At 48.2% G+C, this 71,487-nt stretch overlaps 1 protein-coding gene across 1 annotated transcript; it reads left to right on the top strand.

Moving 5' to 3' along the window:
- Window positions 1-28,579: 28,579 nt before the first annotated feature.
- LBHD2 (LBH domain containing 2) lies at window positions 28,580-49,127 on the top strand. The gene is made up of 5 exons (XM_082760504.1): window positions 28,580-28,705; window positions 37,514-37,611; window positions 41,897-41,987; window positions 44,563-44,758; window positions 45,886-49,127. The coding sequence occupies exons 3-5, from the start codon at window positions 41,898-41,900 to the stop codon at window positions 45,960-45,962; spliced, it is 363 nt and encodes a 120-aa protein (XP_082616630.1). The 5' UTR covers window positions 28,580-28,705; window positions 37,514-37,611; window position 41,897; the 3' UTR covers window positions 45,963-49,127.
- The last annotated feature ends 22,360 nt before the right edge of the window (window positions 49,128-71,487 follow it).

Genomic DNA, 71,487 nt, shown 5'->3' with positions numbered 1-71,487 from the left:
TTCAGAACAGAACTGCCTTGCATGCAGACCAGTTCCCTTCCTACTTATTAAATCCCTGACTGTTGTCTTAACCTGCAGATTTTGGTAACTAATATTTCATATTCCAAGCTAGTAATTTAAAAATACAAGACATTACAGATTATTAAAGTCTTAAAATCAAATGCTTGCTGGTTTGCTCATGTCCCAGCCTCCCCTCATAAGCTGTTTTAAGCCAGTTGTCTATCTAAGTGGCTGCTTTATTCCACTATCATAACACAGCCAATAGTTAATTAATCTTTAACTTTTCTCCTTATGAAGTGCTTTTTAAAAATCTTGGCACAAAATATCCACTCTATTTTCTCGTACTATCATACCACTAACAGCTTTGAAGCATTGCAGTGAATTAGTTATGCAAGACTTCTCATCATTTCACATCGTCTGTCTCATCATTGTAAATAAGGCACCGAAGCGCTGCTTCATCAAGCCCTGTCTCAAATAGATTACTGCATCCTTCAGAAGGAACAGTATCTTCTTTCTCATACATGTTTATGTTGGTTTGGGGGGGGATATATTTGACGACATTTGTCTTTTGGGAATACTGTCTCACTCTGAGGACTGGTTCAAGCATTTTTGACCTCTGCAAAATCTGTGCTGACTCGCCTTTAGCTGCCTGTGATGCCTCTCACCTTTTTGCTGGGCTGGCTGGCAATGCAATGAGCTCTGCATTCCCAGGGTAGAGAAAACCAACAGACTTCCAGAGCTTCTGTAACCACTCCCCTCAGCAGAGCTGCAGAAAGGCTGAGGAGCACCAAGCTCCATCCTGGCAGAGTATCATTGCTTAGGCACACTTCATTGGTACTTCAGCTGCAAGGACATGTGGTGCAAAACGTGTATGGGGAAATAACTTCCAACCATTGAGTTCTACGAGGCCCCAAGAGATCTCCTTCAGTGGCCTTGGCTGCACTGAGTGCACTGCTATGTCCTGTGGCATCCTCCTTTTCTCGTGACTTATACCCACTTCAACTGAGGGAAAGGAGCAGCAGCAGATTGACTGCCATACAGTTGCCAGTTTTCAGCACAGAAGGTTTTATTTTAAAATTACGCTCGCCCTTAATCCCCTGTCTTGCTTGTACCTGTCATGTTGATACTTACCAGTTGGGAAAGGGAAGAAATACAACCCTGGATAACCAAGAAGGCAAACATGACGGGCTAATTTTTAATGAAGTTATTCCACTCTGCAATGATTCAGCAACAGCTACCATAAAATCTTTGAGTGTTTGTATTATATTTTTTGTGATAGTGGAATAAATATGGAGCTATTAATGCTCATAAACCTGGCAGCTTGCTGCTCTAACAGAAGTGATGTATCTAGGCAAGCAGCCTGGACAATTAGTCCACTCCTGCATGGATGAGAGTATCCAAAGATGCAGAGTGATCTGAGGGGCAAGGGAAAAGGGGCTTGATTCTTGCTCTTAAGAAGCTACAAACAAACCAAAGTGCCCCAAAACAGCTTTTCGAGGCAGGATACAGCCAGACCTACCCAACACTGCCTGTAGCATTTGGTGGCTGTGTGGGCAGGCACGGTCTGATCCTCCAGCTCGGTGGCTGTGCGGAGGTGAGGGAGGATGGGCTGAGCTCCCTGCAAAGCCATAGCCTGTGGCCAGCAAGGGCAATAAATAGCTCATTGCTCTGTCCCTTTGCTAAGAGCAAGCCTGGTGTGAAGCAGAGATGCTACCCAGAGCTGGCACAGCCCTGCAGGCACACGGCTGCAATTCTTGGGGTGCCCCAGAGCCTCTGCTCCAGGGCACGGCTCCATGGGTCATTATTTTCCAGGCTGAGGTGGGGTGTGTGATGTGGGGAGGGGAGATGGGACGGTCTGAGGCTCCTCACAGTGAGGGGAAGGGACGATGGCCACAACATGGGGAGCGCAGGGCGTTGGTGCCTGCTGCAGCCTGGACTTAATCTGAGACCAGGCCTGGGTAGACATGCAGAAAGTGCAACTCTCCCGGGAGAAGCAGACATGGAAAACGGCTACTCCAGAAAGCTACAGCTGGGAGCAGCACTGAATTAAACACCACTTAAAACCTGACGGTTACTTCAGCCATGAAAGGGCCAGCAGTTTGGTCTTTTGCTACGACAGTCACAGTGTCAGAGCACATGAAAGATGCTGGAAGCGGATACCTACAGCGTGGCTGAGCCACAGCGAGGAGAAAGAGACTGACAGAGACAAAGAGCGCTGGGCTCAGCCGCCAGGCTGTAGTGGAACAGCACCAGACCTCCAGCAGCAGTTCCTGCTCCTGCTGCTTGCTCCTTGTCCTGCTGGCACGATGCTTTGCAGCTCCTCCAGCAACTCACCGCGAGGCCACACAGGAATGGGAGCGGAGGGGCAGGAACTGGTGCCAGGTCCCAGGGCCAGGATGGAGGCAGCAGGGGCAGGGAGAGCCCTGCACAAGTTCTGCTGTTGAAGCAACATGTCCTGGATCTGTGGGCTCAGGAGGATGGTTTCACAGAGAAGTGAGATGTGAGGCGGAGGGAAATACCTGGGCTTTCTGCCCCTTGGGTGACGGAGCATGTTTCTTGATTAAACTGAAAAAATTCTTTCATAGCAAGCGGAGTGACAATTAGTGACAATGGCAGGCAGCTGTTGTACTGTGACCGTGGCTTATTAAGCTAATCATAATTGTCTCCCTGTTACCTTGAGCTCCTCCCTGTCTGTATGGGGCATCCATCTGTTGTCTCTTGTTCGGTAATTAAGCCGGAAGCTCTTTGGGGCAGGGACCATCTTTTCATTACGTCTTGCACACGGGGGTCCCAATCAGAGCCTCTAGCTGCTCCTCCAGTACAAATAAAGTGGCAGTAAATAAGGGAAAATACGCTCCTTCTCTTTGATTTGAATACCAGTTGCGGCTTACGAGGCATTATAGCTAATGAGACGTCATTTGCGAGAGGGGAACGTGCCCAGCCGGAGGAGAGAGGCACACACAGCTCCTGGCGAGGGCTGGGGGCTCGCGGTGAGGCCGAGGCTGCAGCGGGTGCTTCTCCCAGACGGCTGCTCCGGGGGCTCAGCCAGCGCTGCTGGAGCCATCAGGGAATTTGTCGCAGCCCCAGAGCCCCCTGCAGCCCCAGCAGCGAGTGCTGGCGGTGCCGTGCTCTTGTTCTGCTTGAAGCTCAGCTCGCTGCAGCCAGCACTTGCTGAAAGCCTGGGTTTGGGGCCCCTCTCCTTCTGCTGGGCTCCCCCAGGACCCGCAGGAAGGCTGGCACGCAGGAGCAGGGCTGGTGGCACGCAGGGCACACCACAGCTGCCATCAGCATCCCCGTGGCACGCAGGCGCTGCCGTCCTGCTCCATAACAGCCCCCCAAAAGTCCTCCCCATCCCCACAGGAGAACATCGCCGCTCCGCTCCAGGAGCAGGGCGCATGTTAGGAATATTAATACCGCAGCCTTGCTGGAAAAAATAACCCGAGTGCCCTCTAGTGACATGTGCTTGGGGCTGTGCCTGGCTCCGGGGGGACCCAGGGGTGCGGGGTCCGGCTTGGGGTGGTGGGGGCTGAGGGATGGGGGTTCCTGGGGGTGAGGCAGACCCCTGAGGGGCCTTCGCAAGGGTGGGTGCTGATAACCACAGCCCTGCCACCCCACTGTGCTGGGGCAGCCACACCTGAGCGCAGGCAGCCAGCGAGTGGAAGCCCACCTCCACCAAGGCACCCTGCACCCCCACCAGCTCCTTCCCCTGCAGCACCCCCAGGATCCACCTTCTCCCACCAATCTTTCGGCTTTTTTTCCCCTGACATGAACCCATACCCCCCCCGTGACAGCGTTTTCCATGGAAACCAGTGAAAAAGGCACAGCCCAATGCTCCTCGCGGCGCTGTCATCGGCTGCCCCTCTGAATAAAGGGTCAGTGCTGATGGCCAGAACCCCACACTTGCCAGCTCTGTTCCCTGCATGAGGAGCATGTCTGTCCTGGGCAACTTCTTATATTTTATCGGGATGCTGACACCTCCCTCCATTTGCAGCACCACAGTGTGATCCTCAGAGGAGAGCCCACCTGCTCCTTGCCTTGGGGTGGGGATCCTTTTACAGGGACAAGTCAGGGGAGGAGTAGAGAGAGGCTCTCATGAGGCTGAAAATCATCACAATAAGTCAAATAACAGTATTAAATAACCAGGGGAGTAGTGCTGATGGTAATTACATTTGGTACAGCAGCTCATCCTTGGCCTAAACGGAGCACGGACTGACGCAGTGACACAGAGTTCAGCCGCGTAACCCTGCCTCTGCAAGGGCTGCAGCCTGCGACCTGCGCAGTCAGAGGTCTTGGATCGTCTAATGCAGTCCACGTATTCTGATGCTTTTCCACATTTTGTTCTAAAAGCGAGCCTAAATTAAGTGAGAGCTGAGTGGATTATTACTTGGCTTTAGTCCTCTGACGGATGAGGCTTTTTAAATGCATGACTGGTCTGCAGAGCCTTTTTTTTTCTTTTTCCTGACACTCTTTTGCAAAGCATTTCAGCATATTGACTTGGAACCATAAAGCAAGCCCCAAACGTTAATTCCAGACGAAACCCCTTGTTTCCCCAGGACCTCTGATTGTGAAGCTGTAGCCAGCAGCAGCATTTATAAACCCTCATCCCTGCAGCTCTGACGCCTTGAACATTGCAGCTGCCTTGCAAATATCATTTTTCAAGCCCTGGCTGCCCATGAGAGGCCAGGACGTGTCTCCTGTGCCCACGGGGCCAAGTGCTGTGCTGGAGGAAGACCCCATCACAGTCCCACCATAGGGACCTCAGCAGAGCCTCCAGCCCTTGGGATGCTGCCAGCTGCAGCCTGCCTTGCGCTGCAGAGAGGAGAGGGCAATCACTGCTGCATGCCTGTGCCCATAAACCAGCTCATAAATCACCCCAGCAGCATCCCAGAGAGGGGACAGAAGCCCGTGATAGTATTTATCCATCATTTCCAGGCAAGCCCTCTATTTAGAGGGCTATTTTTCCTATCTTAAACCCAAATCCAGTGGCCTTTACACTGCCTCACCTATGTGCTCAGAGCAAGCCAGGCAGCTCAGCATCCACGCTGCACCGGCTGCTTCGCCGTGGCTGCTGCAGGTCCTGCTCCTGCGGTGGGAAATCGCAGTGGGCTCTGCAACAGGGACGGGCTCTGTGACCATAACCCCGGACCGTAAGCACAACCCAACAGTAAGGAGCCGTGCAGGCAAGGCTGCGGGTTGCTTTCTGCATGCCACACGTGACATCTTTCCAGGACGTGTCTTCTTCTCCGAGAGAAATGAGCAAGACGAACGAGCTGAGCAATAAGATGCCACAGGAGTTCTGCAGCCTGACTAACTGCAAGCGCTCTCCGAAGCAAGCAGCCCGTTAATCTGAGTTAATCACTTTCCTGTGCTCAGCACCTTTGCAAATGAAGCCATGGGGCTGCTCCTAGCTTCATGCTAGCCAATGTGTCCCTAATGTAAGGTCTTTAAGGGGCTCCTCAGTTTACATGTATAAATTCAACAGACCAGCTTACCACCGAAGATGTAGGTGTAAATTACTGTAAAATGATTGCAACAGAGTAATACCAATTATAATTTGCTAATTGATATTAGAAAACATCAACAAGCTAATATTTAATTAATAAAATTAATTTTAAAGGATGGAAAGGAAACTTGTGTGCTGCATCACAAACTCGCCATAATCTCAAGGCTGTTTTGCCTCTCTGCTCAGGAGCTGCCATCCAGGCAGACCCCAGGCTCCTTCCAGAAATCACATGCCCTGAGGTGTCCCCCTTTGGCCACTTTTCCTCCCCCATGCAGGCACTACTGGTGTCCAGTCTGCGGTCTTCTGCTGTTTGTGGTTGTGTTTGTGCCTCTTCCTCAGCAGCTGCTGGGAAGCTTTCTCCCAGTCTGTCTGCGAACTGCAGCGCTCCCTCTCATTAAGTCCTCACCACGTCTTCTAACGGGGTTCCTGGTGCACCTGGACCAGTGTAACTAAGTACCTGATAGCTGCCTCTGTCAGACACAGCCTAGACACACTTTTGTTCAGCCACTTTTGTGTAATATTGAATTAGAAATACATAGAAGAAAAAATAAAAATTAACCTCTCCTGGAAAAGCATCAGGGTGATGGTGATAAATAGAACAGTAAGCAGTGTTCTGTGCTTGGGGCTCCGAGCATGTGGTGAGGAATGAGCAAACTGACTGCCCAGCTGAGAGGTGAATACACCTCATTCACTTGCCTTGGCTTTCCGAGGAGCTGGAAGGTCCTGTGGTCTTCTCCTTCCCCTGCTCTCTGCCCCTCTCCCTGCTGATCAAATGTCCGGATTCACAGAGGCTGTCTGAGGGTAAGCGCTGCTCCTTCCCTCATTTCTATTATACATCGCTGGTATCTGGGCCTCTGAAATCAAGCAAAGGGATCAAAAGGCAGAACCCAGCTCTGGCTGCTGCTGTTCTCCGATGGGGAGACAAACATCCAGTCATTCGCAGCTACTTCTGGGCAATAAATAATTCCTGCCAGAGACAAAGCAGACAGGAAGAGGCAGCCAGAGAGCATGTGCTGTTTCATTTAGCAGCACATTCCCAACTGGAAAGGCACAGCGCAGCCAAGCCACAAGGCAGCATTTATCCCACCGAAATGAAGAAATTCGTTGGAGAGAGGCTTGCAGGCAACCCAGATGGAGACAGCAGTGATGTGAGTGGCTGCCCCCTGACCAGCTGGGGCTGTTCCCTTCCCTGTGCCCTAGCTCACTCACCTCCCTGCTCCCAGGTGTGCTGGCACAGGTAGGCCTCCAGATGGGAACACAAGCTACAATCATGTTAGCACATCACTATTCACGTTGCCTTCAGCTTTTACTCCCCATAAAGTTTATCTTGAATTTTAATAACATTTTACTTTAGATTTGACCAGATTTTGGCAGGACTTGTTTGTGCACCAAGACTGGTGCAGGTTACTGAAGCCACAGGAGCACGGGTTCTTTTGGACTGCCCGGGATAAATGCCCTGTCTGTGAAGCACATGCAGGTACCAAGAACATGACTCATACAGCCGACTGCAAATGAGTTAACTTATGAAGGAACCCCACAGGAACTGTTAGGTTTCCCAGGGAAGCACCCTGTATAACTGAGGGTTTAAATGAGGGGGAAGAGAGGTTCAGCTGTCAGCTGATCCCAGAAGTCAGCAATGTCCTCCCAGCTGGTCTGCGATGGTGTCTTCCCTAACATTCTTCCCCTCTTGAGCCATTTTATACTATTTTCTTTCAGGTGGAGCTTGAGTGACTCTGCCCATACATACTTTTGTTATGACTGGTATAAAATTTTCTCACCTTGCCTTAAATGTACGTACAGACTTAGAGAAATTCAGAGCACGTGTTCAGTGAAGGGTAGTCACACCTTGGAGGCAGGTAGCCTTTGGGATGGAGGTGTGTTTTGGGATTATAAATAATGTTTCAACCCCTCTCCACCCTCTTCTCTCAGAGTCAGCACACCAAGGTCCCCTGGTGCTGCCAGCATCTAAGGCTACAGGTTTTGTTGCCACGGGGAATATCATGGAGCAAATTCCTTGCATATCTGCCACATCTCGCCCTGGAAATTTCCTCAGCACTGTACCTTAAGATGTGGACATATCTCCAGCAATTATTACACACATCTGCATAGGCTTAAGAATTTGGATCAGGGCTAGGCGGGGAAGCTCAGCACTGCCTTGCACAGGTTGGTCTGTGGTCTGGTATGGCTGGGCATCCAAGGGCGAAACTGGGGGCACCTGGAGCAGAGGGGACCAGATGTTCCCAGCATGTTGGGCTGAGCGAGGGCGGCCACTTTGCAAGCTCTCCTGCCGAGAAACCAACGTTTGTCTCTGACATTTTCTGCACAAGGACTTTTGTTTCTCCCCACCCGAGGTAGCCCCGGAGGAAATCCTGCCTCTCACTGAATGCCCGGCGTGCTGGAGCAGAACGGGGCTTGAGCTTCCTCCAGCGCCTTTCAACGGTTAATGAATGAGGTCAACACAAAGGCGTTTCTAACCCCATGGCTCACGTGCAGCCGGCATTGCTGAGATCTGGATGACCAGGCTGGGAGGCACTGAACCAGCCAGAGCAAAAATGATTTCCTCTCCCAGCAGCAGCACATCATCTTGTTAGCCAAGAGCTCCATCTTGCAGGGGGAACCCACGAGTTTGAACGATATCATTCAGAAATATCCTTCTCTTGCTTTTCAAAGACTTCAGGCATTCCTAGCACACACGATCCTTGATAAATTTTCTGAGCAAGTGACATTAATGAACCTGGGGCATGGAAGGCCAGGCTGCAACAGGACATGCTCCTTGCTGCTGGGGGTGTCCAGAGAAACCCTACCAGTGAGAAGGGCAAGACCAAATAACACAGTGGTATCTCTCTCCACACATTTTCAGTAAATGGTGGATTATATTTCTGAATAAAGCACATCAAGCATTTTGGATGGCTCAGCGACTGTTCTACACTGAAATGCTTTCTAGCTCCTTTTTCACATACTGTCACCAGGTCTTACGGAGTATCTCACAAGTGGAAAATGAGGTGGAATTGAAATAAATTGTCCTAGAGGCAGCTGCAGGCTCATGGGTGTTTAATGTGTAAAATCTAGCAAGCATCGTTTCCCTTGCAAGATATCCTTTTGCCAGAGGTTTATTGTACAAGCTGTACGATGCTGCTGTTATTTGTGTTGTTATCAGGCTCTGCACTCTCACACAAATTAGGGCCTCTGAATCTGACACCTTGTTGCATGAGAACAGCAGCCCTGCAGCCGGCAGCTTCAGCTTGCAGCACAGAGGACAGATGCCGGAGGGAAAGAAAGGCACAGGAAGGCTCAGTTACCTACCTCAGTTTGTGCCACAAAACACCAGACCCAAATTTAGAGCCCTGCAGCTGCAGGCACATCCTGAGCCTGGCGCCAGTTCCACATCCCCAGGGCAGGTTTCTGAGGCATGCCTCCTCCTCTCTGCATCTCAGAATGAGTTACGGCCAGAATGAGGGACACAGCTGGGGCCGAAACATAAAAACATAAGAGGGGAAAGAATAAAAGGAAGCAGTGAAGGAGGATGAGCACATTTTCAGGTGACTTGGGGTGACGGGGATGAAAGAAGAGGTCAGGCAGCAGTGCTGACAACTGTGCAGAGTGAGTAGAAAGATGGGCAGGAGGGCCACCAAGCAGGCATGGGGCCACTGCTGGTGAGAGGACGTGAGGGCAGGGGTGGCGTGGGTCAGGAAATGGCAGAGGAGCTGGCAGACAGGCTGGGAACAAGGGGGGAGGCAGCAGGTCTCTGTGGGAGCTGTAAGCTGAAGGCTCGGGTAAAGATTTCAGCTGGGTCATGGGGTAGGTGGATGGAGGATGCTGCAGAGGCACAGACACATGGGGCAGCAGGAAGCAGAAGAGGAAGGAAACCACAGGATCACTGCATCACCGAGGTTGGAAGAGACCTCTGGAGATCACCCAGTCCAGCCCCTGCCGAGCAGGATCACCTAGAGCACACTGCACAGGATGGCATCCAGGCGGGTTGTGAACATCTCCAGAGCAGGAGACCCCACAGCCTCGCTGGGCAGCAATGGAAATGGAAATGCAGTGACCCTGCCAGGGACACCGGTGCTGCAGACTTTTGGATGAGGGCGTGTGGGGAAGGACAGAGAAGTGACAATTACGGATGACCTTTTTCCTTGGGAAAAAGCACATCTGTCCCCATACCAGATGGCGGGGCGTGAAAGCAAGGGCATTAATTGAGTGGCTACCCTCAGCTGGGGGCAGGAGCACAGCCGTGCAGCCTGGAAGCTCAAACTGCTGTGCTTGACCTTGCAGCATCAAGGATTTGCGGCTGGGCACCAACAGCACTTCCACTCCTTACCCACACCCTGTGGGCAGCCAGGAGAGGCTGTGGGCATCCCTGGGGCCGTGGGGCTCAGGGCAGCAGCCGAGGAAGCTGTGCTTTTGGGGGAGGCCCACGAGAGGGAGCCAGGAGTAAAGGAAACGAGGCCGCTGCCTCCGCCGCGGAGGGGATCCGCAGGGGGACCCGGGCACCTCGCACCCATCCCGCACCCTTTTGGGCTTGGTCCCCAGGGGGTTAATCATGCACATCTGCCTCATTTGGGTGCTTTGGGTGACCCGCTGGGCTCTGAGCTAGCCGAGGAGGGCGAGCACACGCCGTCTGCTCAAGTGCTGTGCCACCGAGCTCAGCACCTCGAGGCCTGCACCCAGGGGAGACGCACCCAGGCGTCTGGGCATCGCCCTGAGGGAGCTGTGGTGGTGGCCTAAAGTGTGAGGAGATGTCAGTGGCAGCAGCCCTGGGAGGCCATGGTGGCACCAGGAGGCCTTTGTGGCACCTGAAGGCTTTTGTGGCACCCAGAGGCTGAGCTGGGCAGAGGCAGGGAGGGCCTCGAGGCCGCGCGGGTAACCTGCCGCGTGGAAGTGGCTGCTTGGAAAAGTGGCTGCGAAGGAAAAATACAGCCCTTATTGAAAGGCAAATGAGTAGCAGGCTCTCTCTGCGAGCGTTCAGGGAGACCATACAGGGCCCGCGTTGTTATTACTCTCCCGAAGCTTCCTAGCACGCTGCGAGAGGCACAGCCAGGGCTGGATAAATAATACATCATAACGCTGAAGTCCCAGAGAGGGGACTTGGAGGTGGTTCAAGAGTTCAATGAGTTATCAGCTCCCCTTAGGGTGCTTTATTTTTCCTTGCAAAGGATGCTATCAATCTCGATAACTCACTAGCTACCAAAAATAATAATAAGTAAAAGATCATTATGTTGAAATATGTGTTGTAAAGCAGCACAGCAATTTGGAAGATTAATTCAGTCCAGAAGGGGCAATAGCTGCTGGCTAGAGATGGGCTGGACACCAATTACTGCTCTCACTCATTACTTGCATGGACAGGGATTGGGAAAACACCTGCAGTGCATGAATAATTCTCCTTGAGTTAATATGCTTTCATTCAGTGCTGATTAACTCTATTTATACCTCATCTATGGTGATGAGAGCAATGTGATTCATTCCTTTATTTCTGTAAGTCTCTGATAAACTGCATTTATTCGCCACCTCTGACCCCCTCACGTGCACACTGCCTATTAATCCTCCTCAGCCCAGGCTGCTGCTACTATCCCAGACCCTTCAGCAGCCATCAAGCAGCTGCTTCTCATTTTCCTCCTTTCATTTAAAAGCACCTGCTACAAAAATGTGGGTCGAGGGAGAAAATGGACTGGAAATTTCACTGTGATGGCGAGGGAGGGGGTGTGTACTTTGTGTGCATAATACCCAGCTCTGTAGGGTGCACGTCCTGTAGTGAAGTCTTGAAGTGTTGCTGAAGGAATAATGATCCAATGTGATCAGTTTGCTGTATTCAGTCCTGGATGAGTGACAGCTGCATGATAAGGCATCCTGGCCACAACGTGACATGCCGGACGTGAACATCTTGAAAGCATATTTTGCCATCGGAGTCACTGAAAACTGACCTGTGCCTTGGGATAGGTTTTTTCTTTTCCCTGTTGTTTTCAAGCCTCTGTCTCCTGCCCTGAGTCAGAGCTACAGAGTTCATGAACTGTGGTTTACTTTTCCAGCAGGCTGATTGAGACACGTTACAGCTACGCAGTGTCTCCTGAGGCTGGCAGGGTGAGGGCACAGAGACCTTGGCTGTACGAAACGTTCCTGCTCCCATCAACACAGTGCCACCCAGACCCAGCACCAAAACGTGTCTTAGGGTATGGGATGTGAAATAGAGATATCTGACTGCTTGCAGGAGGTAGAGATGCTCTTTTGCTCCTTTGCAAGTGGAGATGCACAAGTACCCAGTGCAAATGCTGCTAATAAAACCCCTCACATTCACAACAAAAGAACAGACATGCATTCGAGCCCAGCCTGAAAGAAAACTGGAGAAGTTCCACTTTGGTTGTCAGCATCACTTGTCACTCTAGGAATCATTTAGGCTTTGCTGGGCTGGTGGTTGGCCTGTGTTTTCTTGTAAGCTCCCTTCCAGCTCCCCAGGCACGAGTATTGCAGAGCCTCTGGGTTTCCATTACCGCAGGCAACCATTTTAAAACTTCAAAATATTACCTGGGGATCACTTCAGATCAGAGTTGTGGAGCAATTTGGGTTGGAAGGGACTGCTGGAAGCCATCTGGTCCAACCCCCCATGCACAGCATAAGTAACTCCAAAATTAAGCCAGGGCCTTTCCCAGCTGAGCTGTGAAAATCTGTATGGGTGCAGATCGCTCAGCCTTTGCAGGTGACCCATTCCCATGTCACCATCCAGAGCCACGCTTAATGGAGAAGTGATTTGTCTCATAACTGCAATTTTCAGGGCCTGTAGCACCTTCTGTAATCCCAGAAACGTGGCATTTCTGCTCAGCCTTGTCCATGCTCTTCCCACAGCTCAGCATGTGCTTTCCTGGGCCAGGACAGGCTGGATTCCCTGGTCAGGATGAAATGCCTCCTCTAAGACCTGCTGCCCACCACTGAGCTGTGGATCTTTTCCCTCTGACTTTCTGAGGGCATGTTCCTCCTTTGCATTTTCCTTTGATCATCGTTTCAAAATCTTGAAAGGATTCAGCTGTCGGCTCTGTTTATCTCCCTACCCTTTCTTCTCATTCAAGGTTTCCGAACACCTTCCCCAGGAGCGAGATAAAGGCTTACACTCAAACCCTGGCCCTTATGTCTAATTCCCCAGCCTGCCTGCCTCTCCTCACCGGCCTTGTCAGGCTTAAATGTGGTTGCACGGTTCTGGCAGATGCTTCAAGATAGCTCACTGTCTTCTGGGTGCTCAGCTGCAGGGCTTGCTGGGCCCAGGATTGGCAGCTCTGCTCCCTTTCCACAGGTTAGAAGGGAAGATCTCCCCTTACTGCTGCACCAAGAATCTGAGGGGACCTCTGAGATGCAAGCTGGGAAATTGGGGATCATTGGGGAAAATGGGTTTGGCCTTCAGTCCCACTGATCAGGACTCTTTGCCATGGTCTTTACCTGCTTTGGAGGATGGACATCAGGGTCAGCCTTGCTTTGTCTCCTCTTAGCTTTTCTCAGCGCTACGTCTTTAATTTTGGCTCTCTTTGCTGTGACTTTTCTCACTTGCAAGGCGCACTCACTCCCCAGTATCAGCCCTCCCACGACAGCTACAAGGTGTAACTCCAGTAGATTTGCTACCAAAATACTCCTCACTCCCCACCCTGGGCTCCCAGCGCTCCTCTCCTGCTGCATCCCGACGCTTTTCCAGCCCGGTTCAGCTCGGGTGGGGTCTGCAGCTGGTGCAGCTGGTGCTGTTGGGTTACACGGCTGTACCCACGTCTGGCAAACCTCTCTGCCCCTCGCACTGCCCCGCACGTTGCTCTCCCTGCCCTCCAGCGCTCGGCGTGCGGGCTGGCACCAGGCACATTCCGGAGCCACGCTTAATGGAGAAGTGATTTGTCTCATAACTGCAGCTTTACACAGTGTGCTCCTGTGGGCGTTACAAATTGCTAAGCAGATTTAAAGTGTTCTTTGAGTTGCAAACTGCAGTATTTCTCCACATAGTGATTATTATTCATCTTTTCCAAGACACCGTGGGCCTGATCCTGCAATCTGCACTCCTATTAAAGTCAGTGCTGTGGGAGTACTGCCGGCTTACAGACGGCAGGAGTAAGACCCAATTAATTTTGCTGCAGGGAAGAGTAGGGCAGCAAACAAGATTTTTTTTTTTTTTTTCCTGTGCATGTGTATTTTCTTGTTCCTTGGGCATTTGCAAAGCTGTACGTCTGGGTGTGGGCTGCTGGCCTGCACAGCAGAGGTGTGCTTGCAAGCTTCCAGGCTCTCTGGGGACAAGTCCTCCCTTGCCCTGCCTCTCCTTCTTACTTCAATTTTCGTGCAATGACCAGAAAGCCTTCAGAAATGTCAGCAAAACTGCTCCACAGACATAACAACTTCTCCTTTGCTCCAGCTGATGTTGTCCAACACCATCATGTTTGCTTTTAATACAGGTAAGCCTGTTTTTCACCAGAGAGCTGGTAGTTCTGGCTTCTCCTCTTGAGCCATGGATGTGGTGGGAAGGGACAGGCACAGATCATGACCTGAACTCTGAGCTGCACCAGCAGCTGGGACCATCCCCTGCGTGATGCTGCAGAGAGCATTTATGAGTCTGTCCCCCACCCAGCACCAGGGTCCGTCCATGGGCAATTCAGAAAAAGCCCCTCTGACCCTTTACCCACCCTCTTCTCCGAGGAAGACAGCTCAGAGCTCTGCAAACCAGCAGCTCTCCTCCAGCTACTGGTTCCCTGTGCTCTCCCTGCCCGGAGGTGGTGGCACCAGGGTGGAGTCACCATTGTGCTTCAAGGAGCTAAAGCCCATGAGAGAGCTGCCGTGGTGGCTCAGCCTCTGTGCCCCCGGGCTGTCCCACTGCTTTCAGCATCACAGGAAGGTGGCTGCTGCTGCAGGCCGTGGTAGCAGGGGGGAGCAGCCTTGTACTCCCTCTGATTGAGGCTGTGCCACCTCCGTCTGAGGCTGGAGACCTTCCACCAGGCACAGCTGATGGGCGATGAGGCAGCAGCCAGCATCGTGGCGTGAGGTGTTCATGGAAACGTGTTGCTAAGCAAAGAGGATATTGTGCTTTGTACCAACTAGGGCTTTTTTAGCTTGTGAGATTGCGTGCCTTGAGGAAAGTTGTAGCAGCTTGGTCTACTAGTAACAAATACAAGGTCTTGAGGCCAAGGATGAGCTGGAGTCACCCAGCCAAGAGGAGGGTGTTTCTGTCTGTGTGACAATGGGACAGCTGGTGTCCTTAGCAGCTTAGGGCTCCTCAAGCCCCACTGGGCTTTGGATATGAGCCCCCACTGTGCTGGGAAACCTCTGCCTCCTTGCTTCAGCCCCCAGAAGTGCAGTGATGCCTGGGTGAAAGCCAGTATCTCCCTCTTACTGGCTTCAGAAACCTTTCTGGGCTTTCTCCTGGCCTCCCAGAAAGCTGTGACAACTGTCTTGTCCACTCCCAAGAGGCTGGTGCCAGCCAGAAACATCTTAAGGTGTGAAAAATGCTCAAAAACGTATGCAAAAAGCAAGTGGAAAAAGGTCACGATTACTTACTTTTCTGCCATGTGCATGTATAATAATGAACCTTGGGAGTGAGGCCATGTTAGTCCTAATTACAGCTCTTTAAATATTTATACAGCTTAATCTGTTCGCCTTGCTCTTTGGTATGTTCCAACATATCTGTAGGGCTGACCTTTCTAACTCAGCCCCATTTGTATGCTTTACAGGTCTCTGGATAGCTATTACTTTGCTTTACCTGAAAAGGGGAAAATGCATCACACCGGAGGAGTAAACTCTAGGTGATAGGAACACAGTGTTAAATAAAACCAGGAGGAGACGAACACAGTCTCCCCTCTCAAAGTCTCTTATGCAGATCCTTAACTAATGCAAAACCAGGAGGTTTCAGGAAAATTAGCCACCAAATGTGCCATGAAGAATCAGTGGAGACAACCACACTTATTTTCATATGTGACCTCCATCAAATTGGAGATGATATCTGCAGCAGTAACAGAGTAGTACATTAACCCCCTCTGTCACCTCTCAGTGCTTCATTATAACAGCTCTACTTAAATGTAATGGGAATGGCTGGGAGATGGATGAGGTGCTCGTGGCTGTGACGTAGAACTAGCTGTGCAGCCAGTCCCTTCCTTAGCCACCTTCTTCAAGTCCTTCAAATACCTTTCCTTCAACAGACCTAGGAATTTCAGGTTTATTTCCAAAGAACTACTCGCAAACCTGAGAAAATCTGAAATGTTAGTTATTATCCTCCATCCTTGGATGAGCTCCGTTTCCCATTCTGTATAACAAACATCTAGGGGACAAATCCAAGAAGAAACCATCCCATAATGAGCCTGTGAAGAATTTGGCAAACTACAGGCAGTCTATAAACAGCACCACTGAAATCACAATCAATATATACAGAAGAGCTGGGCAGCTCTGAGGATTTTGGTCACCCTGGTAATTTGAAGAACCTCTAGTGTAGCGTGCCTCATCCTGAGCACACTTATGAACCTATTATGTAGGCAAAACAACACATTTGTACTTCCAGGTGCTTCCAGAAAACCTCCATTAAGGAGACGTTACACTGGAGTAACTTAATTAGCTTGCTTTAAAAGTGTCTGGTGTCCTTATGCTGCTCACTTCTATACCAAAATTGCTGGCCACTCAGTGTGGGTCTGAAATAATGAATAAATTCAGGCCAGGGACCTTTGTCTGGCCCTGAGGCCAACTGGCACAGATTCGCTTCTTCCAGTCTACAACAGATCTGATTCTGGGGCTCATCTGGTCCCCATGTGCTGCCCCTGTGGTCCTAATGTGACATTCTCAGTATTTATTTATTTATTTTTCCTGTGCAGATGAGCTACAAACGCACTGCAGTTGATCAGGGTGAGATTTTTTAGAGTGAATGGGTGTGTGTGCACGCACTGAAGTGTGGAAGAAGCACGGCACTGGTGGAGGGAGGGCTGTGTGGGGAGGATGAGCCAAGGTCTGGTTTGGGACCGTTCCCTGGGGCACGCTGCCCTCCTTGCCGTGCCATGGCACAGAATTTCAGGGTACTAGCTGCCATCAGCCAGGGCCAGGCCAGGCAGCAAGATGATCACAGGTTCATTTCAAACTGTGTTTGGCCAGCAACTTTCCAGCAAAGTTTCAGCCCAACAGGTGCTCTCTTCAAATCTTGAATATTTACCGTGGGAAGTGTTAGGTTCAGCAGACCAAATCTGAGGCCAGGCTCTAGTGCCTTCTAGTGCCTTCTGGATCAACATTGCCAGGATATTTTCTACTTAGAAAGTCTGTTCCTGGATTAAGCCTTGAATTTATGGGTCTTCGGCTCTAATTTGCTGAAATTCTGAAGGAAAAAAAAAAAAAAAGCAGAAACAGAGAAATGTTACTTTTGGTGAACCAGTACTTCTGCTATTCATCTCACTCTGGTAGCAGTGTTGCATTTCTGGTAGGTTTCCAAACCCTATCCAAGTGATACTGCTCCTTACTGGGGCCCCTGCATAGCTGGGCTATATTTTTGCAGATACCATTCCTGGTGTTACAGATGTGCTATATAGATAAGGCTGCTAGATAGAACAGTGGTGGAATTGACCATTTTCCCAGAACCACGCTGTTGACTTTGAGTAACAAGAGAAAGGTTATCCCTCCCCAGCATTACTTTAGACCTTAGAAGTGCCCCAGGTCTCCGAAGGGCCTGGTGAGGGGGGCATCAGCGAGGGCAGACAGGGATGGCACAGCAGGGATGGATGACCCAGCAGATCTGGGCAGTGCACCCAAATACCTTGAGAAGGACTTTGCTGAACACAGGGCAGAGATGTCCTCCAGCAGTAGACATTTATAAATGCACATATAATATATAATATATAATATATAAATACGAATTTATATATGTGGGTAATATATAAAAACTCTTTTCTTCAGGTGCTGCCTCTATGTGCTTAGCACTCAACCCTCTTTCCCTCTGCACACACACCAAACTCAGAACAAAATTGTCAGAGACTTACAGGTGTGCTCCCCGCAGCCATCAGGGAGGCTGCTACCCTCGTGTCCCAGCCTGGCACTGGCAGCCTGCTCAGTCCCATATATGTGCCAGTGATACATCCCAAGCAGGAAAGCTCTCTACAAGATGTTCCCCAGCTCATTATTTCACTCAGCTGATTAAGAGGAGAGGTACCAGCAGCGAGCTCCTAACCAAGACACAGGGGCTGACCAAAGCACATGCAGATTTCAAGGTATTATGAAGACTGCTGGAGAACCCAGTGACTTTGCAGCTTATTTTTACATATCTACAGGCTCTGAGTGAAGGAAAATAAAGTCCATAGGGCACAACACACCTCTGCAAGGCAAAGCTGCTCCCACTCCTGTAGCCACGAGGAAAGGCACAGGCATCCAGCTGGCTCCGGTGTGCCTACTGCCTCTTCAGCCAAGACCTACATGTATTTGGAGTTTGTACCCAGGTAATGTCCTCCATCTACTGAGTGCTGCTTCATTCCCTTCTGCTTCTCCTGCCCAGCATTTGCTGTAGGGGTCAGCCTGTGGAGGCGCCCCGTGAGATCGCCTCCTCCTGAAGGGAGCTGGAGAATGGGAAGGGAGGAGGTGAATGGCATGCCTGAAATGTGGGAAAAGAAACATTTAATCAAGGTTGCCATGGAAACTAGGAATGGACAATAAGTACTCCGGGGTTTTATCATTTCCCTTAGCACTTGTAACACACAACCTGTGTGAAGAGGAGTGTTATCACACACAGGGGGACTGACAAATACCTGAATGGGAAAAAAATGTGTGAGAAAATCTGTGCCAAGGCCTGTTGAATCCATCCCAACAGAGGGGCTGCACGGACAGAGGGGAGGTGGCACTTTGGGGGGCTCCTAAAGAAAAGGAATGGGGACCCTGGAAAGGGGAAGTGTATGGGTAACGCAAAGGGAGACAGCTGGGGGGCACTGCGTTTGGCACAAGAGCTGAGCAGAGAGCCCCATGCAACCCAGAGCATGTGCCATCCTGGGGCTCTTGTTACTGCCAGCCCCACTTTGGCACCTTCATAGAATCACAGAAACATAGAACAGCTTGGGTTGGAAGGGACCTTAAGGATCACCCAGTTCCAACTCCATGCCATGGGCAGGGACACCTCCCACCAGACCAGGTTGTCCAAGGCCTCATCCAATCTGGCCTTGAACACCCCCAGGGATGGGGCATCCACAGCTTCTCTGGACCTTCCAGTGGTCCTACACATCCTCACTCCAACCAGGCACCTCTTTCGTAGCTGTTGTGTTTGTGTGTTTCCTCACCCAGGTCTGTTTTTTTACTCAACAAGCCACGTATCACTTTCCCCACTCAAATTCATTTTGGCGCATTTGACTGGAAAAGGTCACGTAGATCCAGCTCAACCCCCCAATGACAGATCGTGCCCACACACCATCAATACATCAGAGAAGAAGACATTTCCTTGGTTACAATGCTTTCACAGGCCAAAAATCACTCTCTGTCCTCAGCACACCAAATATCCATTATGCTGTGGTCATGACTACTCTGGTCATTTCTCAGAGGTACGTTCCTCATCTGCCTAAAATATTAAATTTCTGCCTCCTGCTCCCACCCACATTCCCACTCCAATATTTCCTTCAGGATGTCTCTGTTGTTCTTACGGATGTGCAAAAAAACTGCAGGCACTTATCACATGAGGCACATCATGATGAGAAACACCTACCCTCCTCATGAAGTGCCACCTCCCTCCTATCCATCTTCCTGAAGTACATGCCAGCGATCATCTGCAACTGCTCTGCACAAAGCCAAATAATTCTTCCTTCTTGCTGAAACCACCAACAAAGATCTTCCTTGGCCAGGCAAACAGCAAACACTGAATCCAGATGCCCGGAACAAGAAGAGGAACCATAATGCTCCTACCCTCTTTGGAAGCAAATAGTCCTTCTCTATCTCTTCAACCAGTCCTGATTTTTGCAATAAGAAAGTATCACAGGCCTTTCCATTCCACATTTATGTCAGAGAATATTTCATAGTGATCAACTGGCCTCTGCAAACACATGGAAAATACGGAAAATACCTTTTTGTGTTGGCAAAGACTAGGCCTGTGTGTCTATCTCACAACATTTGCTGTAGCTCTTTGCCCAGCCCCAGCTGGTGAGCTCTTGATCAACAGCAAAATGTGAGAGTTAATGGCAGTGTGGTTGCTCACTTGGTTGGGCACACTTGTGGCTGTGTTCTTGTAGCCCTGGGCTCTGCTCACATCTGTAGTTGGGCTTCGTCATCCAAAAGCTTTGCCACTAGCAGCAGCCATCCAGTTCTGCACCATTACCTGGGTCTTACCAGTCATTGCTGCTTATCTGAGTTCTGAAAAAAAGTTTTGCCACGTAAAACTTCTTTAAATATGTGCTCTGCCAGATTCGATCCTGTAGCATCACCTCCTGCAGCTGTATTACCTCAGTAGCAAATGCCTTAGGAAACCCCAGATGCAAATTCTTCTGCCTGCCCAACTACAAATGCATGTGCCTAATCCCATCCATATTAATGAATCTCATAATCATAGCACTTAGCAGCATGTCCTCCATCTGCTGCCCAACAGTAATTTGAAAATGGTGCCAGGAACATTAATGGATGTCAGGAAAGGATGTGAATCACGGGAGTTTGGCAATTTAATACATGTACCCCTCCAGACCAGTATTTCTGTGGTTTGATAGGCGCCCCACGATGTACTGCCAGTAAATCTGTAGAGCACGGAACAGAGCAGGGGACCACTGGACCTCAGGACAACTCCCAAAGTACTGAACAGTGTGTGCAAAAGGACTGGCAGGAGAAGCATCTTAGAGTATTTTGATAGTGTTACAAGGGAGGAAGACAAGTAAGTTTGATATAGTGCAGAAAATGTATGGATATATATAGCTATACGCAGAGAAATACACCTGTAAAGATATGGACAAAGCTCTAAAAAAGTCAGGGTTTGATCTAGTTGGTCCAAAGGCAGGCTCTGAAATTCAGAGAAAGATGTGAATACTAGAGAGAGAGTGAAAACTGCCACCTGTCTTCCCAGTCAATAGCTGGGATTAAATCTGGAAGAGTTGTTTTTCACCACTGAGTTATAAGACTATATTGTGGCAGGTTTTCCATTTGAATCTGCTTTTTTATAGTAGGGAGAAACACATAGTTCAGTTGGCTTTCTGGGAGCAGAGTCTCTCTCTGGCTATTTCAATGTACATACTGATTTACGGCAAACATGGCTTGAAGCACAGGCCTGCAGAGAATTCATGTTCCAGATAAATGCTTGCTTTTTGCTCGATGAGGCACTGGGATGAATAGGCTGTTGTTAGGTTAAATTCTTTCCTTGTTTCCAAGCAGGCCTCCCAGTAGCACTTGCAAAGATAAGAGGATCTGATCTCCAAATTCAGGGTGAAAGCTGATCTCTAGATCATGATGGAAATTATTCTCTTGTTTTCAAAGTATCGGGTAGTGGCCATAACTGCAGGCTGTTGTGTTAGTTCAGAGCCATAGAAAACACCCTACGTTGTTCATCCTAACCGAGATCGTTGCCACTCCATGGACATACACCCTCCTCTTCTTTTCTCACCGTTCTTCATTTGATATGTAACTTGACATTTTGCCTTGCTTGACATGTTGCTGTGTATCCTATATCCCCCAAAGCACACAAACAACTATGGGTCATGTTTGTTTGGTAACAGGTCTAGCAGCTGATGGACCTCCAAGCCGTCCGTGTGGGATATGGAGCTGGTTGGCATACAGAGATTTCTACCGTATAAATCTGAGGTCTTCTCCTTTATCACGTTGCTTCACAACGGAGATAAGTGTGTCCTACAAACACATTTGTGTTCATCTGAATCTTTTTATGGATTTGCTTTGACTATATTCATTCCATTTTTGTGTTTGCTTTCTACAGTTATCCTAGGGAACACATTTTCTGGTAGGAATACTCACAAGTGTGAATGCAGCGTGAAAACACATTTCAAACTCATAATAACAACCACTTACTTCACAAAATAATCCCAGAAAGTTACATTCAGCCACTTCGGAACAGAAACATATCATATCATCGGAATATCAACATCTCCCAAGGATCTGGCCACAAATGAGACACAGAGCACAGATTATTCCAATAAATTATTTAGCCAATAAGTCTGAACAATAGGTCCATATGTAAATACTGTGATCTCTTCTCAGATAATCTATGAAGAAAAATTATTCAGTTATGTGTCAGATGAATTATTCAACCAAAGGCTTGGAAAATAACTGAGATTCAAAACATTTGTTCGTACAGAAATCCTCCTTTTTATCAATTAATCTTGTTAGGAAGTTGGCTTCTGGCATAGGAAAAACTGAAAGAAAACGAAGCAGAACGGTTTCTTGCTGAAGAGCACTGAATATATGTAAACAAAATCCTTGGTTTAAATGTAGAGAAGGAGTCTTTGCAAGCTAGCAACTTTCTTAAATATTTCCTTTCCTTGAGTTTGTAAAGTTATGCCGATATGCAAATGCAACACCTCAAAATTTCTGCAGAGATGCTCGAGGTCATAGTTAACACATTTCTCAAATATACCCAATAAATTAGTAAAACAGTTCTTCGCATAGCTCCATTTGTTTCCTCTGCTGGGTCATGAACCACATTTCCTCCTTGCACCTCTCCTGAGTTGTATCACAGCACCCCACTAAGGAAAATATTAATACATATCTATTGACTCTCTCTTTCAAAACCACATTCAAATGCTTCTCCAAGAAAAGCAGCCTGTATCCCCCCCTGAGCATCGAAGTCTGCCATCTGGTAGGTTTGTACTTTATAGTCATTTAGAGGATATTAAATCTTCCTTTGTATGCAGAGAATTAAGTGGTGGAGGGGCTCCGTATTCTATTTAAAAAAATAAAATAATATAAAAGGGAGAAAAAAAAACAAAAACAGTTCGGAAAGTCATTGTGTCCAGAGAAGAATATTAGAGGGGCATTAAGTGGAAAGACAAAAGGCAAGCTAGCATCAACGCCTCGGAAAGCCGTAAATCATTCTGACTCCTCGGGTGGTTGGTTGAGTTCATTGTTACTTGGGTAATTATTGTCCTTCATCAGAACCTAAGCTTCTAAACAGATTTTGAAACAAAATCATCCCAAATGAGCAGCCAGGAAGACCTACTGGTGTCAAGGGGGAGTCGTGGAAAAAATATCTTCAAGTAGAGCCTTTAAGCAAACCCATAACTTTCCATCTACATTGCTAAGTTGCTTATTTTTAGAAAATTGGTACTTTTTTAGGCTGGTTTTTTTTTTGGTCACTGAGGAATTCTTGAAGGTAGCTGGTTTCTAATAGAGAAAAAGCCCCCAGACAAGGTTTTTGATTTACCTTTGGACTTTTGATGACTGTGTAACCTGGAGGCTCAGCCCCCTCCAAATCTGCTGTTGCAGCTGCTGGCAGGAGCATCTGCCTGCGTGTTCTGTCTCTCCTGCGTGGTGGAGGCTGGCTGCAGATGGATCAGGTATACCGAAAGAGAGAGTGAAGAGCCTGTAAATATATGGGCAAGCCAGAAATTTGGGGGACTTGTGTAAGATTTGATAATCTAAAGCGAAGTGCAGTGATTGAGCGTACACTACTTGCAAAGACATAGGCCAGCAGCTTCCAAAACAGCTTCATGACCCTAGAAGGCTCAAGCAGGGCCATAAACCTCAGGTAGGTTCAGGTTAATTTCATTGTGATGCTGATATTTTGGGTTGTTTTAAGCATTCTGTCTGTGAGGATTCAAGAAACAGAAAAGTTGAGACCGTTGTGATGGACAGCATGACCACGAAAGGCAGAAGAGCTCTAAAATTGAAACCCACTGTACCACCTGCACTGGGGAAGTGCCCAGTGCCCTACAGAGGAGCCCTGCATTCAGACAAGTTCTCTAGAAATGTGGGGAAGCACAATAGCAACCATGAGCTCCCTTTTGTGCAATGCTGTAACCTCACTGCAAACTCAGCTGGACTTGAAGGACACGGCTGGCCCAGCAGCTGACCTGGGACCACACTCACCTCAGGGCTCTCAGAAAGTCTCCAAAAAGGGAATTCAACAGTTCTCGAATCATGGCAAAGATACAAGAAGCCCTCAGAAAATACAAGACATCTGTTTGCACACTGAAGTGATGACCCAGCCCAGGAGAGTGCCTGAAATACAAAGTAGACCCCTGTTAGTCATCTGGAGGAACCAGCTGCAAGCCCTCCTGCTCACATCGCCCCTGCAGGGACCAACAACCCTGCAACTAGCAGCAGCAGCAGCGGACCTCTGAAGCCCTCAGCTATTCCCCCGGATTCGCAGACAGTCGGATTCCTACCAGACTCATGTGTCAGCAGGTCATAAAAAGCCTTAAGTCGTCTTTTCTTTTCCTGGCATTCTGGAAGAAGTTGTGCTAACAATGAGCCACTGCTTGACAGCTCCGAATCCCAAGCTGTTGGGATACAGTGTGACTTCCAACATATTGCTTCCAGCCCCCACCACCCACGGGGAATGGCCTGGCAGGGGGAGCAGCACAGCCGGGTAGGAGGAGTCTCCAACAAAGAAATCCCTCGCTCCCTGCGCTGAGCTAAAGGGCAGCACCCACATCACTCAATGCAATGAAGCCATTCAGCTTCTTGCTGAATGGTCAAAAGATCAGGAGCGAGTGGAAAACTTCATAAATTTTTGTGCTGCGTCGCCCGAATTGAAGGGTGAGTACTGAAAAATACCAAATCCGGAAAGGATGAGGGTTTTTTACCTTGAACTGCAACTTCAAACCCGTGCAGGAAAGCTAACTTTAGCGGGCTGAAGAAGGGAAAAAAAAATAAAATTAAACACCACCAATTGCTGTCACTGGACCTGGCTTTGCTCCAAGGTCTGTCAGGGCTGAGATTGATTGGGATGTATGGTATCCAGGAAACAGTCAGCACCTTCAGCTGGTTATAAAGCCATTTTAATTGTCTCGCTACCACCATGGCAACCATACTGACAGCCACGGGCTCCAGGAGAGACGGGATGTTCGAGGGGAGCCCTGTGCCTGTACACCACACCTGGCGATGCAGTGATTCAGGCGGGTACAACCTTGCTCAGACGCCAGAAGGGACCAAATTTGGAGAAGGAAAGGAAGTCAGGACTGTAATGCATAGTATCCTGTTAAAACAGCAGCATTAGCCATAATAATTTAAGCGAACCTTTGGTGTTTTATGGTGGACCCCATTGTGGTAGTGCCTGCAGGTGTAAGGGATGCCAAGAACGACCTCTGCAGCAGCACACAGCCACGTGGGTACCTTACATACCCTGCTCCAAGTAACACCGTGGCATGACCAGATTTTCCAACCCAACGGCTTCAGTACCAGGCAGGAATTGATCCCTTTTTCTGGTGCCTGGTTTACGTGAGAGCTGAGCCAGCTCAGCCCATGCTTGGACCGAGCAGCTGTGCTGCCTGGGCTTTCCTTCAGGATATTTAGCCAATGTGACTTCATGTATTGCAAGATGCTTCACAACAATGCCTTTTAAAATAATCAAATATCTGCAAATGAATTAGAAATCCTTCTCTCCCCTGTCTCTGCAAAACATTACTCAGCCAAATGTAGCTGGAAAATTGAAGGACTGAGAACTTTCCATCAGTCTTGGGGCTGGGATGATTAATGGTCTCGGAGCGCTTACAAGGTGACCTGCACATCTAGCAACAAGGTATGACATCTCACGATTCAGAACAAGAGGTGCGTCAGGAGGGACAGCAGCAATCCACAGCGAGGAGTGGGATGGGAGAAGAAAGATCGAATTTACAACAGCAAACTCACAAGGTTAATAGGGCCGTGCATTCTGCATATTTATCCAATTCCTCCTCTTCACCTGCCAGCGTGGCTGTCCCCATTTCTGACTACCCTGCAACAGAAGCAAAATAAATTTATCTTTTTTTCATCCATAGAAAGGAGTTTTATAACACACATCAACGTGCATGCGGACAGACGCAGATGCCACAGCTCAGCTGGTGCATTGACCAGTTAAGGCATGAGAAAAAAAGCGGCATGCACACCATGTAGAAGCAAGGTGATAGCTGCCTCTCTCACCGATTCATCCAGGTACTTCTCTCTCTTTTTGCTAATACGTTGTGGTGGCTACTTCAGTACAAAAAACTCCTTGAGCCACAGGAGCTGTCACACACCAGGATGCCAGGCACAGGAGCGTCCTCATGGGATGCAAGGAGACCGGGGAGCTCCGGCTCAGCATCTCTGCAGCTCCATGCTCCTATGTTGAACAGCACCCGATGCAGCCCCAGCTCAGCCCTCTGCAGATGCAGGGGAACCAAGGCCATGTTCATCACAGCACATGGCCCATGGTGGGAGTTTTGTCTGGGCTTCACGTGCGTCTGAATGCTGTTACTAATGAATGTTTGTAATTATTAGTGTTAATTTGTTAGTATTGGCAATAAGGGAGGAGGCAGTTTAAAGTAGTAGAGCTTGGTGACCAACAGCAGATTAGTATCATTCAAGGCTTTATTTGGAGAAAGAAAGACCAATTTTGTTGCAAACCTGGATTTGACTTGTTTTGTCATGGCAATTAAAGTAATTGGCCTGAAAAAGCAGCTTGTGATGATATAGGAGGTAAACAATTAAAGACAGAAAATAATCCCATAGTCAGATGCCAGATGTTAAAAGCTGTAATTTCTATTCCAAGACTGTGACTCAACTTGCCCATCACATCTCCCCACAATGCTCCTCCATTCTGGCTAGAGAAGCACTGCTGTACTGCTGTACCTGCAGGCAGACAGGCAAAGAGGCATTTTTAAGCAGTCGGGTTGGGCTCCACTCCCCCGCTGTGGCCTCCAAGTCCAACATGAGCTTGAGCTCTGCTGCTTCCATGTCAAGATGAGAAGCACAAAGAGATGGCAGAAGAGGCCATGTCTACCAAGACTTTGGGCAGATGTCTTATAACATCTGTACTACCTACATCTGTTTTATTATCATCTGTACGACCTACTTTGGGGCTGATGCAGTGGAACACCGTAAGGTGAAACCAAAAAGAGGAAAATGCCCCTGGACAAACCTTGCTTTGTCCTGCAGCTCTGTGGGCAGTAAGGATGAACACATGCATGTGCGGGTGCTGCTGTGGACACCCAAAATGTGGAAATTGCCTGTCTAACCTGTGTGCCTTTGGCCATTATAACACTTCGTATTTTGGCAGAGACCCAAGGCAGAGGGTCTCTGAGGCAGCAGGGCTGGCACCATGGGACCACGCGTGGTCTCCTCCCGGGAGAATGGAGGTGGCACATGTCCCAGGGCCTCAGCACCAACATGGCTCACTGAGCCTCTGGATCATAGGTTTTCATCTCAATGTAGTGTGAGATGAGTGCCCTTCCCACACCAGGCTCTGTGAATGCAAAACCCTTCTCTTGGAGCCAAGAATTATCTCCACATTTATTTAATAAAGGCACCTATCCAAGACTGGGGGTCTCCTGACATAATCATGCAATTAAATTCAGTCTGCATGGTATTCAGCTCAATTCCACAGGAATACCACTGGCTGACGGGCACTTCCCCTGTTTCTCAGCTAAAGGGCCTTCCCCCTTCAGCCTACTTCAGAAAATGCACTGGGCTTCAGGAGCCACCACCTGCTCAAGGATTTCCATTTGGTGCCATATGGGATGGAGGGAGGCAGCAGCAGGTTCATCCAGTGGAGGAGCTTGCACAGCACCACGTCTGGATCCTGCCAAGTCCCAGGCACTACTTGCACTGCCCTAGTGTACCTGGGCTGCACAGAAGGGGTACACAGGTTGCCTAGTATCTCTCTGGGGTTGTGGTCACAGTGATACCTCCTTCCTGAAGATTTTCTGCAATTCCCAATGTTCCTGGGGGGTCAGCTTTAACATCCACCCTATAAATGTAACCTTAGAGCCGTTCTGTCCTCAGACAAGAATAACTCATTATTGTGAGCCTGGGAACAAAACTGCTGCAAGCAAACAACCCCGTGCCACTGCCGAGTTCATTCTCAGCACACAGTGTCTTTATACACCGAAACCAAATATTGCATGTTTAGGTTTAAACTGATAGCTTCATTTTATACATGCTTGTAAAAGGAGTGTGTATAAAGCAGGCAGGCTGTAAAAGCTCACAGTTACAGAGCAGCTCCAGAGGAGAGCAGGCTCCAGCACTTCTTGGGCGCCTGTTGTGCCAGGGCCCATCCTCTGCTCAGTGCCCCGTCTGCTCGCCTCTCCTCGTGCTGGAAACGGGGCTGCTGAGCCCCCAGGGCCGAGCAAAGAGGGGACCCCGATGTCTCCACAGCAAAGAAGGGACCCCGACGTCTCCACAGCTCCATTTGCTGGGTGTGCAGAGGGACTGAGGCGGGTCCTGGCCGCCCTCAGCACCTGTCCTTGAGCTGCGGGAGGACCATGGCCTGGTGGTTTCACAGATCTCCTGGGTCCTCACCCCCACTGCTGCTCCCCATCCTCCTGCCCCAAGTGTCACCTCACTGATGTGCTTTTGACCTGTCCCCATGGGACCACAGACATGGACAGGGCTCCCCTGCCAGCCTCTCTCTTGGACTGGTGCTTAGGGACGTGGTTCAGTGGGTGATACTGGTGGTTATGGGGACAGCGGGACCAGATGATATTGGTCTTCTCCAGCCTTAATGATTCAATGATTCTCTCCACAGTGTTGGGCTGACACCCCAGCAGGGAGCTGCCCCTCATCACACCTCTGGACAAGAGCAGAGCGTGTTCTGGGTGGGCACACACCCCCCCTAAACAAAAAGAAACCCCAGAAAAGAAGGAAGAGAAACTTTACGCCTCAATTCAGCCTTTCCTTAGGGAGATGGGGGCCCTGTGCCAGCCCCACACCCCTTAGCAGTGTGTGTGTTTGGGGGGGGCGTCCCCACTTGGGGGTGTGTGTGTCCCCACTGGGGGTGTGTGTCCTCACTTGGGGTGTGTGTCCCCACTTGGGGGGAGTGTCCCCACCTTGGGGGGTGTCCCCACTTTGGGGAGCTGTCCCCCAGGCGTGGGGCCGGCCCCGTGGAAGGTGCTGGGGGCGATCCCCCCGTGGGGGGGCGTCGCGGTGGCGGTGCTGAGGGAAAGGGGGGGGCCGGGGCCTCGCACCGCCCCGCGGCGCTGCCGGGGGAGTGGTTTCCCCTTCGCCGGCAGTGTTGGGGCCGGTCTGCGGGCGGGGAGGTGCCGCGGCCGGCCCGGGAGGATGCGGACACCCTGACGGAGCTGCCGGCTCCGTGCACGGCCGGCGGGAGGCTGCCGGCCTCCCCTCGCCTCGCCTCGCCTCGCCTCGCCGGTGAGCCGGGACGGGCCGCGGAGAGGGATCGGGGAGGCGGGTGGCGGTGCCCTGCCCGCAGCGGGATGCTCGGGGACCCCCGAGAAGCCCCGGGGGCTGCGAGGGGTTGGGGCAGCCCCCCTGGGAGCCGAGCCCAGCCCCGACAGGCTGGGGCACCCCGGGGAGCCGAGCCCGGGGCTCGGAGCCGCAGCCCGGTGCTTGTGCGGTGCAGGGGGGGCGAGTGCGGGGCGAGCGAGGGGGGCAGGAGGAGCAGGGGCTGCTGTCCGGCTTGCCTCTCGGCTGTGTTTCCAAGCCCTCCAGATGCTTTCTGGCTTTGTGAAGGGTGTTAGGGGGAACTCGCCGAGGAATGGGTTGTGCTTTACAGCAAAACTTGCTTGGCAGGCGCCGGCTGTGTGAAGGAATCCTGATGAATGAGAGTGGCACCCAGGGAGTTGTTGGGCTGCGATCGCCTCAGCTGTTCATTTGTTTCGGTGTGTGTCTGCCTTTCTTTCTTTCTTTATTTATTTTTTTCTCCGAGCGGGTAACAAAATGCGAGTTTAAGACAACGATGCTTTTGCTCGCAGCCTTCACCTCTTTCAGGTGAAAGAACCCCAAACCCTGCCTTTCCCAACAGGTAGCGCGTGCCACACACGCGGTTACTTGTAGGGAAAGAAAGAGCCCACTTTCCCCTGTAAATGAGGACTATGTTTCACTCCGAGCGAGGGGTGTGAATATTTTCCCCCTGCCAAATGAGCGTACCACAAAAATTCCCTTTTCATCCGGGACAGAGGTGTGTTTGTCGGTGCCTGAACGCGGCTGCAGTCACAGAGGGGAGCGAGCCTAGGCTGGATGCAGCATTAACCCCTCAAGCCATGAGAAGCAACTAACAGAGAAATTAGTTGCCATTAGTCTTTTCCTGACCGAGATCTTTACCGCGGTCCTACGGTCAGCGGTGCAGTGAGGAAGCCCTCCTGGCTGTAGGTTCGTGCCGTACTGAAGGACCCCGAAGTTTGCGCTCCTGCAGCCTGGCGCCGTGCACAATGCCTCCTTATGGGAAGCCTGGAAACGAAGGTGAAGCGGGGAAATCTGCCTACACACCACCAGTCCCAAGCCAGTGTTTTCCGTCTCTTAGATTTAATGAGCAACAAATTTTGTGCCCAGAAAAGAATCCAGCTCACAGCTCAGGATTTTGATAATTAATATTCCATTTAAAGAACATGTTTTCAGAGTCAACATTATGATTGCAGAGAGAAAACAAGCAAACAGGGAGCAACTTGACCCGTTTTTCCCTGCTTTCCCGATCTGGCCTGACAGTTTGTCAATCGTGGAATTTCCTCTAACCTCCCTGGTACATTACTTTAGCAGAAGAAATGAATGTGCAAATATAGTTGCTATTTTCCCTCCCTTCTCACAATGATCTCTTTGTGTTAAGCAACAGGCTTTTGCATAGATCAGGTATCAAACCCACAGTGTCACAGGCTGAAATTGCTACTTCGCTCTCATTTCTGAAATTATCCCCCTGTGTTTGAGCCTATTTAACCACATCTGTCTATTTTGGAGGGGTCAGACGGAGCAGCCTTGGTCCAGGGCAGATCCTGTGTCATGGCAGGCAGGAGGAGCCCTGCTGGGATTCGAAGGAGCCCAGCATCTGCCTCTCTGCGGTGCCCCTTCCCTTTGCTCCTAGATGTGTGTGTGTGTTCTCTGGAAAAAGCAGCAAGTGAATCAGTTTCCTGCATGTTCCTTCTTCAAAGGAAGACTTTATTGCAAGCCCTAGGAAAACTACCAGCCAATAACAACTCAGGTGGAATGAAAAAGACCAGTTAATACAAGCAGGTCCTTAAAACCTTCTCTCAGTCCCCTGCTCCAGCTTTTGTCCCTCTTTGCTTGCAAGTTCCCCGGGGGCTGAGAGAGAGAGCACCATCAGTAATGGCATCTGCAGAGCAGACACCAGTGCAGAAGGAAGCTGGGCTCTGGCAGGGCAAGCCCCTGCTGCCATCAGGGTGGGCTGGCTGATCCCACAGCGTTTTGCCCCATAGAGCCCATGTCCTCACAGGGCTTTGACAGAATAGTCCAAGTTCCAGTTCCTTTGCAACTTCTCTAACATGTAAACCTGATTTTTCATCCCACTTTCTTCTCTGAGATGCACCCATATAAACGACCTGTGTGCAAATATTTAGGAGACCTCTAGGTTCAGGTGGATGTTAATTGGTTGGCAGAAAGACACCAATGTGCATTATCCATGCACATATGCTTTCAGTGTTAATGACTCATTCCAAAAAAAAAGAAAAAAAAACATACTGCTTTTTAAAAATAATATATTTATTTTTATCTATGCATTGTCCTTGCCCTCTGTCATGCCCAACCCTACTGCGATAACACACACTGTTCTCCTATCTTCCATCTCAGGCTGGGGCAACTTTCCACACTTTGGAAATTCAATTAAGGTTAGAGAGCTTTAATTCCTAGAGAAAAACACCTCTGGTGTTAGCCTGTGGTGTTGTGACACCTGCAGTTTTGCTGTTAATTACCAATAAGGAACATTAAAAGTCTCTTCATTGTCTTTGTTCTCTTCAGAGTGTCTGCTTTTTTCTTGTTGTGGTGGTGTGTTTTTTTTTTTTATTTTGTTTTGTTTATTTATTTATTTTTAAATTAACCTCTAACTCTTTTGCTGTTTTGGCTGTATTCAATTCTGTACCGAATGGCTCAATGTTGCACCATGTTACAGCACTATTAACACCATATTCTGATTTCCCTAAAGTTACAAGGAAATAACTAGTTTATCTTTTAAGTAAATACCATTTATATACCTAACCTCTTATCCTGTTCTGTTACCTAGAAGTGATAAACTATCCAGGGTATGACAGACTAGCTGGAGCACTCTTCCACAGTGCCAGAAAGACATCAGACATTTCGCAACCCATTTCCCAGGATGTTTCCATCCAACAATCACCTGCTCTGTGTCGATGTCCTCAGATATCTTTTTCCCCACTTATCTTCTGCTAGTGGGACCATGGCCTGAATTCAGGACCGTCCAGAAATACTTGGGAATAGCACAGGCAGATTTCATCAGTCACTGACTGGTGCTGTAAGGTGAGGGACAATTGTGGCATGCAATATCAGGGACAAAGAATCACCATCTTCCTGGGAAGATCCTAGAAACACAAACAAGTGGTGATACTTCTTTCGGAGACCCTTTAGCAATGGTTGCTCTGAATCAAAAGGAATGATATATTTATTCCTAAGCTGCAGGGTTCATAAAGTTGTTTTGAGAGACTGCAGCCAATTCCGTGAGCTGAAGCCAATTCAAGGTTCATTGCTTGTGCAGAGCTCAGAAACACTCTGCTTGGCACAGACTTTCGGATCCCAAAAGCACGTTCTCAGATGAGATAGTATTTGCACAACAAGTACCAGAAGAGACACCTCTAAAACCATTTAATAGCTTGTTGAAGTTTATCTCTAATTTTGATGGGGTTGTTTTCTTAATGAGGTCCTCTTATGTCAATCAGCTGCTGAATCCAACATTAAAAAAAACAATAAAAAAAATCCAAACTTTCTCTTGGCATACACTTCCATGAGGACTCTGTGGAGATTTCCATGATACCAAGGTCTACTAGCATTCAGAGGAGCTCGCTTAGTCATTCTTCCCATCTGCTCTGCCTCTTCTTCCCTCCGCTGCTCCGCACATGCTTCCTGGCTGGCTGCTCCCCGTCCCCAGCCCCGTGCAGCCTGGCTGGCAGCCCCGCTCCCCTCCTGTGCTCTGCCTGTCCCTGGTGGCATCCTCCGCCGGGAAGCTCAGGTAGCTTAGTGCTGAGATCAAAGAGCTGAAGAAAATGAGCAGCCAGGAAAAAGGAAAAGAAAAACCCACCAGGGAAGCACCCATAGCTAGCAGCATTGCAAGCATCGTTTGCTAAAAACTTTTGGTAAATTCACCCTCGAATCATGCAATTACTTGAAAAAATGTGGTAGTTAAAAATGGGCACCTTTTAGTTCTTTTTCCTGCTTTTTTTTTTTTTTTTTTTTAAATGGCCATTTATGAGTCAAGTTCCTAGCTCATCTTTGCAAACAGGGCCAGTAGGAACTTCGGCAGCTCCAACAAACCAAAGGGTGGGATTTGTGTGCAGTCACAGCGCGCTGGGAGCTGGGGGTGTATGGAGAGCAACAGGCAGCCTCAGCCTTGCTGCGCAACAAGAGGAAGCTGAGTTGGAGTGATCTGCCAGTGCGGTGCCCTTTGCAAGCCCGTGTTTTCTAGATTTGGTAGTCCACAGCCGAGTGTTTGAGAAATTCCCCAGGGTGATATTTACCCCAGTAGCTTCTCTGGAGCAGGAACAGCAAAAACTGCTGCTTGCTGCGAAGTTAGTGGAGGGAGGCAGCGCGGTCTGGAAATAGCAGCCTCCTACCCCTTTTCGCTCTCCCAAACTACGTGCTGTGTCTCATGCTGAAATGCCTGCTCCTCCACATCGAGAGTCATTTCATCTCACTGCTTCCTGAGAGAGATCGACATCTTCTGTAGAGCACACGCCGCCGAGGAGAGGAAGGCAGCTTTGGCCTGCGGAGAGCAGAACTCAAGTACTGCGTGGGTGGCCGAAGACAAGAGCTTCTGAAATGAGGGAACAGAACAGATCTCTAATCTCCAGACTCTGACACATATCGCACTTTTCTCAGTTGCTTAGGAAAGAGATTTGCATCCAAAAAGAAGTGGGAGGTTTAAATAGGAGTTCATACACACGCACATTTATCTTCAGTGGTCCATGCTGTAATTTACATTTCTCGAGTCCCATGGAACCCACAACACTTCATAAAATACATCCATTACAAATGTGCAACCAGGGGAAACAAAGATGCCGTCCAAGTTCCTACCCGCGGGGTCCAAGAGCTGAGCTCAGTAGGCACTCATGCGGAAACTGGAGGCTGCGGAGTGTCACTGAGGTAAGCACACAGTTTGGGTTGTGCCAAGATGCTGAAGCTAGCATCCCACCCGCTGCAGATGCACTGCGCCTGGTCCTGTCTCTGCATAGTCCAGGCCACCCATGCGGCCTGAAGCACTTCAGGGACTAAGCCATAGCTCCATCCTCCTAGGACACTGTTATAAGACCAAAGTATAGACGAGTGATCTGCAGAATATATAGAATATATATATAGAAGATGGATCTGCAGAAGCACCTGGCCCTAGAAAACACTGACATTTCCTTGCAGGGTTGTGCACCTTCTGGCACAGTGTGAGCAGCCCCCTTCGTGTCTCCATTGACCACAACTGCAGCTCTGTCCTAGATCACCCACACACCCACCTTGGCTGAGCTGCCAGCCCGATCTGCTGCAGCAGAGTGGCCCAAATAAAGCGCTCTTTCTTCTGCTGGGTGGAAAATGCTCATGTTTGTTGAGAATTGCTGAGCAGGGTTCGTTGTAACTCGACAAAATTTTCCAGCGTGCAAAAATCAAGCAGTAGGCCGTAACTTCTCTTGTTTGACATCATTTGCACGTGCCAATTCTCCTCGTAATCAATAGGAGGGTTCTTTTTTCTTTTCTTTCTGTAGCACAAAGACTAGACTCCTCGAACAGAGAAAAGTTTGCATTTACCTAGAGCCTGTAAGGGGGCAGAGTGTGTATGTGTGGGGAGGCTGAGGGCTGAGATGCCCATTTGTTTGAGGCATGGGCAAGCTCACAGCCCCCCCAAGCACCAGGAACCATGCAGTCCATCACAGAGGGTGTGTAATTGTGCTGCATCTCCAGCACAACTTAAATAGGGGGCTGACAAAGCCCCTGGGATGGCCCCATTGAAATAAGAAGGGGAGAAGTGATACGCTCGCATACAGAGCAGCAGTTCAGGGCCGATTTCTGCCGCCTATCTGTGCTTATTTGTTGCAAGGTGAACCTTCAATGCGACATTGTTAGGCTGTTATCGTAATATTTCCATTCGCGCTCCATGGGGAATGATTAACTCGGGAAGCAGGGAGGGCAGGAGGGAGGAGGCCGTCCCGCCATGGCCGCTAAGCTCACACCAGCCCTGCCCTGGCGTGTCCCTGTGCCGCCCGGCTGTCCCCAGCTATGGGGCAGCTGGGGGACGAGTAGGGTGCACCTCCAAACACGAGTGACCCCATGGTGGAGGTGCTGCTCCCACCTGAGGAAGCACTCAGAAAGGCAGGGATCTGTGACCAAGCGGCCTAGCTCCATGCCACTAGGATCGCAGCTGGTGTCTGGTTCTTCTTTCTGTTTTGCTGTCGAGGCATGTTGGCCTTAAAAACGTCTCCTTTGTGATTCACGGTGAATTTATGCCATGGAAAGGCATCTACTTCTGGGCAGGGTGGTCTCCTCTCTCCCCACAGCAAGGCCACCCATGGCCCAGGAGCGACAGCCGGGCTGGGCTTTCCACACCCCACAGCTGCCCAGAAGAGCTGTGCAAACCCTTCTGCTCCTGGCTGTTCTCCCATGGGAGATGAGACCAGCCCTCTGGGACAGACCGTGTCCTCGTGGTGTGGAAGCCCCAAACAGGCAATGGGCCCTAGGTGCTTTCCAAAGCGATAGAGAAGCCTGGAGGGCACCTTTCAGTGCCTGATATTTTGTGCCAGTCCCTCCCGTTCTGTGGGGTGGAGAGGTCCCCTCCTCGTCCCCTCCAAGGCTGCACAGCCGGAGCCCGAGAAGAAGCTGGTTTCAAGATGGGGCCAAGGAGGGCCGAGGGTTTGAAGGTGAATTTGAGGGGCAGGAGGGGGGTGGCTTGGGAGAGAGTACACCAGGTAGCCAAGGCTGGACTGATCAGCAAAGCAGCCAAGTGTGGGTATGCAGGTAGGAAGGGACAAGAAGAGGTGAGCAGAGCAAGGCTTTTCCAGAGTTGTTTCCCGACAGCTCACCGCATGGCCTCAATAGCTGTGCCTGGTTTTTAAAAGATTAAGCAGTATCGTAGAAGGAAGGGTATTAGATAATGTTTCCTCTAGTGCCAGCCAAAGAAGATAATCACACCTATTAGGTAGATAAAGTGAGTATTTACTCTTCAGAGAATAAATGCATTCTGGTGGTTTTATACACTGGTAGCACTGAACTCTCCAAGAATATTGATTAGGCAGAAGTTTCTCTGTTTCGAAGTATGGCTGTGTGGGTGGAAGAAGGGAGTCCTCAAGTGACTTTCTTTCCATTAAAGCTTCCAAGTAGCTGAGCCCCAGGGGCCGACGTCTCCTCTCAAACATTGCAAGCCCCATAGCGCATGGACGGGAGATCGGTCCTGGGTCAGTTCAACCCTGAAATTCTTTACGGAGAGTGGAAAAGCAACAGGCATTGTTTTCAGTCATTCAATCCCACATGGATCCTCACATACCAAAAGCCAGGCGGCCGCAGATACCTCTAAATAGCAGCTGGCCTGGCATGGCTTCCAGCTGCTGGCTTTGATGTGCCCAGCTCGCTCTCTCGTATGCCATTTTGTCTTTCGCTGAGAGATGACTCAGTGCAGTAACTGTTCTTATGACATCCAATCTTTTCTAAAGGAGAGATTTAAGGTAGATGAGTACTTGCTGAATTTTCATGGGTTTAATAGCAGCTGTTTTGTAATGGGTAGTGGGATAAAAATCTTCTTCCCAGAGTATTGGATAACATGGTATCGGATGCTCTCTGGTTTCCATACAAGAGACAAAGTCTGACTGTAGTCATGAATTTTTAAGGGGCAAACGTTAGCCTCCCTGAAGTTGGTTTGATCACTGGGGAGGAAATTTGCCAGACAAGAATTAAACCCTCCTGAATTGGATTCTGGGGATGGAGATGCGATTTCCTGCTTCCCTAATTTGCAATAAGCACGGCCTGTGGCATGAAGAGAAACTCCAGAATGCAATGGACAATTTTCCTCTGTTTTTGAAAAAAATCAGTGTGCAGCTAATCCAGAGTTATAAATCTAGGTAGGAAGGCCTCCAGAGCAGGTAGATTTGTTTAATCACTTGGGCTGGTATCCAAACCACTGGAGGATATAAAATATATACACTAGTGCCATTCATTTCACTGAAAACACCTTTTTCCCATCCAAGGAAATAGCTGTGGTTGGCATGAATATATATTTGGCAAGCTGTAGGGCTAAACAAATTTCTCAGAAAATCATCTTTGGCCCAGATACTGACTACATTTCAGCACTGTACCTTCTCAAGCTCCTCAGCTAAGACTTTCCACCAGGGAAGCCATAAGAAATTAGTGAATTGCATTTTGAACTGCTGGGATCCTCACCTCTGCTCTCCAGGCTCCCCCGTCCTGATACCACTCAAAGTAGTACCTTCAGTTTGGAGAAGACCTTTTGAAAAATCGTTTCTCCTGTGACATCAGTGAGAAACATGCAGTAATGTAATCCTGTTAGCTTTCCTCCAGTGTATTTTGTCTTCTTTGTGTGTTGACCAGTCACTTCAAGAGCAAGAATCTCATTCCTTTATGTCTTGAACCACATCTCACTAAGCACACTGAGCCTGCCAAACAAGGGGATATATCTTTATTTTCCGATTTTCAAAAATATCATTAAAATTCCTGCATGGGAGAATAGCAGAGTGTCCCAGTTTCAGCAGTTTTAATGTAGCTTACACTAAGGAATAAGGTTTATCATCACAGAAAAGAGTCAGATTGCAAGGTATTTCAGCTTTGTGTAGTTTTGGAACATTAATTGCCTGGGCAATTCACTGGGTATGCTACAAGCTACATCTTTAGCAAGATCAATTCCCATTAGATACAGAAAATTACCCAGCCCTCTGAAGCAGGAGTTTCTTCTGCCTCTTTCTGAAGCAGCGAGCTCACCGCGGTACTCTTTCCCCCTGGTCACTGCTGGCTTTGCCATTGTGTTTGCACACTCTGACTCCGTCATATTGTCTCTTTCAGACACTTCTAGGATTTGACAGAGTCAGCACAACATTTCATCAGCAGGAGTGAACATCTGCAGCAGTTTTCGGAAGCAACACCCATTTATGTGATTGAAGGTAATGAGCTTTCTTCTGTCATTGCCCCATACTTGTCACTTGTCCCACCCTGAGTCTCGTGCTCCAGGCAGACATCCCCTTTGTTGCCTTTGCTGGTCTGGGAGGTGAGTACAGGATCGGGCCTCAGTTTGGTGTGCATGTGAGCATCCTCCAGGCTGGGGCACGTAGCACATGGCCACGGAGCCCAGCAGCCAGCCAGAGCTGGAACCCGTTGGCCATAGGCTTCTTGCTGGTGTGCTGTGACACGCACTATGTGGTCCTGCTGCCAGAAGGAACTTTCCTATTGTCAGCACAGGCGTACACCACATTTCTATCCCTGAAAAGTCTGAGCAGCTTGCTCAGAGGTCCTGAGATGGGACTATCTAGGCTGCAAATGCTCCATTCAAAGGATTACCTAGGCTGTTCAGAGTATCATAGCAGAGAGGAACTCACTTGTCTACTCTCTTATCCTTGCTTTGGAGAAGAGGTGGTTTAGTTTCTCTAAAGGAAATCTTTGCTTGCATCATGCAACCTGCCTGTTTTCCTTCTCCAAATAAGTGCTCCATGGTTTTGAATCTTGAAACTGGTCTTCATTTAAGTACCGTTTTGCAACCGGGAGTTTCACAGGTCAGTTTTGCCCTCTGTTCAGAAACTAAAATAAAAGTGCGTGCATTGTTTCTCACCGTTGGTGGTTTAGCACCTGTCAACCTATATATTGCTCTGTATGTAACTGACCTTCTTCGTGCAATCACAAACAGCAGAAAGTGGGCTGTTCGTTTGCTCTGTGCCCCTGAAAAAGATCAGAATAACATGGTCCTGTGACAGTAGCGGTTGCATTTAGGATAATCATCTCTGAATGCAGTTTTCTCACAGAAAAGCAAGAATAGATTTTGCTCTTTTTTTCCTAATTGGTATATTTAAGCTTAATTAAACCTAGAGGAAGTAAATGCATGTCTTAATTCACTGCTAGAAGAATTTTAAGGTTCAGAGTAGGTGACTCATCCACCAGAACAGAATTTATTCTTTGTTTGTAAATGCTATTTATTGCCTTGTTTTGCATCACTATGGCTACTGTATGTCATTGGTGATATCAGCACCTACCGTACAGAACATAAATGCAAAACCCAGTTTAAAAGAGATACAGTTCTTATAATAATTTGCTTGCATCAGCCACTTTTCTGTTGTATGTAAGGACTTGTCACATAAAAGCAGCAGTAAAAATGGCTCAATATTTTTCCATCAAAATTGGCTGAGAAGTAAAATCTCTCCTGCATATAAATCATACCACAGTTAAAAAAAGCCCTAAGCAGCAACCAAACCCCCTTTTCAGTTTCTGTGGCTTCATAAAAACTTCAATGATGTCCTACAAGCGATTTCAAAGTTTCAGATGAGCTGATTTGCAGTGGCATTCACAACTGTTTCATTTCTGGTTATTTTTAGTGTTAAACACCTAGTTAAGATTGTTAGAGGCATCGCTGCTTTCCCAGCCCATATAGATTTCTTCTGCTTTCCTTTACTGTTTCTAAGTGGAGTCTGAGAACAATTAATCTGTTCCAGTTAAAGCCTAATTCTTCTGCCAATTGCATGCCCCCCTGTTCTTTTCTGAAACGCATCAAGTACAATCGCTTCTGCCATCCTATTCAATCAAACCCTTAAGTTGCACAGATTTTTCAAATGGCCTGGGCTTCAACAGCTTGGGAGCTGATTCACGGAGGCATCTGCTGGAACACTGGCAGGACTGTCACCATTTTCCTAGCCAGAACCATTTGTCTTTGTCATTTAGAAATAATCTGCGGGGTGTAATGTGGTCTTTGGGAAGCACGGAGCCCGTTATTGCTCAATAATAGAATTTCATGAGGTCTTAACAACATCTCTGAGCTCGTATGACACGTTTGAAAGTGCATGTGTGGCTGTATCTCTCTGATGTCCTGTGGAACAAGGATGGAGAAGTGATTTACGCACTCGGTATGTATTGAAAGCCTGCTAAAATAAACCAGCAAGCTGTGGGCAGCCGCAGCAATCTTCTCCTGGCTAGCAGGGACTGACCCCCAGGACACAAGCAGTGGGACGTGTCTTCTCCATGATAGCCAAGCCCAAGACTTCATAAATCCTGGCCCCTCACAAAGCCTCTGAGATTATTTCCAGGCAGACACACACGCTCTCTCATCCAAGTCCCTTTCCCTTCTGTCCAGGATGAGAGGGGATAGGGCACCAAACCCTGAAAAGGATCCCAAATGAGAGGCTTGCATCTTGGACATGGTCAGAGCGGTGGTCCCAGTGCTCCCCCAGGCTATGGCCTCGGGGGGGGAAGCAGTGGGGACACCAAGGGGTCCCTCTGGGACCAGGCAGAGACCAGGATGGGAAAAGAAGACAAGAGCTTCAGGAGCACTGGGGGTGATCGGAGGGAGGAGACAGTGGAGAGAACGGGCAGGGAAGGGTCCAAGGGCATGGCTTTTGGAAAGGGTCTTCCATTTCCAGATCCCCATCCCGTGATGCTGTAATCCACAGGTGCCCAATGGCACAGCACGCTGGAGCTGCAGGAATAAAAGCATGTGTCCATAAAAGTCTGTGTTTTACTGACTGGGTGGTTTGGGGTGTCCTGCTGCTCCCTATTGCAGGGGGGACAGTGAGCACAAAACTTCCACCAACCAGGCAGAATTTGACCCTCTGCTACCGTGCTGTGGATCTGGGAGGGTTTAGGTTGGGGATGCCCAGATCAGGGACCAGTCCAGCCTCTTGCTGAGTTTTGTAGCCCAGTTCCTCTCTCCTGTCATATGTGTGTCCCAGGAAGCACGCTGCTTAAATCGGCACTGGCTGGGCCTGGGGCTGGCTTTTCAGGGCTTTTCCCTAAGCTGGTGGATGCCTATGGGGTCGGGTCCTGGCTCACAGCTGAGCTCAAGTGTCTCCTGGGTCTGCCGTGCTCTTTTTTAAATATGATGCAGTGGGAGTGAAAGTCTCCGCGATGTCACGCTGCTCCGTGCTACGGCTAATTAAAGTCATTGTGAAGGGTTTTGTAGTAATTGCAGATATTGTAAAATTCAGTTTTGTGGGGTAATTGGTAATGTAAGCCTGAAACAAGCCATCCTTAAGATGTTTTAGTTTGCATTTCTCAGTAGGAGCAGCCTTGACAAAGGAGGCTTTTGTGCGTGAAGCGGGACCAGAATTAATGGCAGCCTTTAGTCGTGCCCGAAGGGGAGCTTGCTGCAGGGCGGGCTCGCTGCCGGTGCCCACGTCCTGCCTGCTGCAGCAGCCTGGCAGCGAGCCCCTGCTGGCCCTGACGGGGGCACTTGTGGGGCCAAACCCACCCAGGGTTGAGGTATTCCCACCCGAAAGGAGCGTGGCTACTTTGGTCCGCAGGTCATGCCGAGTGTTTCAGCCTCTGCTCGCTGCTACTTGAGTTTTTCAATGGAAAGGGTAATTGCTGTATCTCTAAATCCCAAATGTGGGGAAAATCCTTGCTCCACAGAGATGGAGATACCCAACCAGGTATGCCAGCCCATGCCAGAGCTCAATCCCCCTGCTCCAGGCTGCCCAAATGCTGATAGCGGGACAAGGAGAGCGCAAGGGCCAGAGCTGTGGTGCCTCGGGTGCTGAACAGCACAGGGGGATGGTTAATGGGCACATAAGCAGCTTAGGCTCTTAAATCCCTGATTTAAATGAGATTTAGGTGCCAAACCTTCCCTGATGCATTTGAAAATCCCACTCAACACCTCTCTGAACGTTCAGGGAAATAAAGACTACCGAAAATCTGGCCCTTAGACACCGATACAGCTGGTGTGTCTGGAATTAACAGTTTAAAAAGAAGTGCTGGCTCGTGACTAAATGGAAGAGACATCTGGGAAGAGCAAATATTGAAGACGTTATGAAGAACCAGAATGAGAATTTAATTCAGGGCTGATATTTGCACAGTAACTTTTTGGTTTTTTTTTTGTCCACAGATGCAATTTCAGGGGGGACATCACTGCTGCTGCTGCTCCTGGATTTGCCCCCAAATGCAAGCATCTCTCGCTGCACAGCTTGGCAGCACGTTCGATGCCCTTGGGTTGAACCTGTATTTGCACTTTTTTAGGGAAAAAGATGCAGCAGATTAAGACAAGGGGTAGCGGGACAATGGAGCTGTCACTCCACCGATGACCACAGCAGTGCAGCAGCAAATAAACATGCCCAAGAGATGAGGAAATATTTTGGGGGCTGACTAGAAAGGACAGTCTGCATCACAGTTATTAGAACAAAATGCCTGTTTTTAAACTAACCATGTGGCCAAAGCACAGAGCTGAGTTTTCCATTTCTGTTCTGATGTTTGCAGCATGACAGAGGTGATGAACACACGAGAACCGGTGATGGAGGAATTCACGCTCAGCCAGTCTCCTGAGGAAGAAGGAGGCCCTTCCAGCCAGGTACTGCTAGAAAAACTGTGCCTGATTTGCTTTTCAAAAGCAGTGTAATGCGATGATTTTTGTGCATGTATGAAATTATGATGCAGACACCTAGCAAATACCGTCCCACAGCTTTTACACAGCCACCTGTGCAATGAGCTCCAGGCTCGGAGGGAGCTCCCTCTTTTAGCAAAGAGATGATCTGAAATGACCACGTAGTTCACCTGGCTAGCTAGGGCTCCAGTAGCACTGGCCAGACGCGGGACATTTTCTGTCCCCAGGTAGTCCCACACCCACACGAGTGCCCACTCGTGGTGCCGTTTCCCACAGGAGGGCCCACGGTGTCCTGAGGCACCAGCTCGGTCCCCGTGGTTGTGCTCGTGGCTTGGCGTGTGGCTGCTGGGGGACAGACCTGAACGTGTCCTGGTGGACTCGAGTTGCTCCTCAACACGAGGTGTACTACTGCAAGCAGAGTCAGTGCTGCACCTGGGTAAGTTTTTTTCCATCTGGTTTATCCCCACCTCTGGGCAGGGCGATCCTATCCCCGCTTTAGTGGTGGCCGGCAGAGGCAAAAAAGCAAAAAGAAACGAGAGGTAACGCAAAGCCGGTGACTCAGCAGGACAGCTAGCTTTCTTCCAGCAACTTCCAAGCCCTTTGGCCAGGAGACCAGTCCCTCTCTTCCTGCCGTCTCCTGCCCACTCGTTGCACGCTCCAGCTTCCGCAGAAAAACACCGCGCTGCTTCCTGCCGGTCCTGACTCATTCCTGGGGGGACGTGGTAAATGCTGGGCACCGGGGGAAAAACATGACGCGGTTTGTTTGGCCGCAGGAGAACAGCACAAGTGAGAACAGGCAAACTGAAGCTGCACAGGTGCCTTTCCTAAATTTTGTTGCAGCTTTAGCAGTCGCCTTTCAGCACATTTTTAGACCAGCTTGTTTCATTTCTTAGGTCTTCAGAAAGATGGAAAAAGCAGGAATTTTGTTGCATTGGGTTGCCCCTCTCAGGGATTATGGGCAGGCTTGGGGACAAGGTGGCATTCTCACAGTCCTCTGCCACCCAAGCAGACTGAGCAGGTCACTGTCCCCTGTACGGGCAGCCCTGCGAGACAGCAGGGCAATTTAACCACAATTTTCTGGCTATTTTCTGTCATCTGAGCCGTGAGGATCACAGCCCCAGGCTGCACCGTGGGTCTGAAGAAGAGCGCACAGCTGCTCTGAGGTGTCTCTGGACCTGCCCCAGCCCGGGTGTTGTCACCGTGTTGCATGTTTGGAAATAGCTGGGAAATATTAGCAGCTTCTTAAGAATTCCTCCCAATCATTACAGCTGCCATGGCAATTTATTTTCAAATTATAAACAGGTCTGGAGGAGTCTGTATAATGAGGAGTTGGGGGGGAACTTTTCTGATAGGCAGCGTGAGCAGCATTGCTTGATCAGGACAGGTTGCACCCATGTGAGTGCAGCTCAGGGAAGCATTAGAAAGGTTTAACCTCAGTGATTCCCTTGGTCTAGCTGCAATGAAGGGCTTGCTCCTATAGAAGACTCCTTAATTGTGTCTCAATTTGCAGGACTAACAATAGCATGTGACATTTTTCATCTTCGTGTACATTTGCAGGGGTGAATCCCCACAACATGCCCGATTTTAGGGTGGTTGGGGAATATCTGCATGTTTCTGCCTGTGCTTGTAGCAGGAGCTGCGTTGAGGCTGGCTCATGTAACAGCAGTGCTCGGGCTAACCAGAAACCCTGATACGGTGGTGAACATAGTGCAAATGTGTGGGCACATCCCACCAGCACACAGCAAACCCATGGAAGCACCTGGAGTTAAACTGGGGTGGTTCTCAGCTCAGCCCCTGGTGTTCAGTCCCCTGGTCTGCCCCTTCCTGGACGACCTGGAGTGAATTTTTGTCCAGGAAAAAGAAAAAGAAAAACAAAACAAATTACAAAAACAAACAAACAAAACCAACCACAAAGCAAAACAAAACAAAGTACCCTGAGGGACTGTAATGAACCAGCTATACTGAAAACAAGAAAGCACTTTTATGTGTTATAGTATCATTCCCTACAAATACCTAGTTCAGCTTCAAACTCTAATCACTACATAACGTTTGACCTGCAGATTCAACGTGACAAATGTAATAATAGCTGGTGCTGTCCTCTCTGTAAAGATGATCTCTGGGGCTACCTGCTTGCATGAATGCACCATAAAATACAGTTTCACATAACATAAAAGAGCTCTGCAGCATGACAGCTCCTTAATAAACTGTTACTGCATGAAAATATGAATAAATCATATCAGAGCGAAAGGACGGCAGCCAGAAGGGCTGGAGCAGCCACTTAGCTGACCATTACAGCAACGACCTTTGTGTCCTACAAACCCTCCAGAACAGTTTGGCAACATGGTGCATTTTTTTTCCAAAGTCTCTATTTTCTCTGTGCACTTTGGATCACACAGGTCAGTCTGCACTAGATTGAAGGGGGTTTTTGATGGACATTGTAGTGCACGTCAGGTGTAGAAAGAATGCTAAGATGGAGCATGTACCCCACTTGCTCTGAATATGGGCAAGGCTTTGACAGGCGTGTCCCCAAATGTCTCCCCAGGCCTTCCCAGATGCACGTGAGAAATACCCCAAGCTGTCCAAGAGACTGCCATCGATCGTGGTGGAGCCAACTGAGTCCGGGGAGGTGGAGAGCGGGGAGCTGCGCTGGCCTCCCGATGACCTGAAGTCGGCAGAAGAGAAGGGTCTGCATGGTGACCAAAGAGTCTGCGTCCAGCAGCAGCAGATGGATCTGGAAGGTCGGAATGAGTAGTTTTCACCCTTGTTCCCCATAGGAAAATAGCATTTTCTGGCTATGCCACACACTGAGGTCAACAGAGTACCAAGCAGCGGTGGGTGCTTGAAGGTGCCCAGAAACACCTGCAATGGAAAGGGAGTCCTGTGGGCTGAAAATGTCCCTGTGGCTTTCGAGGACACAGAGTTTACAATCGCATCAGGTTCAGTGCTGGCCACTCGCATGGCCAACAGGCAGGGCGCTGCGCATCAGCAGCTCACTCTAGGAAACAATAACCCTGTTCCATGCTGTCTATCTGCCTCCCCATCTCTGAGCCTAGAAGCAGAGTATTTAATAGCTCTGCATTTTCAAAGCATCGTGGTGTCCCAGGAGTGCATTAAGGTAACAGGAGCTCAGAGGTAGGCAGATATGACTAATGGTGTCACTGTGGGGTAAATATGGCTAGAGATAAGAGCTTGTCAGTGTAGCTTGTTCTCCATTTCTGTTTTTTTTTTTTTCATCTCAGTGCTCTCCCTTAGAGAGTGACATGGTTTCCATTTCAGTGCACCAACATTTGCCATGCAAAAGCCCAGAGACAGCAGCGAGGATGGGGTGCAAGATGCACTGCCCCTTGCTTCCTAAGGGGCAATGACACACCGTCTGATCTTGAAGTGTCGAATCCTCTGCTGTTCCTGAAGCCATTTCTAGGTGGTGGCTACCACAGGGTTGTATCACTCAAGAAGAAATACGGGCCAAATGTGTGGCCTGAGCTCCAGGCTGTGCATTACGGCCTCTGTGTTGTGTTTGTGCAGTGACACTGGGACTTGTTACATCTTCAGAGCTGAGGATTTGAGCAGATTCACTAAGACAGCAGGTAGCCCTCCCACAGTGGCGGCTGTCCTGCTTTTAATGAGAGGGGTCATCACCTCATCTCATTAATACCCATCCTGAGGTCTAAAGTCCCTGTGAAGTCAGGCTGTGATGCACTCGGAGTACCCTACTGCAGGCTCAGTTGCTGGTTTGCGAGTACAGTAAATTACCAGCTTCAAGGCTGAGCACCCTGACAAATCATCTGCCTCGTGGAGCGGGGAGTCAGGTAAAGGGTGATGTACACTGTGGGGGAAAAAATACTGACAAACCATTTCTTTGCAGATACTTTAGCGCATCCAGCTCAAGAAGTGGAAGACAGTACAGATACTCTCGAAAGCAGAACTGAAAAGGATGAGTAGGAACTCCGTGGCCTCAGAAGTAAAACTTCATTGTGAATGTTGTTGACAAGCTAACACACTCTGAAGACATGTCAAACTAATCTGTATTTAAATCTGCAAGGGTTTTATTTAGTTAGTACCTGGTAAGAAGTGTATGGGCTTTAGAACTGTTCTTTTTAACATTTTGCTTTTCAGGCTGGGATTCATACTATTTGTTTATTTTTTCCTTGGGGAAAAAGAAAGGGACATGTTAGGAAATGCATCGCAGACATGAGATCGCAAAGGAAAAACACTCCTAATTTCAATTAGCACATTTCATTGGATTTACCTTTTTTAAGCAAGGCTGCTTTCAGGTATCAACAGCAGGACCAAGGGGTTACATTTCTCCGGAAGGGATGTCTTAAATCTAAAACCTTTCTTGTTTTTAGCCATTTGAAACTAGCACTGTGATATTACGGACAATAGATGTAATATAATGTCACCATTTGATTTTGTAACTTTTGTATAGAGACGCAAGTGTAAGATTAGCCTCCATCGCTACGCAGGATCTCCAGGCTGCCGCCCGCGTGCGGATCAGAGCAGTTCTCTCCCTTTGGCTAACCTGTGCAAATTGAGGTGAACCAGCCTTGTACTAACCGTCTTTTCGATAAGGCTCTGAAGCTTCAGACACGCTTTCTTGCTGTACATTGACGAGCTGGAATAGCTAGTCGCTGGTGTTCGTGGAGTGAGACCGTTCGTTGTAGATTTGGTTGGGTGGATCGTGCTGTTCGTGCGCACTTCGGGGACCAGGTCCAGCTCGCTACTGAAGCCAGTGAAATGGCTCCTGCTTCTGCCAAGGCTGGATTTGTCCCACCTTGTTAATAGAAGTTGTTGTGACTATTCTTTTGGTATGTTTTGTGTATAAAATAGGTGCAGAGGCTCAGCTCTTCCTCCCTTAGCCCAGGCTAGGCAGTGGTTGGGCAGGTGAGGGGAGCTCAGTGGCACAGCCCAAACCTCCTCTACATTTGGGGAGCCTTTCCACATGATGCCAGGTCCCCTCCGAGGCGTCTGCGATGGGAAGGGGTGGAAGGGGGCCTCTGTCCTGCCCTGGCAGTGCTGCCCACAGGAGCACGTATGGCTTGGGGGTCCTCACCTGCAGCACGGCCCCCTTGGCTGCGGGTGCACAGCCACCTCTGGTAGGCCACAGCTCGTGGTGGGACAAGCTGTCTCTGCACGCATCAGGTCTCCGCTGGATTCTCCTTGTCTCCCTGCCTGGAGATGGATCCGGGGGCCATTTTCACAGGGGTGAGCCTGCTCCTCCACGGGGACCTTCCAGAGACTCCCTCCAACCAGGCACCATCCCAGGAGAAGCAAAGATCTCGGCCCAAAATGTTACCCCTTGGACAGTGTCGGTGGAGATAATGCATGTTCTGAAAAGGGTTCGACTGTTTCGGTGACAAGTGTCCTGTAAGCTACAAAGTTGGATTTCTCCATCTCGGCAGGGCTGGATGGGGTCTGTACTTCCAATTAATGTTGCGTCTGGAAGAAGCCGCTCGCTGTGGGTGGAAAGAAATAACAGGATTTCTTCCAGCGTTAACTCCCGAGTTGACTTTCAAGTGCATTCTTCTATCCAGTAATAATTTTCTCTAAAGGAAACTTTTAATTGTGTGATGATGGATAAAATTTACTGGCCAGATGTATTGATAAGATAAGTTTATACCTTCTTAGCAACCAAATTTAATATATTTACTTACAAAGAATTCTGTGCAATGAATGTTTAATACAAAGGAAAGAGACTATTTTACTTCAAAGCAACATTAATTTATGTACAAAATTATAGCTCATTATTTGGGGTGTTTGGGATCTAGGACCCTTTTTATAAGCAGTGTAGTGTAGTATAACGTGATACTTCAGTTAAACTTTGCTCTCTCAACCTATATAACAACCTGTTTTGCCTTTTTGGTGTAGACATTCTTACCCACGCTGTCGCAGAACTATTCTGCTGGATGAACGGTCAGAGCACCAGCTCTTGGCAGAGGAGCGGAGGGTGTCAAGCGCACCTCCTAAATCCAGCTGCCCTCCCTGCCGCCCCCTCGGCTGGTGGCAGCCTTCCTGCAAAGCCGAGGAAGCGAGAACGAGCTGGGTAAGGCACTGAGAAGTGACACGGGGCTGCAGCTCGGGTGTGAGGTGCTCTTTAAACGCGGCCTCTGCACCGGCTGCTGAGCAGTTTTCCGAAGCTCTGGGGAAAAGCAGCAAGGATGACGATGTATTTTTGGCTGCGTGACTTCCTTTAACCTGCGTCTGCCCAGCTCCGCGAGGAATGACGTTAGACGTGTCGCTTGATTTGCTTTTCACTTTATAAAAGGAAAACCAGTTGTTTGGAACACTTCCCCCAATTTTATGCGCTCTCTATCTGCTTTCAGACGCTCCCTCCCTTCCTGCTCTGGATGGCCCTTATCCCATTTCCACCTGAGGTCAATGGCACTTCCCTAAATAAGTTTCCCAAAGAAACAACAAAATTCTGCATCCACCCTGAAAATACGCCTCAGGACGCTACTTTTTGGGGTTGGAATACACAGCGCTGCAGCCCCTGCAGAAATGCCAGATTTCCTCCTTCCAGCCTCATTACTCTCCTCTTTCCTGTTTCCCCTTTCACGCAGCTCCCCCTCAGTATTTCAGCTGAAGCAAATGGATGCTTCAAACTTCAGCTTTCCACCGAAGCTGTGTGGCCCCAGTTTAACCACCACGCAAAGCCAAACTCCTCCTCCCATTTTTATTTTTCTGAACATGGGCCAGAGGCCCTAAAGTAGGAGAGCAAGATAGAGAGAAACTTGTTTTCTACAAAAAAAGCCCTATTTATTCAACTTGCAGGTCTATGAATGTCCACTTACTTTGTCTGTGTGCAAGTGTTGTCTCTCTGATAAACTCAATAGTTGTTTTGTATTTTTTTCTGGATGAAAAGCTTTGTAGAAACTAAAAAGGAAAAAAAAAAAGACATTCAGTCATATTTTTCTAGTCTAGCTTGTAGAATATTTCATGTAGTGCAGAAGGGAAGTTTTATGGAGTAAGACATTGTTGGATTTTGCTCTATTTCAGTTCTTTCTAATTTTGTAAAATGCCACCTGTACATAATACTCGACTAATGTATGTCCTGTAGATGTATTACACCGTTTAGCCTATTAAATGCCTATAATGGACCGATTGGAAGGTGTGGTGTAGCTGCAGCGTCTTGCTTTAAAAGCACAGAGGGACATTTGGGCAGCTGCTGGCCCACCACGGGCCCAGGGAAGGAAGCCTGCCCCGTGCCTGCCTTTGCCCCTGGCACGCAGCTGAATTCAGATCCACTCCATCACTTGCCATTCCCACCTCTTTTCTTCGAGCCCTGCCTCGACCCAGCAGCTCGAACCTCGCCGCTTCTCATCGGGTGTTTCTGGCTGCCCCTCGCCCCGGGTGGCAGCCGGTCCCTGCGAGCCAGCTGGCCGCCCTCCCTCACCCCCTAATGCGATGCGCATTTTTAGCATTTTCTGGAAAGGCTTTTGTGAAGCCCAGCAGGAACTCACATTACTAGAAACCTATACCTGCACAAGGGGAGCGGGGTCATGTGGCAGAGAAGATGAGAGGCAGAGATAGCCTGTGCCGAACAAACAATTTGATTTTATTTTTTTCCAGTAATGCCAACTTACCAAAAACCTAGGGATCGGGTAAGTTGGGGTGAGACTCTGCCCCTTCATTTTATTGAGAGGCTCAGAGCAAAAGCACCTCTGCTCGCTGGGATGGGTGCACCAGCATGGCACAGAGCGCTGCCTGGGGACACAGCCAGCCCCTCCACAGCCAGGCTGGGGACCTGCCACCCGTGGTGCCCTGCAGGCAGCAGTGGCTTGGGGAGGGAAATTCTCTGACCCCCAAGGGGCAAGCGATGGGCCCAGCTTTGGCACCACAACACTTGTGAACCTGATGCCTGGCGTCACTCCGTACTGGAGTTACACTTGTGCCACGCATGGAAAATCTCCGGTCTGGGCATAAATTTCCCCAGGGGTGGGAGGTAGGGAGACTTCATAACCTTCCTGGGGCATGCAGGAGCCATCCCTTCCAGATAATTTTGTTTATTCAGATGTTTGCTTAGTAATTCTTTCTTTTGGCTGTATTCTGCTTAACACTCCTGTCTGAAGGAGCAAATAGCTTTTTCAGAGGAATTAGCCTGCGTTTGAACCATATGAGGTGAAAACTGGCTTCTATGGCGTTAAACTAAAAAGTCTCGCTTCCAAATCAAACCACATCCTAAGCTGTGTTTTTGACAGCTTTTGTTTCAAATCCAATGTTTGTGTGAATTCCTCTCTGGAGAGAGGTGATCCCTGACAGTGACAGGGAGCCGTGTCTGCCACAGCGGACAGCACATCCCTTACGTTCACATTACAAGCGCTGTTACCCACATGCACTGCTTCCACCACGAATTACAGCAGGAGACCTTTCCTCCTTTTATCCTTGAAAATAAACTGTGGCTTTCATTGCAATGAACCAATGTTTAAATTCACGCAGTTCTGCAAAATGAGGATTTTAATGAAGTTTTTTTTTTTTTCTTTTCAAAGTTTTCATTGAAAAAAATTAAACATGAAACATTAAAAAGCTGCAATTTTCCCCTAAGGATGCTGGTGAAGCATTTTTTTCCATTTTCCTCAACATTTCTGCCATGAAGCATCCAAAAGCTTCGTGCTGAGCCTTAGCAAACCTCCTCTCTGTGCAGCCCAGGCGGCGGGGGGTCCTCCGGGGAGGTGGGCACGCAGACCATCCCGATCCTGGTCACGCTCTCAGCCTCCAGACTTTACACTACAGAGGACAAGGATCTTTTCGTCCTGCCTGAAGATTCATGCACACCCCCCCTGAAGTAAATCTGTTCAAAGCTCCCGTGGTTGCGGTGAGTCCAGCCGTTAAATGGATGTTTGCAATCACGCCAGCATTCCGCTTCAGCAAGAATCCCGGAGTGTGACAGACTCTCTTTATGAATTAGTCATTTAATTTATGAAACGTGGGTTGGGTATTGTCACATACTCAGGTGTCCTCCGTACCCCTGACAGCTGCACTCCCCCGCATCGCTGTTCAGCAGGTGACGCAGCCACGAAAACCCCAGGGGCTGGGATGCTGCCTGGATGGACAGACAGACCTGGGAGCTGGGGAAAGCTCCAGGTACCTCATTGCTGGAAGCCTGAGAATAAATTATTACCCCTGCTAATTGTTCACTGGTGATGATTCCAGCAGGAAGAAATAGCAGAGGGACCTGTCCCATCAAGCCAGTCTTCCCCCAGCCTAGCTGGCCTTGGCAGCCCTTGCGTGCCCTCCAGCATTAGCCCTTCAGTCTGGTCAGGTCTTGTGACAAAAACATGTGGGCAGCACAAAATAAACTGGTCATGGGATGAAAACTCAATGCTTAAAACACAACTGGCAAGCACAAGTAAGATAAGAAGAGCAAAAGCAAACCAGCCCTTAGGCCCTGCCAGCCCCAGCACCTCCATTTTAGCTCAGGGTCTCTCCTCAGGCCACACCTGGTGCCCCGGTTACACTCAGTGACCCTTCAGCATGGGAGCACATCTCAAATTCAAGCTGTACCTCTCAAGGATGGTTGTAACTGAGGCGACACATCTGAGTTCCCCAGTTCACACAGAGGCTAAGGTGCTGCTGCCTATTTATAGCTGGGCTGGGTTAAATAAAGTGGCTTATTCATCCCTGAGGTTTTGAACAAATTCCAGGGAGGACAAAGGGCCTAGTGTCTTTTCCCCCATTCCTTTTTTTTTTTTTTGGCCTAGTTCGTACAGGCAGAGCTCAGTCTTGTTCCAAGACTAGAAAATTATTTGCTGGCTTGGCACAAGCTGCTGTCCAGCTGAAATCATCTGCACAATTTTCATATATATTCTGAGAAAAAGAAGTCATTGAAATGCTACAAGGTTTTGATGCACAGTCACGAACCATGTCTGTAGATCCACCGATAAGAAATCCCTTAAATTTGGTGGCATGGCTTTGGGTCTACTGCAGCTGAGAGATGCCTTTGAACACCAAGGGGAAGAAAGAACAAAATGAGAGTGTTTTAAAACCCTGCTTTATAAACGTGATCGATAACATATTGAAACAAGCACAGCAAGTGACAGCTCTTATGCTCAGCCCCTGTCCTGGGCAGGGTCAGCTCCTGACATTGTCTCCAGTCGTGATGACTGCTGATGTAACTGACCCAAGTCTTTGTCTCCAAGCGACTTCATACATATCTTCTGGGGCAGTGCCTGCCTTCTGGTTGCCCTGCACCCAAAATACCCACACAGCACCAGCTGGAAAGGTTCCAGGGCTGCTGGCACAGTGAGCTGGCCCTGGCAAGAGACAAACCCAGCTGTTTCCTTGCTCCCTTCCCCACTGCAAACCGAGACCAGGCTGAGGCTGGAAGATCCAGCTGAAGTGGTCCAAGAGCTGCCCAAAAGCAATGTAAAAGCAACAGCCCAGGGTCTCTGCAGTTACCTATCCAGGACACTCTTGCATTGCTAAGAAAACCTTAGTTGAGTTAACTTATTTGTCCTTTTTTTTTTTTTCAGAAAAGTTCACATGCATTTCTATGAAGATATAAAGTGTTTCTGCCACGCAGAACACTGCCAAGAGCTGTGCTTGTTATTCCAGATAAACACTGTTGTGTGCAAATGACCTAGACACACAGAGTGCACCAGTTAAGTGGGGATTTGGCTAAATCCAGCACACATATCTAATCAAAAAACATACAAGGTTTGGGAAAACACCATGATGTGATCTTACAGAGTCTTAACATATGGGTGTGTACAGGTTATGTGAGAAATAACAAGCAATACCTAATTAATTCTGGGAATTGTGTTTCATATCACTTTGTAAAGTCTCGTAGCCAAGAGAAGAGCATCTTGTAAATCAACCTGGTCCACCAACTTGGTGCCTGAAGTGAAGTTGTATGACCTCTTGTGTCTCAGCCTCGTAAAGCTGGATAAATGACTGATTCCCAGAATGAGAACCAGATGCTGATGCATTTTGGCAAAACCTTCCTGCCAATGGAGTTACTCCTACTTACAAGATAATTTCCACACACTGTGCTTCTTTATGCGTTGAACACAACAGGATGTAAGTTCCTAGCAAGTTTTCAGTAGAAGCATGATGCAGAAGCAGGATAAGACTCACATTTTACACCAGAGCAGAATATGGCTGTCACTATAACATGATCCCACCTGGGGTGTTCATAGACAGCAGAGATTCTGTAACATCTGCCACAGGCAATGCACGCCAGTGGGGAGGTTTGTGAGTACTGTAGCACTGCTGAGTAGTTTACACAAGTTAAACACAAAGAAAAAAAAAAAAAAAAAAAAAAAAAAAAGGAGAGACATAAAGACACAGAGCATATGATGCCAAACATCAAGTATTAAATATTCCTAGAGTAACCATCGGCTGTCCTCCAGAGAAAGATTTCAGAAGAAACTGTAAGAGCTGATTTCCACTCCAAATTTACTTGGAATAGCACTGCACTCAAATACTCATGTTGATATTTCAGGGTTTAAAAGGCACCACTATTTATTTTGCTTTACTGTGTCACCTTTCTTTTCAGTGCATTTTAATAAAGTTTAAGACCATGACTAGAATTCACAAGCTGAATTTTATCAGGACTGCATACGCCAGCACTAACTCAGAAAATGTGTGTGTGCCAGTCTTCCTACGGTCTACCAGGGAAAAAAAAAAAAAAAAAAAAAAAGCACTCTCTGTGCTGAATTATCCTGTAATCAAGGTAGATCTTCTCTTTGTGGGCTTATTATTATTATTTTCCTAGGGTGATACCATTCCCCTCTGAGTAATGTATTACTACCAACTCAGAGCAAGATGCTCTGGATACAATATAAATGAAAGAGCAGGAATCTCTGATGTATGAAAACAGCTAATGAAACTATATGAAAACAGCTAATGCAGATACTCAACTTTTAACACAAAGGCATAAAATAACCCCAGTTGTGTCTGTGCTGCTAGGTCAGGCCTGGTGCATCTGTGCTCACAAACTTCCAACCCCATTTTCCTCTGGGATCAGGTGTGCATAGATGTAATTCTCTTGACTGTGGACCTGCTTCAATGTGGGCCATGCACTGAATGTGGGCATTCAGACCATTACTGGGGCCTACTTTTGAAACCATGGAGTGGTCGTGGCCTTGTTCACCTGGCACACATTTCTCAGCAGCTTTGTTGGGCCTCCACTGTGAATTTCTCTCATGAACTATGTCTTACTTGAGAGATCAAACAAATAAGGGATTAAAAAACACAGGATGAGATCCCTCATGGTGCTGACAGGTTTCCCTCTCCTGTTTGGAAAAAATTTGGAAAATGGCAAATTTTGCAAAAATTGGGCTCTTCTGGTGGATTTGTCCCACAGCCTGAAGTAGAAGCCAGCTAATACACACCATATTGGCCGAGAAGCTTATTTTCAGTCTTTACATTCCTACATGACAAGCACACAAAGAGCGTATTAAAGATTAATGCAAAAGGCCTTAAAGGTGGGGGCTCCCTGAAAGGCCCAGCGCAGCAGGCCTTCGTTAGCGCATGAGAGCAGATGGACACACCGCTGGGGGCTGACAGCACACACAACGCCTCTCCGTGCTTTCTTCTCCAGCCTAATGCCTCTGAACTTCGTCAGCAGTCTCCAAACGTCCATAAATGATTCAGAGGAAGACAGATTAACCATGGGGAAGCGTGTTGCTTGCTGGGTTGTAGGAGTCCCAAGACTGCTCTTCTGGTTCTGGTTTCACCACAAACTTCAGTGTAACCGATTCATCCACCCAAGCTGAAGTGGATGAGATTTTATGTTTGTGGAGATTTTATGTTCAGTCCCAAATTTTCAACCACTCCATCTTTGCTCTTCTGAGACCCTCTACCTTCCCTCAGTTAAGTGCTCTGCGTTTTTACATCCAACACCCACAGCCATACATGAATCCTGTGTGATTCACGATCTTTCTCATCAGTGGGGCTTTGTCGAGTAGGCAGCTTCTGAATTCCCCGTGGGCCATGTCTGGCAACGAAGGCACGTGGCTGCCACGCACACAAGATGTAAACTCACCTGCAAGAAATGCATGTGTGCTACACCACGAGCTGCTGTGCCAGCTCTGAGCTGGGCAGCTCCATTGGGGTGCTGCTGAGGCATTGCATCAAGGTGATGTACCGAGTAACAGCAGTGACACTCTCCTCAATTTTCCCCTTTCCACACCACAAATAAAGCAGCAATGTATATGCCTAGCATTTCAGAAATACTTAAAATTAAAAAGACTACCAAATAATACTTCTAATGCCTACACAATGTGACACTGATCACTGATGCTTAGCAAATTGGACAAGAGTCATAATACGCAAGATAAGATTATGAGTATAACTCCCGTGTTTTTACTTGCAGCTCCTGGAGACTGCAACAGTTTGCATAGAACATACTGGTGAGGCTGGCAAGAATTAAAATTTACATCTTCAGATTAATGGGTGGAAATGTGAATGTGGTAACCAAAAGCTGTTGCTGTTATGTCCTTGCCTCTTCTTGACATTTTCTTTTGTGCTGCATTTCTGGTGTTGACATGGAGCTTTCTACATGACAAGTGGAATAGTTCAAATATTCCACATTCCTATCAGCAGTTGCCCAATTGCTGCTACACACCCAGCTCCCCTCTCCAGGATGCAGCTGCCTCTGCTGGATGCAAACAGCCCAGAGGGAGCTGGGCTGAGGAGCTGTGGACTGCTCTGAGCCGTCCCCAGATTACGGAGCAGAGGGACAGAAAAAAAATGCTTTTTGGCAGGGCTAACCAGCTCTGCATCCTGTGCTGTAATGGTGGGATTTGCCCCAGCACTGCCCAGCACGCTGCGTGGCGCCACAAGCATCTCCATCTGTGATGCTTCACTGGAGCTGCAAACTTGGGCATTGCTCGGTTGTTTACTGAACGTGCATCTAATTTTGTGGCATCTCTGTATCTTGCTAAACAATCATCCAGCCAAACGATTTAGCCCACAGCTTGTAGCATCATGCAAATGAAGTTGTATTACCAAACATTCAAAAGGGAAACATTTTGCAGAAGAACGTGTTTCAAATCCTTTAACAACCTCCTCTTTCTTCAACACAATGTTTCCAAGTGGAGGAAAAAAAATACCTAGCCCTGCTTCCAGAAACACACAACTCACCATAGAAACTACAAACTGAAACAACCCTACTTGTGATTGCAGCTCAATGGAGCATTTTAGTTAATAGGTTATTTGAGTAAGAGGGATATTTGCAAAACATCACTGCTAATCCTGCCGTTTGCTGTATGTGGAAGGGCTCCAGCTGATTTCAGTGAAACTCCACCCATAGGGAGTAGGCAGCAGAATGAGGGACATAATGAGCTCTTGCTTTTTTTTACCTAAATAACCTGTCAGCAGCCATGGTTCAATGTAAACTAATCAGGATTAAACATGGGTTTGGTTCACCGCTGCAGTTTAACTTTATTGCTCTCTGTCCCAGCAGAGCAGTTTGGGATTTGCTGCCACATCAGCTATGCTGGATGACCACCAGGCTGCTTTTGGTCAGCCATGGCTGGGGGTGAGCCCATGGGATGGCCAAGCAGAGCTGCTCCAATAGCCCATGCTGGGCATCACTGATACACCGTACCCCAGGGCTTTGAAGCACACATCCCACTGCTCCTTGTGCTGCCCCAAACCAACTTACTTTTCTCTTTCCTCTTGGCTGTACTAGGAGAACTTCTCTGTCTTTCTTGGCACAGGTGGTAAACTATAGGAATGCCCGAGCAGGATTTTTTAGCCCGCATCCTTGCTGTGAGCTGGCTTTGGTCTTTACTTGTGCCAGATCAACTGGCAAAAAAATGCCACAAAACTCATGGCAGAGTTTGAGCTTGGTTTAACACTTGCTTTGAGCTCTGCTGACCTCCACAACAAAGTGCATGTCCTCTGTACCTGGTTTTTCTTTCTGAAGTCTGAGCCATCCCATTTAGTTCAGGTTGATTTATACCTACCCATCCTCTGTTTCCCACCAGAAGTCACAAGCTGAGTTTTAAAGGCAGACCTCTAAGTAAATTTATAGCCTACATCAGGTTTTTCATCTTGGAAAGAAACAAACCCATAAATTTCCCATACAAGTGCTCCAAAAATCATCCCCTTTTTGATTCATTGTGTTTGAAAGTCTTTCTGAGCCAGAGAATGCGGAGCTGTCTGTGATATTCATTTTGAAATTTGAACAAAGGACTGAGGCATCATTTAGGAAGTCTGTTCAGCGCTCCGTAAGATGAGTGACCCAAATATGCAATTGCATATGTTACCTGCCTTCTGACCGACTGACAGCAGCCTCTCCATCAAGCACACAAAAAGCACATGAATGCTCCAGGAGAGCGCAATGCTTAGGAATGTGAACGTTCAAGGTATCAAGTCCCTGTTTAAAGAAATTGAAACAGCTTTTGCAAAATGCATTAAAAATTGAAGACACATGTATCTATTCAGATATCTGCAAAGCTGGGTGGTCCAGGCACAGGGACCTCTGGGCTGCAGGTGTTCAGAAATCCTGTAATTGGCTTTAAATTGGAAGGTTCAAAACAAGTAGATCTGGGCTCCCTGATTGCCCTTTGCAGCAGGGGAGAGGAGAGGTACTGCATTTTCAATCATTTCTTTGCAGCACAATTGGCTGTGAACATCCATTAGAAAATCCCCAAATTGAGATTCGCTGGTAGTCTCACAACTCCAGGTGCTGGAAATGTGAGAGAACATGATCTGGTAAGTAATAAACCATAAGTCAGTGACACTGCCTTGGAAGTCACCGTTCCCTCACCATATCAAGCCTACTTTCTGATGGCGAGTCAGCCTCAGGGCTAAGCCCCCACAAGGACCTGGGCTCCAGGCCAGATTCCTGTGCATCTTGCAGACCAGAAGACTCTCCAAAGGAGGCACTCAGGTCCCTAGAAAGCACCCAGGAGGACTTAGTGCCAGGGCAGCATTGCTCATTTCATCCAGCCTGGTATGCGTGGGGAACCCCAGGTTACACAGCAGGACGCCCAGAGGAAGGAGATGGTTCAAGTTGCAGCTCTCTTCCTTTCTCAGATCAGTGACTGCTTGGTGTGGCAGCCTAACCGCTCCCTGGAGCTTTACAGAGCTATTGCCCCCGAGGCAGGAAGCTTGGTCAAATGCCCCTGGCAAAAGTGAAGATCCCTGTGCCAGGTTTTTCCATGTGGTGATCACCTGCCATGAAGACCACGTTGTAAATACAGGTGTTTCTTTGACATCTAAATAGAAATTAAAAAAAAATAAAATGCTGTTTGTGGTAGGTGCAGAGCAGATGGTCCATGAGGTCTCCGTGCTTAACCCCTCCAGCCATGAATTACATATTATAAAACTCCCTTTCTCCTACTTTTATCTGTCTTCTCTAGGGACGTTTTCAGTTTTGGGGGCAAGTGCTGTCTTTCCTGAGTCCATACAGTGTTTGGCAAAAGACAGCTCTGGTCCCATGCATGCCCTGTGTGATATGAACCACAGAAAGCCAGGAGCTGGGGCTTTCTCTGCGTTGTGGTTGCTCCAGCAGCGCTCCCAGTGACTCACAAATCAATACGCTCCACTTCCACCAGGCTTTTCATGGGCAAAGGAGGTGTTTCCGCAGCACAGATGTGGAGGAAGCCGTGTGACAGTGTATGTGTAGGAGTCGGGCTCTGCAGGCGCCTCAGCTGCTCCTTGTCACACCAGCCCCGTTCCACACCGGTATTGCTAAAAAGCAGCGAGGACAATAGCTATTACTATTTTCTCCTGTTGGGACAAGTACCCCTTGTTTAAAAAATCCACACCTCTATGCACACCTACGCAATACTCCAAATCACTGCAATATGTGGACTCAGATGTTATGAATAATATAAATATTCCTTTGTATTTGCTGGGAGATTTGAGCTCTCCCCTCCACACACACACCCTTGTGTGCCTCTATGTATCTGATAATAGGGGATTATAATACAGGGCTGTTATTCCTGCAGGGTTTGATTATTTAACATTGTACCGAGCGAAGTTATCAGAGAAATCCTGATGGACAAAAATAACTCTTTGTTTCTGATGTGGTGTTTGCAAAATAGGAGCCAAAAATAGCTATTGGCTGGCGGGCCTCAAATATTGCTGACCTTTCAGCACACCCAGCAGAAACGGCCAGGGCAGAAATCCCTTTGCTCTGGGTGTGCAGAGCAAACCTCCTTCCTCTGATCTTTTCCACATTAAGCTTGGGTTCAGCGCTGTTTGCTTTCAGTCCCCTCGGGCCGCATGCAGAGGCGGCTGTGGTGTCAGCCCCCTGGGGAGACTTGCTGGTCCCCAAGGAAAAGGGGTCCGTGCCAGCACCTGCCCTGTGTCTGTGACCCTTTTAGCTGTCCCAGAGCCAGGTGCAGCTGTAAATGTCTTTTGAAATGTTTCCTCCTCCACACATGGAGGCAGACACAGGCCTGGATGCCAGGCGGGAGCAAGGAGAGCGGACCCAGTTGCGCTCAGGCAGGGTGTCCTGCTTCCAGGCCTGCTGAAACAGCAAAACCTACAGTCCCAACCCAAAGGGTGAGGATTTGAAGTCCTGCACAACTCCCATGCCCTCTTCCTCTGCCCTGAAGGTGGCTGGGACAGAGATGTCTCCTGCCCCTTACTGCTCCTCCTCACAGTGTCTCCCGTCTGTCTTTTCTCCTTCTCACTCTCCTCCCATCTCCTGCTTAGCTGAGAGAAAAATCCCTGAGCGCACAGGAGTGAAGGCACCTCATAAATTAGGGAGTTGGCTGAACATATGGAGACACCAGGAGCAAGTGGAGGTGACAGCCAGAGACAAGGGGAGATGTGCTCCTTCCTTGGGGTCTCCTCCTGCCCTGACCCCTGGGACCACTGCTGGGCAGGCCCAGGAGGCAGGCAAGGCCCTGCAGGGCTGGATCACGCCGGGGTACGAGGTCTCAGAAGAGAAACCCTGGGAGAAACAGCTCCAACATTTCCAAAACTACTCTTCCTCGCCTTGCCTCAAAGCACACCGCTTGGGGTGCAGGAGACAAAGCTATGAAAGATAGAAAATCAGAAAGGAAAGCTCCTTGCTGGCCAGGCTTGGAGAAAATATCTGCTGGTGTTGGGTTTTAAGAGAAGCTCCAGCCAACACAGGCTCGTCCCTGAGCCCTGGTGATGTGCGGGCTGTGGGGAGATGTGATCACAATGCTTTGACAGCTCTGGGGTTGCCTTCCCTGCAGTGCACAGAGCTCATGGAAGGGAGAGCCTCTGGGGGAACTCAGCTGTGAAATCCTGCAACTCATTCCTCTGCAAACTGTGATTTTTTTTTTTTGAAGGTTCACACATTTATCTCCGTTTAGGGGAATTTTCACAAGGAAAGGCATCTTTCGTACAACACGCCCATCAAATTTCAAGTCATTTCTTTAAGCATTTCTTAAAATGGGCAAAACAAAATGCTTTTTTTCTATGCTTTATTCTCAGAAACTGCTCCTTTAGGTTAACAAGTTCACACATACAGTAAATATTGAGTTACCTGGCTCAGTCAGAATGTTCTTAATATTGCATTTCAGCCCAAACAGCGAAAGACCACAAACTAAACAAAAGTGGGAAAGGGGTCTTGTAATGGCAAGCACCAGGCAGCAGCCTCCCTAGCAGGTAGTGCTAGCAGCACAGCCTGCAGCACAATGCCAATGGGCATGTCCAAGGTGATGCTGGCAGCAACACTGTGTAAAAAATGGTGTAAGAAGAATGTGAAACAGTGAAAATGAGGAAGCCAGTTATATTAATAAATTCTAACAATTCGGATTATATGTATTCCTCTTGTAATACTCCAAGAAGTGCACATTTGTTGGTCAGACACTCTGAAAAATGCCTTGCTGTGAATCTGTTGGGAAGGGACTAATCCTGCTTTTGAGCTGGTTTGCAATGGAGTTGGAATCAGCCTGCTTGGTTGAGGTCTAACCTTCAAAACCCAGCCAGTTTTAAACCTGGTTTAATTCGCATCAGTGATGTGGATCACCATGGCAAAGTCATTGCTCCCCGCCTGAATCCCCCGCTGACACCAATAAGTATTTTGCTTGCAAAATATGAGCAAGAATATGCAGCAGAGAGTTCGTTGCAGACAGGATCTTCCATTAACCCTTCCCCTGGTTATGACAACGCCTTGTTTTACTGCTGTGATCTCAGGTTGACTTCGGGAATTATCTGTGGCAGAATCTGGCTCAGACAGCACCAGGCTTGGATTTGACCTGCTTGTCCTGTGTTCCTTCACATCCCTGTTTTATCATTCTTCAAAGACAAGTGTATTTTCTGTGTGACAAGACCGTCTCATGGAGGGTTAGCATACAAAGGGCAGATTACAGAGAATCAAGAGCAAAGCCCTTTGGGACACTTGTGCAAATTGCAGCTGAAGCAGATGGTATTTAAACAGAAAGTCTGGGCACAATTAAGGATGGAAGAAGGAAGAGGGAAGCCACAGAGGACCTGGAAGGCAGACTGACAAGATCTTGTAGCCTTGGCAACACCCTCTCCTGATTGCCCACATCAAATGCAGAGGGTAGGACATGAAGGATGCTGCTAATCAAGTGCCATCTTAGACAATCTTCCTTTCTGCCATTCTGCTCTGAAGGGATCCTGTCTTTCTCCCAGCCCGACTTAGCTGCCGGAGCAACTGAGCTACCAGAAAAATAGCTCAGCACCTCCAAGGAGCTGCGTGAAATCGTGCTGGTGGCGGGACAAAAATACAAGGAAAAAACAAAACAAAACAAAACAAAACAAAAAACACACACACACAAAATAAAATAAAACTTCAGAAGTAACTGATGGGGTGTGCATAGAAAGCTGGAAATAATGAGCTGGGGAGAACTGTGCCTTCAGCAGCTTCCTGGGGAGGGACAGAAATAGGCTGGTGGAGACATTGATTCCTCTTATCTCCAAACCCAATGATTTCCCAAGAGAAACAACCCCTAAACACACATGGAGTGAAGCAGCCAACTTCCCTTTAGTGAATTTGGTAAACCCAGTGGTTCAGATGTCCAGAAATCCCTTGGAAGCCTGTAAAGAAAAGCCCAGAGAGGGCAAGCACCCAGGCAGGCAGGAGCCCCTGCGGTGCAGCATGTAGAAGGACTGAAGCTGCTGATCATTTTTGGCTACATGAACTTTAAAAGTTTGCATGCACTGAGAGATTCCCATTGTAGTTGACAGAACAAAGACACTTCTAGAGAAATGTCTTCACGTAGATGTTTAAAATGAAGGGAAATGGGCACACCACACAAGATACAGAGAAAACTATGTGCAACACCTGTGACTTCAGGGGTCCTGAGAGGTTTCCAAGACAACTGAAAATAATCACCTTGGGTATTACGTGAAAAAAAAAACACACATTCATTTAGATGACAGAGGGATGCCATTTTCAATTTGACATCTCTAACTCTCTAAATAAAACTTTCTACATCAGTTGGCAAAGTACCTAAAATGTGCAGCTCCAGAGTTTTACCTACGCAAGTGTGTCTAAGGCTTTGTCTGCCAAGACAAGCAGTGGGTAAATAACATGAACTCTCAGGTAAGCAATTCTTATTCACATGGGGTTGCAGGAGGAGTAAATAAGCAAGGAAGTGCTACAGCAAAGGTAAGTGTTCAAGGTGAAAAATGGGTGAATGGAGAAGCAGTGGGGCCCCAGTGTGAGCTCGGCCACCCAGAGACACAGCCCAGCTCCCTGGAGGAGCCCCTGCTGAAGGCTGCTCCTCCACCAGACATCTCCCCAGCACAGGACAGATGTCAGCAGCCTGAGGTCCCTTCTGCAGGTTGCAGTCCATGTAGGATCAGGCAGCGGCTGCATGGTACGCATGGCCCAGCACCTTCTGGCCAGCACAAGCAAAATCCTCTTGGTTGAACTTTCCCATTACATTTGCCTTTCCTCCTTCAGTGACATCTGCCCTGTTCTGCACCTCTTCAGCACTTTGTCAGCAGGATAAATCAGCACATTTTGTATTCCAGAGCAAGTCCTAGATAGGAAATCTTTGGTGACACCTGAGTTCTGATCCTTGCTTGCACTTTGTTCTCACCTCTTGGGCCACTTCTGCTGCTTGGAGTATTTTGTGTGCCCCACCATGGTCAGGGGATGCTCTCAGCACACCTGCAGCCCCTCCTGCTGCTTTGATGCTGGAGCCATGCACAACTTCAAACAAAGCCTTTAAACCCTCTCTCTGAGTTTACATGTCTGCAAACAACTCTTTTTTCCCCCACCCATAATGGGCTATTGACACAGCTGCTCTCTTTCATCACTCAACCTATGGAGAGCAGAAGTATAGTCTCAACATGAAAAGAATATTTACTAATTTTCTCTTCTCCTCACTACACAGCTCCCTGATTTTCATGATGTGCAGTGTCAGATTTGAGCAAGCATCAGTGCTTGCTCAAATAGTGTCTATGTTTCAGTATAACAGTGTCTGGAGCTCGGGACATGTATTTGGTCCAGCCCCTGTTTCCTTCCTTAGAGCGGTCACCAAGAGGAGACACTTTCTGGATATCTTATCAGGCTTTTCTTTTTTTTAATGGGAGAATAATATTTCTCTTTGCCTGTGCTGGGAGCTTTCTGGGTGGGTTTGCAGCGCTGTTTCTGGGAGAGCATCCAATGTCCTCCGCCGTGTTTGGAAAGGGTGGCTCCCGCCGCATCGCGGGCCTGGAGTTGATGACATTGGCAGCTGCGGCACACTTGGCCCACGGACCTTGCTCTCCTGCTCAGTTTTCATCCCACCTCTCGCTTTTTTCCACCCGGCCTCCTCCCTCCCGAACAAAGGCAGACGTCTCTCCGGCTGCTCCCTGCTGTCCCCCCACTGCTGGTGCCATGCACATGTCCCTGGGCGCTGCCACGGGCAGCACAGCCCCGGTTTTCCAGCACACAGCCAGCTGTGGGACACAACCTGACACCCTGCAGGAAGCTCACGCCTCGTCCCATCCCTCTCAGACACGTGTTGTGAATGGCTTTCTGCATTGCCGTGGTGTGAAGGAAATGCTTCAGGGCAGGGGTGAAGGACGGCCCCTTCCCAACCCGGGACCCCGCATCCCTCTGGTTATAATAGGGTGAAGATGTTGAATAATGGGAGGGCTGCAGCAGCAAGGGCAGCCTGGTCCAGACAATGGCCATGCAGAAGGAGAGCATCCCTGGGAGGAGGCTGAGAGCAAATGGCAGTGAAGCCACCTGAGTGTGGCCTCGGCCCTGCCCAGGACAAGGAGCAGCAGGGAAGCACGGAGACACATTCCCCACTGTTACACTGCAGTCAGGAAAAAACAGAAAAAGTGGGCTAGCTCCTACAGCAATAGCTCTGCAATGTCCCCTGTGACAGCATGAGCATACAGCCTCCCCCGTGGGCTTGGTGCTGTGCCCCAGTAAGCCTGCAGCAGTGCAGCACGGGGCAGCCAAGCACGCCCCAAGTGCATGTGCTGATAACAGAAGTGCCCTTGCAGGCTCTGCGGGTGGATGCTCATGTGGCTCCTGGTCATCCCGACCAGCCCAATCCGCCCTGGTGCCTCTCTTGTGGAAGCCCAGCCTCAAGGCAGACGAACCTTCAAGGAGCCCTCCTAGCCCTTCTTCCTATCTGAACTACATAAAACTCAAGAGCCACTTTTTGTCACCCTGAGATCAGATCTATGCAAGGAGTGCCTGTCTTCATCCCCTCCATCACTTCCATCACCTCCAAGACAGGCTGTGCGCCATCCCTGCGCTCTTTAGCTGCCCAGACCCAGACCAGACCTAGAAAGCTCTCTGCCCCGTGTCATTCCTTACAGGCTTTATGGGAATTTAGCATAGGAGCAGACAGCTGCCTGTGGAAAGCCCATAAATCATGTCACGTCTTTGCCGCACCTCAGCACGGATTGAACCCGATTCCTGCTGGTGGCAGAGACCTGTCACCAGTCTGCAGCAGTTCCCTGTGCTAGCTGCTCCTGTGTGATTTACCCAGGGGCGAATCTCAGAGACTTGCATTTCCTAGGACAGCAAACCCAGCTCCCTTCCTCCCTCAGCTTGGCACTATGCTCTGATGCACCATCCAAAGAGGAGCTGACATTGCTGTTCCCCCTCCTTGGCCGCAGCTACTCCTTGCAGACAAAGCACTTTGGCACAGCCTCCGCTGCTCAGAGTGGCTCCGCACCTTCAGGCTCACTCCCATGTGATGTACAACATCACCAAAAGGCTTAAATCTGTCCTACAGAATTGTGGAAGTGGCTTAAAAACAGCAGAGGCGCGATACAATCGATGTGACTCAAAAATACATTTAGGTTCTTTGAAATGTAATGTTCTGGTTTCTGTGCTGCTAGGAGTGGTGCTTGATGTTTTATACAGCTGTGACAACTGGAAACTTTTATTTAAACAGAAGGGAAGCTTCTGCATCTGGGAGCGGGGTTTTTAAAACAAAACAAACAGTGACAACAACAACAACAAAAAAAAAACAGTAAATGTGAAAATCACAAAACTTAGCAACACTCTCTTTAGTAACAGCCATTTTCTGAGCGCCCCAAATAGCCAGGTAGCCAAAGGGCAGATGATGAGATCTGTGTAAGGAAGGCACCGCCCCACTCACAGAAGCACACAAGTCTTTTGTAATTACTTTTTGAGGGCTGGTAGGAAGGATGCTCTTGTAAGAAAGATACTTACCTGGATGGCTCAAAAGGTCAGGGCTTCATTCCCAGCTCCCATGCAGACTTCCTACAGGAGCTTGGGAAATGATGTTTCCAAACGCTGCTTTGGTCTTCCCATCTGAAAACTAAGTAAAATTGTTATCTCTCAAAATGTCTTAGACTCTAAGGCTATGTCTTACTTTATTCAAGTTTCTAAAGAGGTTAAAAATGTCACATAGGTTGGACTAGAAATTGTGAAGCATTTTTGTTTGCATGAACTTTGTCTCAAACCAAATTCTCCTCTTCGGCTCCCTGTCCTGAATTGACACGATGTTCCTTCCTTCATGCCTTTAATTGCTTCAATATTTTGCAACTACAAGACTTATAAAATTAATTAAAATGTAAATTAAATGATAGCTTGAAGGAGGATTGCAATTACCATGATTTCATCTTTTACTCTTACATCCTGTGGTACCAACAGGTCTGTGCAACAGGTGTGCCAATTAATAGCAGGCGGTGGAGGCATCTGCAGTCACCTACCTCGCCGTGCCTGAGGCTACTCAGACAATTTTGTCTTGTGCAACTACTACAGAAGCACCTGTGCCAAGTCTCCAGCTACAAGAGGCTGAGAGGTGAGAGAGTGAGGTCCTCAATCAGCAAGAAAAATAAAGAGAAATGCTCCCAAAATGATGGACAAACCCTTAAGAAATCTTACAGATGTTTTTCCACATGGTAAACAGATGGCTGCTAGGAGAGTTACACGAAGCGGCACATTTAAAGTTTTGTTTTGTCACCAAGCTTTCACCCTGATCTAGCTGAGAACAGATCAGTCTTTCTATTACATCCATCTTTTTAGAGCTGCTGGAGAGCAATGTCTCCAGCACGCTAGGCTGAAATTACCAAGTATCACAAAGAGTGTCAGCAATTAACTGTGTCATACCAAACCTGAAAACTGAGTTGGGTGAGTCACATTTTTTCCTCGCTTACCCAGAACTGGAAAATAAAATACTTCTAATAGTGACATGAAGAAATCGCTGGGGCATTTCCAATGACCCAGAAAGAAGTTTATTGAAGCTTATTGACAGTTACCATAAAAACCATCAATCTTTCTGAAAAAAAAGATAGTGGAAAATGGAGTTGTTTAGTGTCAGAAAACCCCAGAGCTGGCCTCAGCCTGTGATCTTGCATGTCTGACAAGCTGCAGCATAGGCTCAGATACCACTCAGGACATATACTTGTCCTGGCACAGCCTTCTTTACACCTCTCCCTGCTTCCTCCCAGCTGTTTTTGAGGATCACTAAAGCAAGCCTCACTTGAGGAAATTTGGGGTATGGGTCATTATGATTGCTGCGCCAGCAATGGTTGTGCCTGAGAGATGGCACGTTTTGATGAGGGTGTTGTGAACGCTGCAGCTGTGGTGAAGGGAAGCGGGTGATACGGGCTTTGGATTCTACCTGTTGCTGTGGCTCAGGTTTAGGAACTTCCACCAGGAAAGCTCAGGGAGGTGTGTGAGAAGCTGCAGGCCCACCACAGCAGTTGCACTTTCTCCAGAGGGCTAGGGTCAGTGAATCACGGAATCGCAGCGTGGCCCTCTCCTGCACTCTGCAATAGAAACGAATCAGATGCTTCGTGTGCAAGACATCTCTTGACAGAAACGTTTAACACAGAGGTAAGATTCCCTGTTTGAGGAGTGTGGAGAAATGGTGGCTCTGTCTGCAACAGGGGCACTGAAGGAAGGCAGTGTACCAAAGAAGCCACAGAGAAGCTATGGGAGATGAAGGCACATCTTCTGTACACACTGTGACAGACGAAGAGAAATAAGTTGGAATAATATGAAAATTGAGTGAAAACCAGTTGAGTCAGATTATTTTGGATGAACAATTGTCTACTGGAAGAGCATTGGGACCATCAGCACTCTGATCTGGTCGTGGACAAATATTGCTGCAATGACACCGGGCAGAGACGTGCTGGAAGAGTCATATCACTATGGGCGGCTTTACTGCCCCAGGAACAGCCTGGAAAATAAGTGCAGCTGGTGATGATATTCCTGAATATCATGGCTCAGAAACCAATAAGGACTGCCAAGAATCGGGCTGAGTTAAACCTTGCACAGGAAATAATAATGCAGAGGTTGGTCGGTTACATAAATGAAAGGAGAATAAGGACAGAGCAGTTCTGTTATGTGGTGAGAGCGTGGTAGAGATTAAAGGTAACTGATGTGTTTCCCAAAACCCAAGCAAATGCTTTGGCTGAGTGAGAAATTGGCACTGCAGATAATGGAGATGGCAAGCTGGGTAATGAATAAATACAATGCAATAGAAATCATACCTAAAGTAAAAGTCCAAAACGTTGTTGTTTTAGAGCCAGCAAATGTAGTGGGATGAGAGGACGAAGAAGAAGAACAAATGATCTCTACTGGAGCACGTGAAATCATGTTTCTAGTAGCAAGGATCCTCAAGGAAGCCAGGTCTGTCATGCTGGATGAAACAAGAGCAAACGTATCACATACATGGTGGGATGGTTTGAAAAAATGAAATAAATAGAAGTATGAACTCGCTTTAGAACAGGATCTGACAGAAGAAACAGTTATATACATGGATAAAATTGGATAGAAATGGAATAAAATCATTTTACTTAACATTTTACCAACAGAGCTCAACAAGGACCAACATCTGTGACCATGACCTGAATCAGCATTCACACATCTAGAGAAGCAGCTCAGTGCCTCAGCACTTGCAGGGCTTGCAGAGAAAAGCCACTGTGTTTGTGCACTCCTGTCTGAGCAAAACAGTGCCTCCAAAGATACTGACAGTGAGTCAGAGCATTAAATCCCTTCCCGTGATGTTCCCTTCCCATCCCTCTCCCATCCTTGCCCCCGCATGTGAGGATGTGCCTCCTCACTTCCCATTTTGCAGAACAGGGACAGGGAAGGCATTTCCATCCATTGGGAAGATGGAGCTGCCCTTGTTTGATTTTTTTTTTTCTTTTTTTTTTTTTTTTGAGACAAGCCTCAATGCAAATCAGCACAGGGAAGCTTGTGTTGTAGCTTCTCAGTTCACATTCATCTTATACTTTTATCCAGAAAATGTTTCTAGTTAGGACATTCTTTAAAGAGCATAAAAGGAAGGAAAAAGGAAGAAAAATAACCCATAAATAGCTTCTACTGGAGCCTGTGGAAGGGTAAAGGTCATGGGGATATGGAAAAATACTCCTTGGAGACACCAAGCTCACAAACTGCCCTAGAAAAAGACACAGCACTGTGCAGCCCATCCCAGCATCCTGCCTTGATGCAAACTGGGACTTTGCAAAGTCTTACTTCACTTTTGAAGTGACAAGGGCATCCCCAAAACCCTGAAATCACTGCCGAGATGTTAGCTGCACACCCATCTGTGTGGGAAACCAGCCCCTGTGACGTGGTGCCATCAGTTGTCCATTTTCTGCTCTCAAACAAGTGGCCGGGAACCTATCTGTGTAGGGCTGCTGAAAATGAAGCCCTAAATCACCACCTTTGTCAGGGAGCAGGGCTATCTGGGGGGTGAGATTAGTATCCCTGCTGCTCTCAGGGCAACATGTTGGGCGGCCAGGCTCCTGCCAGCAGCCCCTTTCTGAGTCATATTTTGTGCCCCCTCCAGAAGTAATAGTCCTGTTTTTTAAATTTGTAGGAGAGTTTATCCCTTTTTGCTTTTGTAGTCAGTTCTTTCTTGGCTTTTTGCATGAAACAGTAAAAAAGAAAAAAAAAAAAAAAAAGAGGGAGGAGGAAAGAAAAAGGTTTAAGACTGGCTTTTATACTGTGGTATGATCCTACAGAGATGGGAGACAAAATATGGCTGAGACCTGTCCCTGCATCACAGGCACCCTGTGGGATGCAGAACCAGACTGAGGAGATACAGCCCATCAGATACAGCCCATTAGAAGAACCTCGTCAGAGCAACAAAGGGGAAGAGAAGGTAGAATATCAGCCCTTTCCAAACTGAGAGTGTGTTTATGCACTGCAAGGTCAGAGCAGAACACCTCCCCTTCCCCACCTTTTAATGTGTGTTTTCTGCAAACCACGGAAGTTTTTACATTGTTTTCCCTTCTTCCCTGTTGCTTCCTCTTGGCCACTGGGTGATATTATTGTTATTTTTTTCTTAACCAGGACTCTCCCGCATGTGTCTCTGCACAAGCATGGCTCCACACACGTCCCAGAAAATCAGTGTTTTTGTTTTCACAGTTTTTTTTTCTTTTCTTTTCCATTCCCTATCTTCTCCAAATTGAAGTTTTCAAAGGTTAGACAATGGAAAAAAGGAAGATTTGGAAAGAATATCTAAATATTATACTTTCCCTGGCAAGCGGATGAGGGAAAAGTTGAGGGAAGGTTATAAGAGAAGGGAGTGGAAAGGAAAAACCTAAGTGAAAAAAATATTAATTTTGAAAATCGACAACCAGAGACAAAATCAATATTTTTATGTTTCCTGAAATTTCTCATGAAATTGCTGTTTTGCCAAAGAAATGAAACTTTCCCATGACTCCTCTCTCTCTTGTCACAGAAAAGTATATTCCCTTTGGAAAATACATGTGTCAAGTGCAGCGCGAAGAACAAAATGATGCTCAAGCACTGTGCCCAGGGACTGGCTGTGCTGCTGCTGTGCCCTGATGAGGAATGACAGCCTGGGAGGAGAGGCACAGCTGTAGGTTATTCCTCCTCTTGCCTCCTGGATGTGCACAGACATGCATTCTCATGGTGGTTTCTCATGGCAAGACTGGAAGTATTTAGTTTCCAAAAGATGATCTTGCAGGGTCCTGCACCCTTCAGCATCTTCACCAGCAATTTTATCACTGGTATAGAAAATACACTTATTAGATTCACAGATAACTCTAACATGGGGCAAGCTGCTCCATGTTGGACCATAACTGAATACAAAATACTCTCAAAAAATTGGAGACGTCCTGAAAAAAGGTAGGATGAAAATCAGTACTGACAAATTCAAAATCCCACATGAAGGAAAGGAGAGGCATGCAGAAGAAGAGGCTCTGTTCTGACTAGAGAAGGGAGGATAAATTCAAGAACATTATCAAGAAAAAAATAAAAAAGAAGAAATACATCTTTATTTCTACTGTGGGTAGGCAAAAAATAATGTGCTTAAGTTACAGTGAAGGAGATTCTGACAAACCAAGCAGAGTTTTTTTTGTTAGAAGCAGGAAAGAACCGGAGCCCTGAGCTGAGGCACGTGGGTCTTTGCCTCTGGACATTTAAGAAGAGGTAGTTCAAGTACCTGGAGAGACGGCACAGGTATGCCACCCAAAATAACAAGCTGTCACTGCCCCTTCCAGCCCAGTTTTCTCTGATTTTGATGGTGGGTGTCAGTTTTCTCCAACAGCTCAGGAAATTACGACTTTTAAAAATAGCTCCCAAGGCTCCGAGCTTCCCGAAGACACCCAGACCTTCTCTCTTTCTGAACGCCTTTCCCACTGCCTCGTATTTCCACTGGCTTCAGTGAAACGAGGGTTTGCCGGCTGCGGCTCTTGGACCACATCAATGACTGCTCACATTGAACGTTTCATTTCCCTCCCAGCCACACTGGGAGGCTCTGGAGTGAACAGCTATTTTTAAAGCCACCATCCTGCCACACGGAACATTTGCTCGGCAGTAGAGAGTGTGCTCGAAGAAATAATGACTGCCTTTTTATCCAAAGACTATTATAGCTAATGTTTAAAGTTCACTAAAAAACATGTTTCTGTATATTTGTATGGAAGGTATATTTAAGGCAAACCTCCCTCAAACTCCACTCAGTAAGCAAAGAGCACACAGCAATACTCCACTCTTGACATTTTAAAAAGCCCTCTGATGTTCTTTTCTTCCCTTAACAATGGGGCCAATTTTCCCTCTCCTGGCTGCCAGCCTGCCCTCGCTTTTTCTTTTAGCACCTCTCGAGATTAACTTGACCTCACCTTTAAGCACACTATTCTCCAGGACACCAAACTC

The sequence above is a fragment of the Aythya marila genome (assembly GCF_965140915.1).
Source record: "Aythya marila genome assembly, chromosome: 5".
Taxonomy (NCBI): Eukaryota; Metazoa; Chordata; class Aves; order Anseriformes; family Anatidae; genus Aythya; species Aythya marila.
The sequence above is the reverse complement of the archived record's forward strand: the minus strand, read 5'-3'. Positions and strand labels throughout refer to the sequence as shown.

Coding starts and splice junctions, on each gene's coding strand:
- LBHD2 (XM_082760504.1), top strand. CDS start 41,898: ATGACAGAGGTGATGAACACACGAGAACCGGTGATGGAGGAATTCACG. Junction 41,988..44,562: donor AAGGAGGCCCTTCCAGCCAG/GTACTGCTAGAA, acceptor ATGTCTCCCCAG/GCCTTCCCAGATGCACGTGA. Junction 44,759..45,885: donor GCAGCAGATGGATCTGGAAG/GTCGGAATGAGT, acceptor ATTTCTTTGCAG/ATACTTTAGCGCATCCAGCT.